Source organism: Cucurbita pepo, chromosome 1, assembly GCF_057944985.1.
Source record: "Cucurbita pepo subsp. pepo isolate OVF chromosome 1, ASM5794498v1, whole genome shotgun sequence".
Taxonomy (NCBI): domain Eukaryota; kingdom Viridiplantae; phylum Streptophyta; class Magnoliopsida; order Cucurbitales; family Cucurbitaceae; genus Cucurbita; species Cucurbita pepo.
This window is the reverse complement of record NC_141798.1, coordinates 13,613,473-13,685,561: the sequence shown is the minus strand read 5'-3', so window position 1 is coordinate 13,685,561 and position 72,089 is coordinate 13,613,473. Positions and strand designations below refer to the sequence as shown.

At 35.6% G+C, this 72,089-nt stretch overlaps 3 protein-coding genes and 1 non-coding gene across 6 annotated transcripts; all 4 read left to right on the top strand.

The window, feature by feature from the left end:
* Positions 1-11,444: 11,444 nt before the first annotated feature.
* LOC111810826 (Cysteinyl-tRNA synthetase, class Ia family protein) lies at positions 11,445-30,814 on the top strand. Its single transcript, XM_023697635.2, has 10 exons — positions 11,445-11,720; positions 11,915-12,106; positions 19,387-19,450; positions 26,324-26,485; positions 27,729-27,899; positions 27,982-28,263; positions 28,352-28,477; positions 28,683-28,916; positions 29,573-29,689; positions 30,129-30,814. The coding sequence occupies exons 2-10, from the start codon at positions 11,940-11,942 to the stop codon at positions 30,510-30,512; spliced, it is 1,707 nt and encodes a 568-aa protein (XP_023553403.2). The 5' UTR covers positions 11,445-11,720; positions 11,915-11,939; the 3' UTR covers positions 30,513-30,814.
* A 2,831-nt stretch (positions 30,815-33,645) lies between these two features.
* On the top strand, positions 33,646-38,373 carry LOC111810836 (V-type proton ATPase subunit F). Of its 2 annotated transcripts, none has more exons than XM_023697641.2 (5): positions 33,646-33,796; positions 34,202-34,277; positions 34,858-34,939; positions 37,489-37,571; positions 37,941-38,373. In XM_023697641.2, exons 2-5 carry the CDS (start codon positions 34,215-34,217, stop codon positions 38,103-38,105), a joined length of 393 nt encoding a protein of 130 aa, XP_023553409.1. In that variant the 5' UTR covers positions 33,646-33,796; positions 34,202-34,214; the 3' UTR covers positions 38,106-38,373. The 2 variants fall into 2 exon arrangements, with proteins under 2 accessions (XP_023553409.1, XP_023553415.1); XM_023697647.2 differs by lacking the exon at positions 33,646-33,796 and adding an exon at positions 33,806-33,945.
* LOC111783064 (small nucleolar RNA snoR2/U65) lies at positions 37,264-37,405 on the top strand. Its single transcript, XR_002813274.1, has one exon. It is a non-coding gene; the product is annotated as a small nucleolar RNA snoR2/U65 (small nucleolar RNA).
* A 1,850-nt stretch (positions 38,374-40,223) lies between the features above and the next one.
* STN7 (Serine/Threonine kinase domain protein) lies at positions 40,224-43,897 on the top strand. Of its 2 annotated transcripts, XM_023697623.2 has the most exons (10): positions 40,225-40,858; positions 40,940-41,026; positions 41,399-41,521; positions 41,798-41,899; positions 42,024-42,192; positions 42,277-42,370; positions 42,544-42,637; positions 42,731-42,787; positions 43,042-43,455; positions 43,592-43,897. In XM_023697623.2, exons 1-10 carry the CDS (start codon positions 40,406-40,408, stop codon positions 43,751-43,753), a joined length of 1,755 nt encoding a protein of 584 aa, XP_023553391.1. In that variant the 5' UTR covers positions 40,225-40,405; the 3' UTR covers positions 43,754-43,897. The 2 variants fall into 2 exon arrangements, with proteins under 2 accessions (XP_086973607.1, XP_023553391.1); XM_087117481.1 differs by lacking the exon at positions 41,399-41,521 and having other exon boundaries at positions 40,224-40,858.
* The last annotated feature ends 28,192 nt before the right edge of the window (positions 43,898-72,089 follow it).

Sequence of the window (72,089 nt, the reverse complement as noted above, 5' to 3'; positions counted from 1 at the left end):
ATAAATCCATGATAGTATTTTATGTTGAAGTTTCAAATAATCATTTTTGCACAAATGAGTAAGTTATGTACACAGTAGCGACTTTAGACTATCAGAAACCTAAGGTCGTTACAGATTGGTCAATTAACCCTAATTATTGTAGGAACTAGAATGAACCAAGGTTACTATAAAAGTATAATGGAAATATGATGTGTTGTTTATAGGCATGTGAGAAAATTTCTTAGGGCAAATGAAGAACAAAGGTAGAGGGTGAGTGATATGAACTATTAAGTGAAGAAGAGACTAGGCCAGAGGGTCATTACCCATGGAACTTTTTAGTGTTGACTTAATAGTATGTTAACAAAGTGCTTGGATCCTTCCTACGATTCTCTAATGATAAGGTAACTTTCATTAATAATTTTTTTTTAATCGTTAACTTGCAATCATGGAATTCTCCATAGCACTAGGAGAGTGATTATTTGTCATGACTCGATTTCACCGGTCGCGACTAATTTAAAAACATAAAAGAAGATAAAAATAAAACTCTATATTTTTTTTTGTGTGTAAAATAAAACATAAATAGATTTATATCTACAAATCGAAACAAAGTTAAATACATTGCCGGGTAAATAGAATAATTTAAAACATTAACACAGTTAGAAACATGGAGTGGCTCTATATGGCACCTACTCCCATATTCACTTCAATCCTTGACTAGCTCCTTCTTGTCACCGAAAAAACGTGTGAGAATAGAAATGGGAGCAAAGACTCAATAAGTAGCCTACTTGAAGACTTTTAATCGTGTCCATGAGTATTGCTAGGATACCACACTCATATCTTGTCATGTTTTTTTTCTTATTCTAAGAACTTAGGTCTTTAGGTTCTATTCTTGAGTCCTGAGTTCTTATCATAGTTCTAGCCCGAGGACCTTGATCCTGGATTCTAAGTTCTTAAATATGGTTATGATCTAAGGATCTTAGGTCTAAGGTTATAGTTTCTTAGTTGTGAGAACTTGGACTTTGACCCTTTATCCTTGTTTTTTTATCTTTGGTTATTAGTTCTCATTCTTGATTCTTGTCATTGTCCTTAGTTCTTCTTTTTTGGTTCTTGTTCTGTACCCTAAGACATTCTCCCTTGGATCTACGGTACAAGATATGAACCTGATAACATGTGTCTAAGGCTTCATATGTTTAAAGCAACATAATCTTAACTTACATCCAAGGCTTCTTATATTCTAAGCAATGCAGTCAGAAAAGAGTTTGAAAAACCTACATCCAAGACTTCTTGTATTTTAAGCGATGTAGTCTAAGAATGAACATGTTGTCATGGGAGGTCTAAGGGTTCTTGGGTTTTCGAATCTTAGGATATTGTTTCTTTGTGTAAGGGCCTAGATCCATCGCTACCAGATATTGTCATCTTTGAGCTTTCCCTTTCGGGCTTCCCCTCAAGGCTTTAAAATGCGTCTGCTAGGAGAAGGTTTCCACACCCTTATAAATGGTGGTTTGTTCTCCTCCCCAACCAATGTGGGACATCACAATCCACCCCCCTTCGGGGCCCAGCGTTCTCGCTGGCACTCTTTTCTTCCTCCCATCGATGTCGGACCGCCCCCCAATCCACCCCCTTTGGGGCCCAGCGTCTTTACTCGCACACCGCCTCGTGTCTACCCCCCCCCCCTTTGGGGAACAGCGAGAAGGCTGGCACATCGTCCGGTGTCTGACTCTGATACCATTTGTAACAGCCCAGATCTATCACTACCAGATATTGTCATCTTTGAGCTTTCCCTCTCGGGCTTACCCTCAAGGCTTTAAAATGCGTATGCTAGGAGAAGGTTTCCACACCCTTATAAATGGTGGTTTGTTCTCCTCCCCAACCAATATGGAACATCACAATCCACCCCCCTTCGGGGCCCAGCGTCCTCACTGGCACTCTTTCCTTCCTCCCATCGATGTCGGACCACCCCCCAATCTACCCCCTTTGGGGCCCAGCGTCCTTACTCGCACATCGCCTCGTGTCTACCCCCCCCCCCCCTTTGGGGAACAGCGAGAAGGCTGGCACATCGTCCGGTGTCTGACTCTGATACCATTTGTAACAGCCCAGATCCACCACTAGCAGATATTGTCCTCTTTGGGCTTTTCCTTTCGGGCTTCCCCTCAAGGCTTTAAAACGCGTCTACGGTTTCCACACCCTTATAAATGGGGTTTTTTCTCCTCCCCAATTAATGTGAGACATCACAATGGAATATGTCAAGCCTACATCTTGGGCTAGTCTACAAGATCGGTAACCTAGAGCTCTAATACCAACTGTAACGACCCAAAATTTTCTACTTAATTCAGGGTCATTATTGTATACATATCTTAATCATTGAATGCGGAAGACTTCATTTAAATTCCATAAAACATAAATCTTAAAATATAACTATGGACTTACATGTTTCGAGAACATCTTTAAAACGACACAACAAAAGACTAAATAAAATAAATAAGCGTTTAAATTAAAACATCCTATTCTAGCCTAAGTCTAAGAAAATAAATATCACTACCCTATGCATGTGTCATGGTCTCAAGTTGCGATGCCATTGTCAGCCGTACAGGGATGTCTTGCCTTAACGTGAAAAATGTAATAGCACATGGCTTGAGTATTTAAAGAAATACTCAGTGAGTGACCCCACTATCGGGGTTAAATGCAAGGACATACGAATGCAATGATGGGACCTATCCTTTCAATTTAATTTCTTACGGAACTGTCTTAGAGAGTAACTTGGATGTGTACCATATACTCTACACACAGCCCATACGTACGAGTATGGACTCACCAGTCAGTTCGCACGCTACTGGCCACTTTCCTTGTCAGACGAACATACTCTGGGAGCTCCTTAGGCCAGACACCCGATAGAACTAGTAACCGTCACGGCAGCATTATGTAAAACAAAAGGATCGTACCCCTGCCAACAACATTATGTAAAACATAATGATCGTACCCCTGCCAACAGCATTATGTAAAATATAATGATCGTACCCCTGCCAGCAGCGTTGTAAAACATAATGATCATATCCCTGTCCATCGTGATGAAATAGGGGTATCCCCCAAATGCATGAGCACACATAATACATGAGGTCCTACTATTTTTCCATTTTTGACATTATTAAATATAACCCTGCTATCGTTTTACATTCCTATCATATCTTTTCTCATTTTTAAGTTCTCATATCATGCGTAATTCTAGGGGTTATATTTCATTCGTTTATCATGATATAATGTCATTCATAACATGCTGCATACATACAATTTAGAAAACATAACATAACGCTCCATGCTTTTAACATGTCATTTCATAACGTGCAATTCATACAACAGTTACCTCAATGGTCGCACAAAACAATCTAAACATAACATATCACATCACAATATATTGTATCATAAACATGGCATATCGTAAACACTTCGTGGTCATACCGTTCCCTAACTTATCAGTGCTTTAACGTTCTTATACCTTTCACAGTCATATCGTTACGTGAATGTACCTTATTCATATCATCATAGGAACGTATCCTAACGCCATCGTTCTATCAATCTATCACAAACTTATCCTTTTCTACCCATAACCTAACCGTATTCTTTCATCAATCTGTCATATCCACAACACTCTGGTATGTAACCTAACCTCAATGTTTCATGAACATATCTTACTCATATCGTTACATTTCGTTTTGTGCATCATTCTCATATCCTATCTCAAACATATCATTGAACACATTGTACCGTAATTATTATCCTACAATTCACATATAATAACATATACATAACACATAAGAAGCATATCGATCCACAAACAATTCACACATATCAATATATATGACACGTGTAGAACCACAGGGCACGTGTCAACATCAAATATAACCATGCCGATAATAAGGTCACTTACTTGATTAGTTTAGGCTGGTGTCACCAATTTATCCTTAAGAAAGTTTGATTTTGTCCTTTGTATCCAAGTCAACCTATATGAAACATGACATCCATCTCAATTTCAATTTTCTAAATTCTACAATGGTCCATGTGGTGGACTTCATGTAAGCATTAAACACTTTTATGAGTAGTCTTGGAATGTTGTATATATATATATATATAGAATGCTATTTTCGCTACTTATCTTATTTTCTATTCTTACCGTTGTAGGGAATATATTGTCACTGGACTAAATATGGAGTTACTTGCCTCTCGTATTTCCAATTTTATTTTTAAATTCGGTTCACCCAATCTTTCCTCAATCTTCCCTCCTTCTCCTATGTAATTATTTTCAGTCTGTGAAGAGATATTATTGGAAATTTTGTTAATTTATTCTTACTTCCAAATCTTCCCTTCCTATTTTCTATTTTTTTTCTAACAATTATATTCGTGGCTTTTACTTTAATCAATTTATTTGGTTATTCTTTTTCTATAATTCATATAAAATTATTCACAACTTAAGTAATTGCAACAATGCAGAAGATCTAAAATTTCATTGGGTGCGATTTCCTAAAACTTAAACAAAACTCTTTTCATTTAATCTCTCATTCAAAACTAAATAATTTTAACCAAATTAATATTATTTAATAAAATAAAATGAAGATTTAACATACTACTATTGACCTCTTCAATGACATATCTCCTCCCATGGAACTAAATCTGCTTCAATGACATATCTCTATCTCATGGAACTAAATCTGCTTAAACCTTTTGTTTTTCTATTTGTTTGTGTAGGAAGGAAGAAATTATGAGATGGGTAAATATGTAGTTGTTTTAAAAGAAAAGAGTTATTGATCTATTGACAAATTTATTTTTAGGGAAGGAGTGGTAAGGGATTGAAGGAAGGAGGAGGGATAGGTTACCAAATGTTTTTATTTATTTATTTATTTATTATTATTATTATCATTACTAGTTTTGTATTTTATTTTCTCGGTTGTTACATTATATACCTCTAAAAAAAACTTTCGTCCTCGAAAGGGCTTTAATCTTGAAATAACTCGAGTTTTTGTTCGAAGAGTTCTTTGTTAAGTCTTGAAGCACAACTAAGGAAGAATTCTTAACAAATATACCCTAATACATATGAGTCATAAACATTTATTTGTAGGCATAAAACTTTCATAAACCTATCACTTGGTATTCATAAAAATGTTGATTTCTTATAAAGTGTCTCGAGGGATAGTTACGTATTTTAAATCTTGATTCATACTCCAAAATTGTCATAATCTCCTTAAAATCCTTCATACTTACCCTTAATATCATGAATGAGTGTTACAATTTTCTATAGTGTTTTGATTCTTCTAGGATCTTGAAAACGGTATAGAATTTGCATAAGTGTCTTTTAGTCATTTACCCACCCCAAATCTTGGTTTAATTTTTCAACATATTCCAATGACCTTGTAACTTTGTGTAATCCCTTTACACCATGACATAAGGCTGCTCATCAAATTTCATGTCACTTAGAGGTCACTTTGGTCATAGACTAGTGGTACATAATTATAGGGGCATTTTACACCTATACTTGGTTTAGCCCGTTATCATATAACTTAATGGTCACCAAATTTCATACATAAAATTATCCTGTCATATTGAGCTTTCTCCTAAAATTTCATGGGCAAAACATAATTCATCTAAGGTTTGTGGCTCAGACGCTTCATTAAAATAAATGTTGTGTACAATAAGGTTGTCAAACTTACTCAATCTTAATCCCAAGAACCTCACCTCAATAATTGACCTTTTTTTCCATATATCCTCAAAATCTCATTTTAAAATACGAGATCTCAACCTACACAAGAAAATTGTTGATAAGACTCCAAAATGACATTTTCTTTTGATACAATTTTTTTTCTCCTTATCATTCAGGAAAGAAAAAAAAATTCAGGGTAGTAAACATTCTCGAGGATTTCTCTTAGATTCGAACCCATAGCTGATGATAGAACTAGAATAGGTAATTTATGTTTCCTACTCACAAGAGCCCATATCCTTGCTTTTCAATCAATCTCTAATTCTAATCTTCCTCCCCAATCAGATATTGTGGTGCCGGTATAGACCAATATTCCGTTATGGTCCAATTCTGATAGGTAATAGATATCGGGACTTTGCAATATTTGACTGATCACAATTCTGTATAGTTCATTTACTAGAGAAGTTCCCACACAGTTCAATAAGGAATATTTTCAATAAAAAAAGGTTTGTTCTCTATATTTTTAATAATAATAAAAGAATTGTTTTCCTTTCCTCATTATTGTTGGTAACTGTACACTTGATTTGGTTCATCATTAATGTCTCATCTTTGTAGATGAATTACATATGCAAATTTGACTATTTTCTCATACCAAATCAAGAAATTTGTAATACTCCACCCTAACCCAATGCAAATCGAATGCACTAGTAAATCACATGGATCTACAAACGACTTACTGTATTTTATTTGTGGCCAAGCTAGAGTTTGAGAATTTGGTAACTTTCCTTGTAAACATTGTCAAATAGGCTTTTCTCTTGGTATACCTTATCTAGTAGAACACAAAACTAAAGTTCCTATAACCATAATAGAAAGGCACCACAACCCTTTTTTTTTTTCAACTGCATTTGTAATATCCTCACATGCCATAAAACTTGGGATACTTAAAAATCAAACTTAAAATGTCAGTCTTGAAACCTTAATTGTGGTAATACCTTTTAACCAGGCTGCCATTGTTAGGAAAAATTCATCGATAATTTTCTACAACAATTTGTTTATGTTGAGCTTCCTGGAGTGCATTCGTGTACCACAAGGAGGATTACCACAAAACTTCTAGTTGAGTTAGAGACAATGTCCCACCTCCGTAATCCTGGTGTATCCCTCACCCAAGTCCATTTTAAATCCTAGTTTCTTAACAACCTCATACTGTAGTCCCTCTCCATTTACCTCTAAAATTTTGACGTAACGTCTCATCCAAGCTGTGGCTCAATATTTTTAAATCACCTCATAACTTTCATACTTGCAATTGTTGTTTTTTTTTTCCCTTAATTTTCAATTCGTATTAAGCCATGAAAAGTTTCTACATCTCACTACTTACAAAGCTCAACTTCCATTAAAGACAATTATGTCATTCACCAATCAATTTAAGTATACAATGTTTTAAACTTTTATGATCTTAACTCAATTTTTTTTTCCAAGTGGTAAGCCAAAATCACTTACTTTTTTTTTTTTTTTTTTTTCATACCGATAATTTAATTTCATATTTACATACTTCAAAGTTATAAAATTTTCTCTCAGACACTGTCACCTTTAATATCTATAACATACTATAAGATATTGTCATTTATCAAGCTTCCTAGGTCATTTTCATTTCATTTGAAATTACTTGCACGTCCGTATACGTTGGTAAAATCCTTTCCATCTCTATGGTCATAACACTAGTAATTTATCTATGTTCGAGACGTCTAACTGAAGCATATGACATTCCCTAGCAAAATCATTTTCACGCATGCACTAACACTTAGTAGCTTACTTAAAACTATAGCTACCCATTCACAATACCAACCTCAGTAAATCTAAACATCATCACTACAATAATTTACATTCACATTCCATACAAGGTAAAACATAACCTATTCTACATTATACTAAATATAGGATTAAGCTAACAATAACAAAGTCAATTATGATACAATTAGTGGTGTAAAAATTCAATTATGAGTTATATTTTATAATGACCAAGCAATAACAACATACGCAATCAACCACATTTTATTTTCTTATCTTATGCAAGACATACCTGAGGGAGACGAGGTATCGACAATGATCCTTCCGCAGGCTAGTCTACAAGATCTGTAACCTAGAGCTCTGATACCAACCGTAACAACCCAAAACTTTCTACTTAATTTAAGGTCGTTACTGTATACATATCTTAAATATTGAATGCGGAAGACTTCATTTAAATTCCATAAAACATAACCTTTATTTTAAAACACAGCTAGGGAAGATTGTGAATATAATTGAAATTATCTGGAAAATGTTAAAGGTATTAACCATGGTAGGAGAAAATAAAATATTTGGAAAATGTTAATGGGTATTAAATGGTTTGTATGAAAATAATACTATAACAAACATATATAAATATTTCAAGACTTAACTCATACAAAGACTCTAACGTTCGCATGAAGTATAACACATGGTTCAATATAAATTAGAGAAATAATTTTGTAGAAGTTCAAACTTGAAACTGTTGTCATGGGCTCACATAGGTTGACTTGGATTTCAATGGACTTTCATTAAGGATAACGTCGGGACATCAGCCTAAGCTAATCATGGTTATATTTGATGTTGACACGTGCCCCGTGGTTTTGCATGTGTCATATATATTTATATGTGTAAATTGTTTGTGGATCGATATGCTTCTTATATGTTATGTATATCTTATAATATGTGAATTGTATGATAATAATTACGCTACGATGTGTTCAATGATATGTTTGAGATAGGATACGAGAAGAATGCACAAAACGAAATGTAACGATAGGAGTAAGATACGTTCATGAAACGTTAAGGTTAGGTTAAATACCGGAGTGTTATGGATAGAAGTGATTGATGAAAAATACGGTTAGGTTATGGGTAGAAAGGGATAGGTTTGTGATAGATTGATAGAACGATAGCGTTAGGATACATTCCTGTGATAATATGACTAAGGTATGTTCACGTAATGATATGACTGTGATAGGTATAAGAACGTTAAGGCTATGATAAGTTAGGGAACAATATGACCACGAAGTGTTTACGATATGACATGTTTATGATACGATATATTGTGATGTGATATGTTATGTTTAGATTGTTTTGTGTGACCATTGAGGTAATTGTTGTATGAATTGCACGTTATAAAATGACATGTTAAAAGCATGGAGCGTTATGTTGTGTTTTCTAAATTGTATGTATACAGCATGTTATGAATGACATGATATTACGATAAATGAAATGAACTATAACCCCGTTAGAGTTATGCATGATATGAGAACTGAACAATGAGAAAAGATATGATATGAATGTAAGACGATAGCGGGGTTATATTTAATAATGTCAAAAATGGAAAAATATTGGGACCTCATGCATTATGTGTACTCATGCATTGGGGGATACCCCTATTTCATCACGATGGGCAGGGGTACGATCATTATGTTTTACAAAATGCTGCCGGTAGGGGTATGATCATTATGTTTTACATAATGCTGCCGGCAGGGGTACGATTATTATGTTTTACATAATGCTGCCTGCAGGGGTACGATCATTTTGTTTTACATAATGCTGTCGTGGCGGTTACTAGTTCTAACGGGTGTCTGGCGTAAGGAGCTCCCAAAGTATGCTCGCCCGACAAGGAAAGTGGCCAAGCGGTGTGCTAACTGACTGGTGAGTCCATACTCATATGTATGGGTTGTGTGTGTAGAGTATATGATACACATCTAAGTTACCCGTTAGGATAGTACCATAGGAAAATAAATTGAAAGGATAGGTCCCGTCATTGCATTCGCATGTTCTTACATTTAACCCAATAGTGGGGTCACTTACTGAGTATTTCTTTAAATACTCAAGCCATGTGCTACTACATTTTTCAGGTTAAGGCAAGGCGTTCCTGTACAGCTGATGGCGGCATCGCAACTCGAGACCATGACACATGCATAGGGGAGTGATATTTATTTTCTTAGACTTAGGCTAGAATAGGATGTTTTTAACTTAAATGCTTATTTATTTGATTTAATCTTTTGTTGTGTCGTTTTAAAGATGTTTTCGAAACACGTAAGTCCATGGCTGTGTTTTAAGATAAAGGTTATGTTTTATGGAATTTAAATGAAGTATTCCGCATTCAATGTTTAGGATATGTATACAGTAGCGACCTTAAATTAAGTAGAAAATTCCAAGTTGTTACACTTTATTCTCAAGTGATACCTAGCATTCTTGTTATCTTAGTATACATAGGGCTTGTGTTGTGCTTTTTCTTGGTTCTTATCTTTAGAGTGTTCTATTAGTTTCTTGGGTTCATAGGTTTTTACTCCAAGGGTTATTCTTGAGACATAAGTCTCAACATGCTTTCTTAAGCCCTATCTCGAATTCCAGAGTCTTTTAAGTTATAAGCATTTCTGGGTTGTTGTAAATGAACATTTTAATAATTTGTTATTTTATATTTGTATAATACTATTCAATATTGTGTAAAATTCAAAATTATTATGGTGAACTCGAACCATATGTATTTGATAGACAAGAGGATCATATTTAAGTAATAACCTAAAAAGTTAATATTGCATAGATAAAGTTAGGCGTTTTATCTTGGTAACATTATCTATACTACTAATTTTTAATTTTTACAAACGATTGGATAACATATTCATATTGAGAGATGTGAATGGAGGTGTCATACACGCAATACTTAAACTCTCGTTATAGAAATCTATTAGTTGAAAAGATTATGACAGGATAATCATATGTGACTCGATCTTAATCCTTAATGAGTTATGAACTCCTACCTATGAGTCATTCTCCTTTCATTCACTTATTGAGCCTATTTCATCCATTAGACTTTTTTTATAAATAAAAAAATGGTGATCTATGAAAAAAAAAAAAAAAAAAAAACTTAAACTAAGCACAAAAAGTGTCGATGTCCCTCGGTGGAAGTTGAAGAGAAGTGTGTTATGTTGTGTGTCTAGGCAGGCCAGAATGATTTTCAAGCCCTGGAGTTCCTCTTCCCGGTGCTCCTTGTTGCATCATTTTCAAACCCAAAAACTCCGTTTAAACAACATAACTTGACATTTTTTGGATTTGATTGAGCACCAAATGGATTACAACCATCATAGTAAGCTCCTTCATCCACCTCAAAAAAGTCTATTAGAAACTTTGTTTTAGGTCCTTTACAGCTCACTAAGCAAGAGGAGAAAGAGAGTAGATAAAAATTCTCCCTTAAAAGCCACTTCTTAAAAAGGGCGAATCTTTTTGTTACCACTTTTAGCTACTACCTTTAGCTCTTGCATGGACATCTAGACCTGCCCATAGTCAAACTTCAATACAATGGATTCTTAGAGAGTTTAAAATATATTAACCATCTTCAATTTGTGCTTATAATTAATTTATTTAATAAATATGATTCTATCTTCCAAGTTCTAAACATAATCACCCATTTTTAGTTTAATGTTTTCCATTTCAAATTTCTTAATACAAATAAATAGTTATAAAAAGAAAAAAAAATTATTTAAAAAGGTCTCGGAAAAAAATGGTAAAAATATATCAATTTTATATTTGGTAACTATTACAATTTTTTTTTTTTAATATATATCTAAAAATAAAATTTCCAATTAATTGAAGGAAAAAGAAAAAGAAAAAGAAAAAGAAAAAGAAAAAGAAAAAGAAAAAGAAGAGAAGTAGGCCAATCTCTCCTGAAAAGCCCAATAACTGAGCTTACCATATTAAATAAAATAAAAAGAAATAAAATAAAAAGTAAATAGAGGAGGGGGGAAAACCTACCTACTCAAGCTCCTTCGTCTCTCACGCGCTCTCCCTTCTCCGCGTTCTCCCCAGCCCTCTCTCGTTCTTCTTCTGCAACGCCGACGCCGGAGTCGGCTCCCCTTTTTCTTTTACCAACTCCCGCCGCTCCCTAATTCCTTTCCTGCACGTGCCGACGCTGTCGTTACTCTCTCGATCGTGCCGCCGCCGCCACCGCCGCCACCGCCGCCTTCCTCATTGGAGTTTGCACTGTTTTTCTATTCTCTTGTTACCGGTATTCTCTCGTTCTCAATCTATGTCTTTCTCTTTTCCAATCGAATTGGCCGATTAGAAAAACTCAAAATTAAGACTTGGGAGTGACATAAATGAGGAGTAGCTTGAAAGAACAGTCTCAGCATCGATGAGTTTTTAGATTAAAATCGTGGTAGACATAAATTTGAATAATTCCCTCTTTGTTATCGTATCCAGGTTCAGTTTCTTGTCTGCCGTCGAAATGGCGAAAGAGGAATTTAGGGTGTACAATTCGATGACGCAGCAAAAGGAAGTATTCACCACGAAGGAGCCTGGTAAGGTTGGCATGTACGTCTGTGGCATCACAGCCTATGATTTCAGCCATATCGGCCATGCCCGTGCCGCTGTCAACTTTGACGTCCTCTACAGGTTTACTACTTTCGTGCATTCGTATCTCTATGTCAAGTGATTGCATTTGCGAGTTTTTTTTGGTCTCTTGGATAATGCGATTGTAGACAAAGCCTGGATTTCCAGGTTCTGGGAGTTCTATGTATATTGTTTGCATACAATACTGCTTGCATTGGTTTTCAGAATATACAAGAAAACCTCGTAGTTTTCCATAATCACAAGAGAAAACAAACTGATTAGCTTTCAGCTTGAACAATGTTACCTAGAGGCAGAGGAAAAAAGAAACAATTGCAGGAAAAGGTAAAGGAATAAGTGAATCCTCTGTAAGAAAGATGTTAAGTTAGATCATGGTGCATATATATGTAGTGTTTGGAGTCATTTCCTGAATAGGGAAGTTCAAACAAACAGACACGGCCCTTGAAACCACCCAAGCACCCAATACGCCACAACTTTCTCCATTCTCCAAATTGAATGATTGATGGACTAACTATATTTTCCAAATCTAATATCAGCGTGATATTTTCTAGATAGTCTCCCATTAGAGGCTTGTTCCAAAAATCATATAGTATTCCACCCCATGAAGCCATTGGATCAAAATTAATCCTATGAAGGAACAATGCGGTACATTTTAGAATGGAAAACAGTGGAGAATTGATGACCATTGGATCTCTCACCCAAAATGGCTGTAGCAATAATTTTTTAGTAGATGCACCTCGAAGTATTTCACATTTGAGTAGATGCACTTCAAAGCATTCCACCTTGTGGCCCTTAACGAAAAACAATTGCTTCATGAAAATTTCAATTGGAAATACGTACATGTATGGGATAGTGGCTAGGAGAAAACAATCCTTTCTTGTGGATTTGATTCTTAAAACAATTCAAAATTGGGCCATTTTGTGAGAAATAACTCTCTGCCGTGTTATCTAGTTCATTTGGAGTTCCAATCACATTGCATGGATGTGTTCAGATGCTGAGGGTTCTTCAAGTGGTATTATTATCTTTCGTATTTTGTGTTTGATTTTTCTTATCGTTGAAGAAGTTGTGGAAGGTACTTTTCCTTGTATATGAAATTCTCTTTGGTCGTCACATCTTCTTCATAGATTGTAGGATTTACGGTCTTCTTGTTAGTTTTTGGCTTGAGTTGGGCGCTCTTACTTGGTCTTTGTTCAGATGCTTGAGTGAAAATAAAGGATCACAATGCAGTTAGGTGGCCATTTCAGAAGCCTTCTAGGTGTTCCTTTTCTTCTTAACAAAAGTATGAAACACTTAATTAGGCTGATTTGTGACTTCTTTTTTGATTGATTTGTCAAGCAGTGGACTAATTTGAACCCGTATGTGGAAATGGAAACACTTCCTTTTGTTGGCTTTTGAGGAGTAGATAGAAAACATTCACAGCCCCAAAATAGAAAAGCCTTGATAGACCCACATTTGATGACTTCCTCGTGAATCCCACTTCTAATGACTCCCTCATGAATCTTTGGAGGTTGATCCTATGGTTATCCTCCCCTCTCACGTATCAAACCAAAAATCCTTTTCCTTTTGGAAGATTATAATAGAAAGAAGGTTGTCAACATGGTCATCACATTATACTTCAAAAGGCGGAAGACTCACCCTAATACAAGCCACATTATCCAACTTCCCTACTTACTACATGTCTCTATTTGAAATGCCACAAAAAGTGGCCGTAGATATAGGAAGATTATTCATAAACTACTTGTGGAAAGATGGCACACTGTTTGGTGGAATATTATAAACCTCCCAACAGAAAGGGAGGCCTCGGTCTTCTCTCGATAAGGAAGAACAAAGCTTTCCTCGCCAAATGGATATGGAGATATCATCGTGAAGAAAAGGCCTTATGGATAAATCTTATAAAGGCTAAATATACTCCTACATCAAACAAAAATCTGCCCCCTCCATCTTTTCTACAAAAGGGCCTTGGAAGTTCATAAAGAAACATCAAAACCTTATCACAATCGAACTCGCCATAAGGTGGGTGATAGGGGAAGCACATTATTTTGGACAGACCTATGGATTGAAAACACCATGCTAGCCTTGAAGTATCCACTTTTGTACAGGCTTTCTCATAGCAAAAAAGCCATGATTAAAGAAACGTGGAATGTTGTCAACAAATTTTGGGACCTGAAGCTTGGTAGGAATTTAAAGGTTAATGAAGCAACAGAGTGGGCCAAATTAAGCCTTGACATTGCCCCTGTGGTATTGTCAAACAAAGCAGACTCACTAACTTGGCTCCCTAGCGCTGACGAAGTCTTCTCTACAAAATCCTTGATGATGGACATGGGGGAAAAAGTAGAAGCAATAAATCCCATGCTAGCAAAGACAGTATGGAAAGGACATCAAACTAAAAAGGTGAAGTTCTTCCTTTGGGAAATAGCACATAAAGCCATTAGCACAAGTGAAAATCTCCAAAAAAGAATGCCTTACATCACTCTTTCTCCAAATTGGTGTCCATTATGCAAGAAAGAAAACGAATCATAAAACCACTTGTTTATGTAGTGCACATACCCTCAGAATTCCTAGACAACGATTCTCAATATATTCGGATGACATCTCACATTTCCTAGGGAGGTAAAGAAAATTTGGATATGGCCTTAACGTCCACCCTTTCAAGAATGCAAAAGCCCCATTATGGAAAATCTTCATCATGACTTTCTTTTGGAATTTGTGGAAAGGAAGAAATCAGAGCATATTTGCAGAAAAAACAGGTACCTACACAAAATTTTTCGACAATTTTGTTTACCAAGCTATATCTTGGTATAAACTATCTAATACTTTTACTTCCTATAGTTATACCTCCCTTATTGCAAATTGGGAAGGTCTTTTGCAAACATCATGAATTATACATCCCTTTTGTAAATTTCAATCATCAATGAAATTGTCTCTTATAAAAAAAAGTATCAAAATACGTGGCTTAGTCATAAGGAATATTTTTCCTTCTATTGTTGGTTATATGATTGAGGGATGTTGATGGTGTCAGATAGTCAAGTTATAACTCATGCTAGTATGTTAAAATTATAGTTTTCAAAGAAAAAATGGCAATAGCTCAAAGGGTATCTTTATTCTTTGAACTTCCTATGTTGAATGGTATGGATTAGGTAATTCATCTTCTCTTGAGTGAAAAGGGCTAAGGAAAGAAATACATGGCTTGCTCATAAGGATTCTCTACTACTGTTCGATGTATGATGGAAGGATGTTGATGGTGATAGGGTGGTTAAGTCATTCCTTGGAGTCTCTTAGATAGAAATAAGGATGAATTATAAAAAAATACCCTTGACTTTGCCATTTGTTTAAAAGATACCCTTTTTTTTTCCAGAAGGTTGCAATATTGCTGTCGACCTTTCATAAATGTCTGGAAACTATCATTGGAGTAGAAAATTGATGTGAACTCAGACATCTCAATTATACAATATGAACTTCAAAGAAGATTTCAAGAATGATGTCCTAAAAGTACGGACATAGACATTACACAGACTAGAAAACAGATACAACATGACATAGACATAGTGACATGCCAATTCATAAAAATGTAGGACATAGACACATCGGGGATACATTACTTTTTCTTGAACTTTTTTATTAAATAATATTAAAAATCAAATTCAAAATATTTTAGTTTTGATAACTATTAAGAATAATCAAAACTAAAAAAAAGTGAACAAAATTTTTATTGGTCGTTGATTTTTGTTTAAAATTTAAATCTACATAAAATCCAACAAGTCATTATGAAGAACAAAGCCCAAACCACGAAGAACCCAATAAAAGCCCACAAAATAAGATTTATAAAAAAGTTTATAAATAAAGAAAAAGAATGCTAACCCCAAAACACTCTTTTCCTCCCCTCCTTACTTTCTACTTTCCCTCCATCTCTCCCCACCTTCGTTCAATCTCTCTCCCTTTACCACTGATGGACTTCACCGTTGACTACTTTTTCTAACACGACTGTTTTGCCATCAACTACTTGAAAGGTTTGGGTTTTTGAATGACATGTTCATGATGTGTTCTTTCACGCGTCCAAATTTTTTAAAAATAATAAAAAGGGGCACACAATTTTTTATGTCGGACACGTGTTCGGATGTATTCGTGTCCAACATAGACACTTTGTCAAATACAAAGTGTTCGTGCTTCCTAGATGTTGTCCAAGTTTACAACAAAATTGAGTTGCATTAAATGCACTCGAACTTCATTCATGACAAAATGAAGTTAAACTCAAGTTACATTAAATGAAGTCAAGTCACATTTAAAGTTGAAATTAGGTTGCATTTAATGAACTCAAGTGCAACTCATGCTTCACTAAAGAAGAATCAAACTTCAAACTTCATTTATGGAACAATGGCTTCAAAATATTTTAAGTTGGACTTCATTTTCTCTGGATGGTCACAAGATTTTGAAGGCTGACCAAGAGACTTCTATCTAGGATTTATGGCTCTTTTTATTGTAACTTCAGCTTTAAACCTTCCATTTATAATTTTAGGTTACTGTAGAGTTAATGGTTGATATGGCATTCATGTACTTGGAATTACAATCCTTAAATTGCCAATAGGTCACAATTTAGGGTTTATTTGGAGGCTATATATAGCTTAGCTAATTCCTTTTGTAAAAGGGGACTTGAGAATGGAAATTTAGTAAAAAGAGCCTTTGTGCTTTTGTTTAGCTTGAAACTATGATTCTTGAAAATTCTATGTGGTTTAGGTTGTATGCATAAATTCATTTATGCTTGACTTGATCAAACTTTCTTATGGAGTGATTGAAATGTCAAATAAGGAATGATCTTATTTACAGCGGTATTCGATTTTTACTTTCCTTTGGTTGATTTTCAAATGCGTTTTTATGGATTTTGAGGTTGAGTTCTATGAGTTCCGTTCTTCCACATGGTTTTTAGATCCCAAAACTGGTTTCATAACATTTTGGCATTGGAGCTACTTTGATTTCAATATCATTTGGTACCTGAGCTACTTTGATTTCATACCATTTTGGTGTCCAAACGCTGCACCAATGACTAGGATGGAAAAATGGACGTGGCTATGGCTAGAACAACCTGGCAATGAGTAGTACACATGCTTGGTTAAGTTTGAAGGAACGAAATTTAGACACTTCAATTTTTTGTTCAACATTCTAATTGGTTTTTTACTCCATTGGTAGTTTTGAAACGTCTATGAAAGGTTGGGGTAATATTGTAACTTTTGAAAGAAGAGGGTATTTTTGAAACAGAGGGAAAAACTCAAGGGTATTTTTTATAATTTAGCCTAAATGGGGATGAAAAATCTACTTGTGTTTGGGTTTCCAGTTGAAAAAAGGAATCCTAGTGATCTGCTCTGAAGGATTACAGACTAATCAATCATTTGGAGGTGGAAAAGGAGTTCATCAACTTCTGTCAAAAGCTTCATTGATGTGAGGGGGCATTCTTTAAAATATTTTGTGGCTGTGTTTAGTTCTATAGGGGGCTTATTCCTCGGTAAATTTTATCTTGTCCACAAAATCTTTTGTTTCAAATGAATAATAATAATAATAATAATAAATAAATAAATAAATAAAGAGAGAAATTATTCCAGCTTGTTTTAACTTCAACAACCGTCAGGACAAGCTACCATATGTTGTATTGCCAAGTAGTCCAAGATTTGAACTTCATAAGCAAACAGTGGTCGAAGTCTTTCAAATACTAAAATAAAGATTGCAACTTGGATTAGATTTCAAATACTAAAACAAAATTGCAACTTTGGTTGCTTTTATATTAAACATAATCAGATTTTTCGCACTGCAGATCTTCAAGTACAAATCCTAGATATTTGAGACTGAACACCAAAATTGACGCCTTATTGGAACTGTTTGGTTATTATTTTTTGTTTTTGTTTAGCTAAACATCGGAGAAGTAGTAGAACAACTGTTCCTGGTAACCTGGTTCTTTGTTGTTCTACAAAATAGTCTGTGGTGCTTGTAGTATTGAAGAAACTGTGTAAGTCCAAGCGGGGAGGGATGAAGAAGCGAAGATACACCTTTGCATCTTTTTAGTGGTGATTTAATTTGTACAAACGAATTATGTAACAAATTAGGTGCCACACTAAAATTTCAATGATGCTTGATTGGAACGTAAAGATATTGAAGTGGGAATATGAAAGTGAGATGCTAATGTGAGGCTACATGATAAGAACAATATGAACTTCAAGGAAGATGAGTTTCATTTATTCTCATATGGTTACAAATTTTGGGGGGACGATAATTTAAAGTTATTGTATTTCATTAATGTATTTTAGGACTTTTTATTATTATCTTTTTAAGGTTACATTTACCTAGTGGCTAATTATGATCATATGATATGAAAGTTACAACTCTTGGAATGCCTTATGGAAAGTTATGGGTCTTCATTTTGAGGCTATATAAAGCCATGTCTGTTGTCTTTGTAAAGTAGACTTAAAAAATGTAGTAAAAAGAGCATTTGTGTGTTCTTTAGCCAAGACCTAAGTTTCTTTGCAATTCTATGTAGTTTAGGTTGCATGTTTAGAATCATTCAAACTTGAATGATCAATCTTTGCTTGTGGAGTGATTCGAATCTGAAACAAGAATTTTTGTCTTGGTAATCTGAATCTTACTTTCCCTGAAGTGATTCCTTATCACTATAAGCCTTTGGCGATGTGAATGAGAACTCTTCTTTCTAAATGCATGTTTTCTTTGGCATTCTGTAAGGCTCAATAATTTCTGATAAACTTCCTGAAAATGTGCAGATCTTTTCTTCCTCATAAACGTTTCTTAAAATGGTGAATGTTTTTCTAACTGAGATAATTGATTATCTTTGGGCCTTGGTGGTTATGTCCTTTTGTAATTGCCCGTTGGGTCTTATATTGCCTACTCAAAGCTCCTTTTTGTAGCTTGACTCTTTCTGTTTGGGCTTTATTTTTGTATGCTTTTGTATTCTTTCATTTTTTTTTTTTTTTTTTTTTTGTAATGACACCTCGATTAATGAAAGAAAAAAGAGACTGGGATATTTGATTTCTCACATATTGATCTATTGACATGAAATATTTTTATATACCTATGCAAAGCGAATCGTTTTGGTTGTTTTTTTTTTGTCTGAATATTTATAATAAAACAGAGATTTCAAATTTTAGTATTTTCTGATTCGTCATGAAAGTGAAGCATGACCTATAATTTAAACTGCTGATTGAATGTTGGACTCTGTTTTCATGTTGGACTTTTTCTGCATTTTGGGTGATTTGTTTTGCAGTTCTGACTATTTATTTTTTATTGAATGGTTCAAAATTGTCTGTAACTTGGTAACAATATCCCTGCAGATATCTGATGCACCTGGGATATGAAGTTACTTATGTGCGGAACTTTACTGATGTCGATGACAAGGTGAGTGTAGAATTACACAAGCACTCGTCTTACATTGAACAAGAATTACACACACATGCTCAATGATTTACTTGTGCAGGGATGATTTCTTAGAGTTCTATCTTTTTGTATTCTTCTATTAGAGAATTTTCCACCTGATACAGTCTTGGGATAAGCCAATTTGAAGTGAGATTTCCCTTACAGCTGATCATCCCGAAACTTAATCTTCTCTTTGCTCTCGAATCTAAACCATGCCATGTATCTCTGCTGGATTTAGTTTGTCTATTCTGATACACCCAGTAAGGCCATATGATTGGAAGCCTTATATTTTAGTTTCTGATTTGTCACTCGTGATGGAAAATGTCAGTTTTTCCGGTTCCTGCATAGGTAGTGAACACATTGCAGACCTAAAAAGCACAAAAAGTTGAATCAAAGGAAAAAAAAAGCTTAAATTTAGCAGCTTGAGAGAAAGAGAGAGAGAGAGTCACGACATCTGAAGCCGGCCTCTTGGTGCCACTGTCGCTGCCTCCTTAAGGAAGGCAAAGAGTCGCGACCTCCTTAAGACAAAGAAGGCGAAGAGTCGCGACCTCCGGAAGACTTAGGGTCGCAACCTCCGGGGTTGTGCCAAGGTGGGGAAGACGAAGGTTTGCGAACAACACTTCGGAAGACAAAGAGTTGCGTCTGAATCGCTGCACAATGACAGAACCCGCTAGCCACTCCTCCGACTGAATAAGACCATGATGACAGCCGCTCCATCTACGAAGACACCTGCACATCCCATGATCCCCCCCCCCCCCCCTCCCCACCCACTAAAATAGAAAAAACTAAAATCATTGACGACACATGAAACTATTCCTTGCTGTCCACTAAAATACCAAACCATCAACTAAACTCAAGACCTCAGAGAAGAAGACAAGACCATAGACATGTTCATCGACCTACACAACCCTTGCCTGATACTAAAAAGTCGCCACAAATGTCAGAAGATAGAAAGGCAGATGTAGAAACATACCTTTCGATTATAAACAAAAAGGCAAAGACAATCAACAAGTTTTCCCTCTCCCCCATTCATACTGTATGGGATATGATGGTGATTGTCACTCGAAAACATTTTCACGATGACTGGTTTATGATAAACCGGAGCATCCAATCCATGCTCAATGACTTTAGCCAACTAAACCCCTACAGAGCAGACAAGACGATTCTTCGGTACACGTCAAAGGAGCAAGCCTCATTAGTTGATAATAAAAAAGGTTGGTAAAAAGTTGGTAACTAGGCATTGAAAATGGTTGGTAAAAAGTTGGTAACTAGGCATTGAAAATAGAACCATGGTCTGATGAAAAGCACCTGAATGACCCCGTGGTTCCCTCTTATGGAGGTTGGAGTAAAATAAAAAATCTTCCTCTAAATCGTTGGGACATCGATACTTTGAAACACATAAGAGATGCCTGTGGAGGTTTTATTGAGATTGCTAAAAAAAACCCTCATCGAGAGTGGACCTCATGGAAGCCACCATTTGTATTGAGAAAAATATACAGGTTTCATACCAGCAGAAATCTCAATACCATCATTATCCAAGATTCCCCTTATGGTCAATATAGACCCTTGCTTTTATGGAGAATCGTTTGTTGACGTTATGACTGGCTACCAACGCACTGAACAAGCACCGAAAAGATTTTGTACCCCAGACGATACCAAATTTATTATAGATACTTCATGCGGCATTCTTGGACCACATCGTTGGTCAAACCACCGAGAAACAACACCTAGAGGGGCCTCTCAAGTACAACAAGACTCAACACCAAATTTACACATAACAGAGTCTATGGTCATACCACAAAGCCCCAAAAAGGTAACGACCATACCCACCTGCCATGGACAGCCCCATACCCTCCAAGCCAACTCCTCTTAAAAAAAAGGCCAACCCCCCAACCAAACCATACTCCGCCACCCTCCCCATCTTCCATGCCCCATAAACCCATAGCCTCCCCACACATAAACCAATGGCCACCAACCCCTCACCCTACCTTACACCATACTCCAAAACTCCATCTACTATACCACTTCTTATCCCCGACCTACAAGTTGTGACAATATCACCAGAAAAACATGCCATCATCATAAATAACCAAAAAACCTTCCTCACCCCAAGAACAAAATTCTCCACGGTTGGCATTGACCAAGAATCAAACGATGAATATGCATCTAGCCGTTTACCCCTCTCCACCGCCCAACCATGCCCCGCTGCAGAAAAGGCCAACATTTCTCACCTATTGCTAGAGATCAACCTTGCGGATACAAAGCTTGGCACTCTTTTTCAGGGAAAGCAGGATGAAACTGAGGTAGAAGAGGCCTCCTCGATATCAGCAACACTCACACCAATAAGAGCCATCCAAATCTTGGCACCATGGCTAAAAGAGCACCACATGTGCATCATGGCTATACCATTTGGGACAAAGAAGCTCACTACGGCCAAGAAATTGAGTAAACTAACTAGGGAGATTGCTAGCCTTCTTTCAAACATCAATTATGAGAAATCGAGCAAATCACAATTGGGAGGTCAATACTTATGATTATTATCTCTTGGAATGTTCAGGGATTGGGAGATTGGCAAAAGAGAGCCTTAATCAAGTCCTTTCTCCTCAAATACAATCCCACTATGGTTATTCTTCAAGAAACAAAATTGAATTATGTTGATCGCTGGATACTTAAATCCCTTTGGAGTGCCACACATATTGGTTGGTCAGCTTTGGATGCTTCCGTTTATCAGGGGGGATCTTAATCATGTGGAACGACCTAGCTTTGACCATTTCAGAAGTCACCAAAGGCTTATAAACCTTAACCACACATATTACACTGGCTGATAATTAGAGTGTTTGGATTATAGGAATCTATGGCCCCTGTAGATATCAAGAAAGACATTTTGGCAGGAATTATAGGATCTATGCTTATGTAAAGAGAATTGACTTTTGGCAAGCGATTTCAATACTTCTCGATGGGCGCATGAAAAATCCAGTGGAAAAGCCACCAAAAGCATGTGACACTTCAACAATTTCATAAGAGAAGCTGAACTCATTGACCTTCCCCTTAGTAATGGACTCTATACATGGTTAAACAATAGATCTCCACCCACCTTCAACAATTTCATAAGAGAAGCTGAACTCATTGACCTTCCCCTTAGTAATGGACTCTATACATGGTTAAACAATAGATCTCCACCCACCTTGACACTCATCGATAGATTTCTTGCCACAGAAGGCCTCCTTGGAAAATTCAGTAATGCTGGATTCAAAGACGGAATAGACCTACATCTAATCATTATCCCATTCTACTTTCCATGGGTTGCTGTAAATGGGGCCCCTCACCCTTCCGATTTGAGAATACGCGGCTGAACCATTCTAAATTTTTGCCAATGGTAGAATACTGGTGGAAGAATACTCCCCTCTGTGGATGGCTAGGGCACGGTTTCATCAACAAACTTAAAAGACTAAAAGAAGTCCTAAAGAAATGGAATGAGGTTTTTGGTTGCATTTCCACAAAAAGGAACCAACTGTTAATCGAAATTGTCCTCCTTGATCAGATGGAGGAAACTGGCTCCATCACACTAGTTCAACACACAGAAAAAGCTCTTGAAAGCAGAACTTATTTCGTTGGCAGTAAATGAAAAGCAATCTTGGAGACAAAAATGTAAAAAACAATGGGTAGAGGAAGGTGACAAACTCCAAGTTTTTCCATCGTATCATGGCTACAAAGAAACGAAAGAGTACCATCATGGAATTCTATCCGCACAAGGCAGTAGTTTAGTAAACGAAGAAGAAATTGAATTAGAATTTGTGTCCTTCTACACGTCCTTATACGCAAGGGACAATGCCCTCTGCGAATTTCCTCACAATCTTGACTGGAGTCCTATTGATCAACAGCAAGCTGCCTCCCTCGAGGTCATTTTCACTGAAGAAGAGGTGGGGAAGGCAGTTTGGCACTTGGGCTCCGACAAAACTCTAGGATCAGATGGTTTTACCTCAGATCATTATGACAGCTGATATCATGAGAGTATTCCAATATTTTTTTCGAAACAGAGTTATTAATGGCAACCTGAATGAAACATACATATGTTTGATCTCAAAGAAACTGGATGCTCGCATTGTTACAGACTTTCGTCCCATAAGCCTCACGACTGGTCTATATAAAATCATAGCAAGGGTATTATCAGAACGTCTTAAAAAGGTTCCCCCCTTCACAATCACTGGGCAACAAATAGGTTTTGTTGAGGGGCGACAAATTCTTGATGCATCCCTCATGCCCAACGAACTCATTGATGAAAGGGAAAGAAAGAAACAAAAATGTGTAGTCATTAAACTTGACATGGAAAAGGCTTCGACAAGGTTGATTGGACTTTCCTCGAAAACATTCTTGTGGCAAAAGGCTTTAGCCCAAAATGGCGAAGGTGGATTAAAGGATGCATCTCACCCACAAATTTCTCCATCATCATCAATGGAAGACTGAGAGGGAAGATTTATGCCACATGAGGTCTGAGACAAGGAGATCCACTATCCCCTTTTCTCTTCATCATGGTAATGGACGGTCTCAGTTGCCTACTGACAAAAGCAGAATACGAAGGGCAGATAAAAGGTTTTCAGATTGGTAATGAAGGCTTGAGCATCAACCACCTTCCGTTCGCAGATGACACAATCCTCTTTTCTGATTTGGTTGAGACAGTAAAAACCTTTGAAGGATTCTCTGGACAAAATATCAATCTCCAAAAAACAGAGATCATGGGCATCAATATTAGCACAGAGATCATGGAAGAATTTGCAGCATATATGGTTGTAAAAAGGGAGAATGACCGAATATGTACCTAGGACTACCTTTAAAAGAAAACCACAAATCCTTTTCCTTTTTGAAGATTAATATTGAGAAAATAGAAAGAAGGTCGTCAACATGGTCATCACGTTATAGTTCAAAAGGCGGAAGACTTACCCTAATACAAACCACATTATCCAACTTCCCTACTTACTACATGTCTCTATTTGAAATGCCACAAAAAGTGGCCGCGGATATAGAAAGACTTTTCAGAAACTACTTGTGGAAAGATGGTGCACACCTTGTTCATTGGAATATTTTAAACCTCCCAACAGAAAAGGGAGGCCTCGGTCTTCTCTCGATAAGGAAGAAGAACAAAGCTCTCCTCGCCAAATGGATATGGAGATATCATCATGAAGAAAAGGCCTTATGGCGAAATCTTATAAAGGCTAAATATACGCCTACATCAAACAAAAATCACCCCCTCCATCTTCTACAAAATAGCACATATAGCCATCAGCACAAGTGAAAATCTTCAAAAAAGAATGTCCTATATCACTCTATCTCCAAATTGGTGTCCATTATGCAAGAAAGAAAACGAATCACAAAATCACTTGTTTATACAATGCACATACGCTCAGAATTTCTGGATAACGATTCTCAATATATTTGAATGTCATCTCACATTTCCTAGGGAGGTAAAGGATTTTTTGGATATGGCCTTAACGTACCACCCTTTCAAGAACGCAAAAGCCCTATTATGAGAAAACCTCATCATGGCTTTCTTTTGGAATCTGTGGAAAGAAAGAAATAAGAGAATATTTGTAGAAAAGACACAGACCTACACAAAACTTTTCGACAATGTTGTTTACCAAGCTATATCTTGGTGTAAACTGTCTAATATTTTTACTTCCTATAGTTATACCTCCCTCCTTGCCAATTTAGAAGGTCTTTTGTAAACATCATGGATTATACATCTCTCTTGTAAATTTCAATCATCAATGAAATGGTATCTTATCAAAAAAAAAAAAAAAAAAGAAAAGAAAAAAACAAAAACAAAAATTTCAGTTTGGCACACACCTAGATATGCGTTAAACCGTACAAAGTACGTATAGATCAAACATTTGTTAGACGCATATTGAACTCTTGTTAAGTATACTAAATAGGGACATCAAATAATGTAGGACTAAAACAATAAATTTGGAAATAAATTTGGAGAGAAAAGTACATCAAATTCATTTTTTAAGAAATAAATGCATAAACTTATATTAGAATATATATTCCTCTTAAAAAATATATATTATTTTTATACAGAGGAGATTCAAAGTCTATAAGTGCATTTATTATTTTAATAAATGTGTCATTGTCGTGTTTGTATCCTAGAATTTTAAAAAATTGACATGTCATCATGTTCTTGTCATGTTGTATCTGTCTCATATCCGTATTCTTCCTCTTAGTTGGAGACCATTAGCATTTTTTTTTTCCTGGCTGTGCTACTAAAACTAGATTTTGTTACTTCCATTTAATGAAGTCAGTGTATTGGTGCTATGCCTCATATTGGGAATTAAATACTCTTTTTTTCTACTGTACATCGTAGAATCATTGTTCTGTCCATTTTTTTGTAATCTCAATTATTTATGCTACGTGTGTCATAATGGGTAAAGTAAGGTGGATCTATTGCTCTTCTTGGTTCAGATCTAATTTATTTTTAATTTTACGCCCTTTTTACTGAGCTCAACATGGGACAGCTTTTTATTTGCTTCTTACTGAAAGAGTAAATGTTTTCGTTTGTATTTTTCATTTAAAGGGCCCTTGTCCAGCAACAATGACCATAATTAATAAATGCACAAGGGGTAACATCCCACGATGTTTTTTCATTGACTAATGAGTGATTAAGTTTCTCCTTTGCTTTAGTAATTCGAAGCCTGTGATGTAACTTACAAACTGTCTAATTATAGTTAGTCTTGGAGACAATTACTATGAAGTTAGATTGCCTAATTTGTTTATTTTTACATTTTCCTAATAGTAAAGTCGTGGCCTTCTCTAGTCGTTATATTTTTCTGTATTTGAGGTTGCTATTCTTACTATTAACAGATAATTCGACGGGCAAATGAGTCAGGGGAGAATCCACTGTCATTAAGTGAACGCTTTTGCCAGGAATATCTTGCTGACATGGATGATCTTCAGTGCCTATCTCCAACACACCAACCTCGTGTGTCAGATCACTTGGAACAAATTAAGGACATGATAACTCAGGTATGGATCTTTATACTCACTCAACAATGAAAGCAAAATGCACCAATCCAGGTCAACAGCAAACTTTATCTATTTTTGTTCCTGTAAATTGCAGAATGCATCCATATCTCGTATGTATATTTATATTTTAGAATACGTGCAACTTTTGTCCATACCTAGCCAATTGTGGTTTAGAAATTCGCTGTAAGAAGGCATAATGATTGGTCAGAGATCCGGTGTTACTGCAGTAGTGTGTTTACCACCTGCTCTTTAAATGTGTTTTCTTCCAAATATAACTATGTTTGCTTTAATGACTATTTTTGTAATTATTGTGGGAAAAAGAAATGTGCATGGATTGTGTGTTGAAATTTTTGCTATGATTGTCTATCCACGTGACACCAATGAGGGTGAATTAAATATTAGAAGACTTAGAGAGAATGAGTTCAAGTCATGGTTGGCAACTATCTATAATATAGTTCCTATGAGTTTTTTTATTTTTGACAATGAAATGTAGGAATTTTATTCCCGTCAGTTTTCTTGACTGTTAAATGTAGGAGAGTTAAGTGGTTGTCCTTAAGCCTTCTCAAGGTGCACGCTTGGATGGATACTCATGGATATAAAATTGAATTGGCTTTTCATGTCAATGATACCAATAAGTTCGAGGGTATTTTCTAAAATGAATTTATTGATTAATCTAGGGAGCATCAAATGTAGGAGAGTTTGGTGGTTGTCCGTAAGTATTCTCAAGGTGCACGCCTGATGGATACAAAAATGGAATTGGTTTTCATGTGAATGATACCAATAAGTTGGAGGATATTTTCTAACATGATTTATTGAACGCTTGGATGGATACTGATGGATATAAAAGTGGAATTTGCTTTTCATGTGAATGATACCAATAAGTTGGAGGATATTTTCTAAAATGAATTCATTTATTAATATAGGGAGCATTAAATGTAGGAGTGTTAGGTGGTTGTTCTCAAGTATTCTCAAGGTGCACGCTTGGATGGATACTAATGGATATAAAAATGGAATTGGCTTTTCATATGAATGATACCAATAAGTTGGAGGCTATTTTCTAAAATGAATTTAGGGAGTGTTCTATTTAGAAGACACAATGGAGTCTTGCATTTTATGAACTTTTAGTTATCTTGCTGTTTCATATGAATATTTCTTTGTTCCAGATGTGAATGAAGGGCTAACGTTTACTCATCTGACTGTGATTTGGATTGTCTTATTTGATTTTTTGTTGATAAATTTGCAGATTATAAATAATGAATATGGCTATGTGGTTGATGGAGACGTGTTCTTTTCTGTGGAAAAATTTCCAAATTATGGCCAATTGTCAGGACAAAAACTTGAAAATCATAGAGCAGGTGAACGGGTTGCTGTAGATCCAAGAAAGCGTAGTCCTTTTGACTTTGCATTGTGGAAGGTTAAAAGCGGATATCAATTTGGCTATAAAGTAGGAATAGGAATTAATTGTGTAGTGTTTTTAATAAATATAATTTTTGTAGGCTGCAAAACCTGGTGAGCCAAGTTGGGAAAGTCCGTGGGGTCATGGAAGACCAGGATGGCATATAGAATGCAGTGCTATGAGTGCTCATTATCTTACTTTTAAGTTTGATATCCATGGAGGTGGCATTGATTTGATCTTTCCACATCATGAAAACGAGGTCGCACAAAGCTGTGCTGCCTGCCAAGAGAGTAAAATCAGTTATTGGATGCACAATGGGCATGTTACAAATAATAATGAAAAGATGTCCAAATCACTGGGTAACTTTTTCACCATTCGCCAGGTAGTATGGGCATAAAGGAGCTATTGAAGTTTCTTTACCTTTTGTTTAGTTTTTGTTATTACCTACTACTTTTTTCTTGTACTTGCAGATTACGGAAAGGTATCATCCATTAGTTTTGAGACACTTTTTAATAAGTGCTCACTATCGGTCTCCTCTCAACTACACTGTCTCCCAGTTGGATAGTGCATCAGATACTATTTATTATATATACCAGGTTTGTGATCCCATCAATGTCTGAGAATACCCTCTACCGCCCCATGGTCTGTCATTTATTATTATCAGTTTTTTTAATGAAACTCATGGTCGCTGTTTATAATCGGTGATGCAAGGTGGCATAATTAACTCATGATAGATAATTCCTAAATGATCAGTTCATTTATTTAGTTGATACTCATGGCCCATTTTTGTTTAATTGTTAGACTTTCCAAGATTGTGAAGATGCTTTATTACAACATCAAGGGGAAATCCTGACTGAGGGTTTGGGAAAAACAGCCAAAAAAGATCCTGTTTCCTCTGCTGCTGAAGAATGCATCAATAATCTACGCTCTGAATTTCAAACTAGAATGGCAGATGACTTGAACACGGCACATATATTGACTGGAGCTTTCCAGGAAGCTCTGAAGTTCATAAATAGTACTTTAACCTCGCTGAAGGTACAGTTTTTTGCACGCAGGCACTTCTCCAATGCTGGGAATTTGTTTATACCACTGTTTAGAAGTTTTGATTTAATCAAATTGAATTTTGAACTTGAATAAGCAGTGGAGTGAATACTTTCATTTAAAGGAATTCAATCCATTGAGTCGATTTTAATTTTTTCTTTTATTTTTATTTTTGTTGAGACTTGCTACTTGCTGTAAGCATTTTTGTGATTGGGCTAGACTAGGGGGCTGGTTTTTATGATTATATTGGAGTTTCTTTTGGTTTTGGTAATTTAGTATCAAGTGTTGAGTTGGTAGTATTTTTGTGGTCAGGTTAGATGCTCTGTTTTTATGGCTTTGATTGTAGTTGGGTTGTTTTCATAGTTGGGAGTTTTTATGTTGTTTTTATTAGTGAGATGTTGGGTGATCTATTGGTTGGTTTTATTTTCTAAATTTGTTCTTTCTTTCATTTCTCTCGATCACAACTTGGTTCTGTATATGTTAATTTTACCATTTATTGAAGTGTATTGTTAAATTGGTGAAAATAATTATAATCTACTAAACTGACGACAGCGGGAAAATATATTCTCGTTTTACATTTTGTTATCCCGCTGCCTCTTCTCGTGTTCTTTTCAATGTAAAATAACCATTCATGTTTTTGATTTTATCAGAAGAAGCAACCAAAGAAACAACAGCTCTCAATGATTCAGGCCCTTATCAGTGTGAAGAAGGAATTGCGAGAAGTTCTAGATGTTCTAGGATTGCTATCCTCTTCTACTTCCTCTGAAGTAAATATAATCTGTCTTGGTGTTTTATTTATTTTGCTCCTTTTATTTATCTTCACACTTTTATTGTCTTGGTCCCTCACATGTCAATAGACTTTTATTTATGTTTTTGGGAAAAGAAAACTGAAATAGGAATAAGAAATAAGAGATTGGACCTTGTTGTTTCTAAAACTTATAAACAGTTACCAAATGCTATCGTTTCTAGAAATTAGAAACAAGAAACAAAGACTGTTATTAAATCAACTCTGAATTTGTCTATGTAAGTTAAAAGATCAAATGAAATATTCAAAGCATTGGGATCATAAGAGAACAAACCTTCTGTCTTCTCTACATAAATAAATAAATGAATGAATATGAGAACGAGATGAAGGTTTGTATATTATAGACTGGAATTCAACTAGTTGAACATGCAATTCTGATGTGAGGTGTTTTCCCTGTGTAGGTTTTGCAGCAGTTGAAAGACAAAGCAGTTAAGAGGGCAGGCATGGTGGAAGATGATATACTGAAATTGATCGACGATAGAACACAAGCAAGGAAAAACAAAGATTTTGCGAGAAGTGACCAAATCCGAGCTGAGCTATCTGCCTTGGGCATAGCTCTCATGGATGTTGGCAAAGAGACCGTCTGGAGACCGTGTGTTCCTGTAGAACTGGCACCACCGCCTCCTCCGTCTGAACAGAACAAGTCTACTCCATTGGCCGAGAAAAAACCAACAGAGCAGCAGGTTGCTCAGCCACCAGCAGTTGAACAGAACAAGGCAGCTCAAGAACAAACAGTACAGGATGCTCAGCCACATGAGGAAAATAAGGCGACCGTGCCCGTCTGATGTTGCATCCGCTTTGTTGAGGAGAGGGATGAAGGATGAGATTTACATTACATTGTTGGCCAGTTGTAAACACTCGTTGGCCCTTAATATAGAAACCTGAAGGATTTTGGAAGAGCATGTGTAGCATACAGGTATGAACTCTACTTCCATTTACTTTAATTTTTGTGAACTGTGATACCGAGAGAAATTTTTATCTTATACGGCTGTTTTGGGGACCAAAAATTAATCCCAGCTGACTGCCTGTTGGGTTTTTCATTTGAAATATTTGATTATGAACCAAGAAGGAGACTGGATTTGCTCAATCACCGTCATTTTCTTTATGGTTAAGTGTTTTATCAAATCTTAAGGACGAGAATGAGAACACACAAATTTGAGCAAAGGAAATACACCTGATTTACACTGATTTAATGAGAATTGCACACTAATGTGATGCTTACATCAGGATGACCTAGGTTTTTGCTTCCCTCTTATCTTCATCTTGTAAAAGGTTGAATCAAGCATTTTTTTTTTTTTTTTTGCTTGGACTGTTGGCGTGCGATGCATTCACATGTGCTTAACCCACCTCTACTTGACAAGGTCGAATTTTGGGCCTTTTGGTGCAGTAACTTCTCTATTTTTGCTCAAATTAGCTGAGGTCCTGTGTGGCCTTAGTTTACATTCACATGTGCTTAAGCCACCTCTACTTGACAAGGTCGAATTTTGGGCCTTTTGGTGCAGTAACTTCTCTATTTTTGCTCAAATTAGCTGAGTTTGATCCAATTGTCTAACTTTATCGCTAACATTAAGTTTATTCTCCAAGTTGAGGTTTGTAGTTTAGTTCTTCGGAAATTTAGAGCCTACCTTGGTATTAAATATTATTTGTGAATCTAATACAAGGTGATCCTTGTACTTTCTTGGGGTTTTTCCTTGGAGTGACACACTTCAAGTATGATGTTTTGACTTTCCTAAACTTGGAATAAAAGTTCGTAGTTTGTGAATTATGGTCTTACAGAATTAAATATTCACCCCGAATGTTTGGGCGGCTAGAATCAGCTAACCAAACACCTATTTGAGATTCAATTAATCTTTCAGACTTGATTCTTCGACGATTAAGCAAAGTTTTTCATTCGTTATGATTGGTTAAGCTTTATTAAGCATGCTTAGTCATGTTCAAATGGGATCCATCGTGAATCAAGCTTTCGAGGTTAATCAATATTTCGGGCTACTTCCTTCGCACTTAATTGCAGTTTTCATGTTAATATTGGATTCATATTTGAGCTCTAATTCACATCGGAGAATAAATGTTTCACTCGCGCAACAATTTAGAAATATAAAGAAAGTTCCTGTAGGTCTCTAAGTTACTTCAGTTCTTTCAACTACTCTATGAATTGAACGTAAGGATGGGAGACAACTTAGACATAATATTTTATTTAAATTATATTTAATGTATCAAATACAATAAATATTCTCTTTTATATCTAATATCATTCATGTATTAAAATTATAAATTATATTCAAGTAGATATATATTTTTTTTTGTATATTTAATATTATAATATATTAAATATTAATTTAAATCTTTCTAATTTTATATATATATATATTTATTTATTTATTTAAGTGAAGAGCCATATTTTTCAAGTGAAACCAGCTCAGGAAGAAATTACTATACCTCCATATATGGTCGAGTTCCTACTCCATAAGGGTAGACATTGAATGACTATAAATATAATTTTCAACCATATTGATTGGAATTAATTGACTATAAATATAATTTTCAACCATATTGATTAGAATCAATAACTTATTTAAGATTAGAATCAAGTCAATTAGATTCAAGTTGCATATTGATCTTAATGAAATATTAGTCTTCCCAATTAACGAATTTATAAAAAGATATATATATATATATATATATATATATATATATATATTTTATTTTTATTTAAGAGCAGAGAGATTAGGGTGGAAGTGGTTTTTTTTAATTGTTACAAAAGAAATTGATTAAAATAAAATGAAAATGAACACAAGCTTAGATATAAAAATAGTTTTTTTATAGCTGCAAATAATACTAAATAATTTTTCTAACTTTTACACATTGTCTGTCCTTATCAATTTCTATATCTATTATAAAAAAATATATATATTTAGATCAATTCCAAAATTTGTATTGATCTGATATTTTTCTATTAAAAATTAAATATATTTTTCATTATTTTTCTTTTTATGTTTTTCTCTCTTCTAAATAATTAAGAATCAAATGAGTCAAAAGCTTTTTTTTTTTTTTTTTTTTTAATTGATTTAAAGAAAATTGATGACATAGATCGAAATGTTACCAAATATCAACTCCAACCATTAAAATGTCTCATTTGATTCACCAAAAATATATTTCTCCCAAAATTTGTGATTTTGTTTAGCAATGACAAATTTATTTGTAATTATATGTAATTTAGACTGCATGCTTAAAATCATTCCAGCTTGACCAAATCGATCTTACTTGTGGAGTGATTCGAATCTCAATCAAATGTTCTTGCCGAGAGATATTTTAATAACAAGGTTTAAGTTTCTTTACCATTCTATGTAGTTAGATTGCATGTTTAGAATCATTCAAGTTTGACATGTTCAATCTTGCTTGTGGAGTGATTCGAATACTAAAGAAGTGTTTTTTCCTTGAGATATTGGTAATCTAAATCTTACTTTCTCTCGGGGTGATTCCTTATCATTTGGTATGAGAGTCATGCCCTCAATTTAGCCATGCTAATAGAATCCTCAAGTGTTTAACAAAAAAATTGTGAACTTCGAAGGTGTAGTCAAAAGTGACTCAAGTGCCTGACAAAATGTGTATTTTGTTCGAGGGTTCCAAAGAATGAGGCTTAAGGGGAGACTATGATATACTTTGTTTGAGGAGAGGATTGTTGAAGATTATTGAGAAGAATAGTCAGACATTGACTAATTAAGAGGAATATCGTGGATAAAAAAACATATCTCCATTGGTACGAGACATTTTGAGAAATAAAAAATAAAGGGAAAAATATCATACCACCGTGGTTTAGAAATTATAACTGAACCGGTTAAAGAAGAAAAAAAGAGAACCGGGTAAAGAAATTATAACTGAACCGAAACGACCTGACCCGAATCAGGTCGGTTTAGTATTCAGTCCAGCCAAAACCGGATCGAATCAGAACGTACACCCGTCGGTGTTGGATGGAAGAGAGTTGTCTTGATTGCCTGCATTCGAATTTCGGATCTTGGAAAGCTCCGTGTCCGACGAACAAAATTCCTCCGATCACAAATTCGGCTTCTAGGTATTTACACTGATCCATTTCACCTCACCCTCCTTTTTGTCGCCGGATCTCGATTCCTAGCTTCAATCCCTTCTCTTCTACTCCTGATTTTCACTAACAAACTTTGAATTTCACTGCTACCCTAAACCCCATTGTTCGATTTCTGAGTTGTAAATTCTCAATCTCATGGCTTTCAGTTTCGTTCCCTTGTTTTTTTTTCTTTTTTTTTTTTCCTTTTTTTCTTTTGCTTCTGCCTATCTCGCTGTGAATTGGAGATTTGACCCCAGTTGGGATAACACTCCCCGCCCCTGATCCCGCTTAACTTTATGCGGATTTTCTGTTCGAACTTTTCATTTCTGGTTCAAATATTTTTCGTGTTTTGTTAATTAAGATTAGCAGTATAATTGTTTATAATTCTTTTCGTAGCTCCATCTCGTAAATGGCTGGAAAAGCTCAAATCCCCACCAAAAACTCAGCGCTTATTTCTATGATTGCTGATGAGGTACGCCCAATACATTTCCATATTGCAACAGCTTTTCTTTCTTGGTACCTTAAACTATTAAATTGACTCGAATTTCACTAGGAGTCAATATTCCGTACTTATTTGATCCTATTGTTATGTGATTTTGGTGTTTGGTTTTCTTTGAACAGATAAACATGTGATCTTATTTTGTGTCGTATGTGGTTCAAGTACCTTGCAAACCCGAATCTTAATAGGGTTCTACTTGTATGTGTGTCAAAGCAAATCTGCTAGTTAATCACGTTTACATAGTAGTTAGTCTTGAACCCAACAGTAAAATCTTTAGTATTAGTTTTTCTATGAAACTGTCAACTTTGATAGATAAACATCCACTATTTAATTTTTTTCTTCTGTAATTTTATGTTTATTCTTCAGTCAATTGCAAATTTGAAGGAAAAATAAAGCATCTGGATGATATTGTATTAAAAAAAAAAAAAAAAAAAAAAAAAAAAAAATGTACATAACGATAATGATTGGGCTCCAGTTTATTCTGTTGTGTTTTGTATCTTGAACTATGCATGGATTTTGGTTATACGTTTAATCTGAAATTTCTTTATAATAGGATACGGTGGTTGGATTTCTTCTTGCTGGAGTTGGTAATGTTGACCTGCGAAGAAAAACTAATTACCTTATAGTGGACTCTAGTAAGTATCCCTCTGATGCAAATATCTTGAACTCTGATTTTCCATTTCGCTTGTAGCTTTGACATCCTATTTTGTTAGGCTCTCACTTCGTGTCTAAATCGTGTGAAGCTTGCTGAAATCCTTGTTATTTAAGATAGTCCATTTTGAACGTTAGCTTTTCACAAAAATTCCCAGTGATATATATGATATTCTAAATTAGCTCCAAAACTTGTAGTATTCCACTTTGAAACTTAGTTTTGACACATTTAAGGATTTGGTCTAAACCAAGATGAAAATTTGTTTTCCCTCCAATTTATGTTTTATCATTGCAGAATTTCCTGAAAAAATCATCAGAGCTAAGATGGAATTTGGTAAACAGCGAATACTTTCCCCTAAGTAGTAATTTTGTTTCCCAATTTGACCTATAAGAATATTAAATGGCTATAACAAATCTGTGTGTAAAATCAAATTAACAAAATATGGTTATATTTTATTATTAAGTCGAGTGTCTCAATTTTTGTTCATGATAGAATTTTGTTATTATGATATAAAAATTGTGGTCAGGTGGGACACTAAACTGTGATTGAAGTAGTTGTGATAAGTCAATCCTAATCCTCAGCCCAACGATCCAAGCTTTTGTTGAAGTTAGACTCTTGAATCAAAGAAATTAATACCTTCTTATACAAAATTCGGATCAACCAAGAAACAAAAATCGAATTAGATTACCTCTTAAGATCAAAGATCTAGATGCAAGATTTGAAACTTTGCCCTAAATTGAGTCGTTCCACCATGGAATTTGATCAAGACTTGATTGAATGACTTGAATGCAATCTACCCTAAGAATGACTTGAAATCTTAGAAATGGCAAGAATGATGCTCAAATTTTTTAGGGTGAAAGTCTCGATTTGAGAGCTCATTTCATTCATTTATAATCTCATAATCTTGTTTTTACATGCCATTTTGTGGGTATCTATAGCCTCTCCACAAAAGAAACCCCCCATCCTTCACATAGCCACTAAAAGAAGTGAGTGGCCATGATTGACAAGTTCTTCTTCTACCCTTCAAATGCCCACTAAAAAGAGTTATGAAATTAAAATAATAAATAAAGTCTACAAGGACATTATTGAGCAAGTGCTATTTAAGATAACCCTATGTTCCACTTCAACCTTGCAAATCTTGCAAATCTTAACTTCCAAAGCTCCAAATGGTCTCGTAGATGAAGAAGGAACACTTATTGAATCTTCTTATGTTCCACTTCAACCTTGCAAATCTTAACTTCCAAAGCTCCAAATGGTCTCGTAGATGAAGAAGGAACACTTATTGAATCTTCTTGGCCTTGGATCGTAGGTCCAGTTGAAGCTTGTTGAATACCATGCTCAGTCCCTTGATATAATAAATAAGATAATTTGATGACATAGCTTCTTTCATTTTTCATGTTTATGACATAGCTTCTACATTTTCATGTCCTGGGCTGCTATAGATATGTACATTAGCATTGGCAATGTTTAATTTTTTTAGTTAAAAATTTATTTGAAAAATAATTATTCACTGAGTAGGCCAAAAGATTAAAGGGACAAACTATCAAGAGGTTTTGGTTTATTATTATTATTGTTTAATTATCATCATCTCCATTCATTTAGATTTAAAAAAAAAAAATTAATTGAAAGGACCTTTTGTGTTTCTTTTTTTTGGGTTTCTGAGATGGTGTCTCCTCTATGCAATAAAGATCTAGAGTCGGAAGTTCATCTCTTCCTTCATTGCTCCTATGCTGAATTTTTTTGGAATTATGTTCTTTCCACGTTCAATTGGTTGTGGTCCACCCTTGGACATCAACATTCTATTACCAACAATTTTGGTAAAGAAGGGCCTTTGGCTTCAATTCACTAATGTTTTCTGGATTTTATGGCTTGAAAGGAATGATAGAATCTTCATCAATAAAGAGAAGTCCTTAGATCATTTCTTAAATTCTCTATCATTTGCGACACTTTCTTTATGTGAACTTATTTCTCCTTTTCCCCATTGGAAATAAATGTTTGCAGTCTTCTTTGGCTAGGGACGTCGCTTTCCTTTTTTATTTTTTATTTTATTTTATTTATTTATTTTGTAATACCATACCTTCTTGTTTCTTATTTAAAAGAAAAAAATGTTCTGCATGAGATATGTGTGTGTGTGATCTAGAATCCAGATTGACCGGCCTAGCACTGGAATTTAGCTCGCATTATACAAAGACCTGCAGTAGTAAATCATCTTTTTGTAGTATGGATAGCTGTTTTTAATATTTGCAAATGAAGTGTATTTAAAATGTTTTCACGTGTTATTGTACTGATGTCTCTAAGACAACTTTTGGTTTGATGCCACGTCGTTGATAGCTAAATAGCAGTGACCGATGGTGCTGTGATTAAACCAAAAACAAAAATTTCACTACTTGATAGGAATCTGTTCATCTTATTCCATGGGTTTACAGAGCCATTTTGTGTGATGATAGTGTTTTCCATTTATCAAATATGCACTTTGACTTGTCTTTCTATCCTCTTCTTATGTCTCTAAAGTTTTAACTCTTAACGTCTTAGAGACAACTGTCAAACAAATTGAAGATGCTTTCAAAGAGTTTACAACAAGGGAGGATATTGCAATAGTGATGATTAGTCAATATGTAAGTTGTTTTCTGAATTCCCTTTCTATCCAATGTAAGTATGACTTGTTTTATTGTGACTAAAAGTTTGAGAGTGATTTTGGAATGGTCAAAACCACTTTTGTCACGCCCAAAATCACATGACAAAAGTGATTTTGGTCTAAAATTACTCCTAACACTCCGTTATTGGTTGACTAGTTGCCTTTTCCTTGAACAAAAAATCCTATGAAACCCCTCCCTCCTGTTTTATGGATTAATGCCTATTTGGTGTTCCTATATGTTTACACCTTTCTATTCCTCTGTGGCCATTAGGAACATCTGCTTTGGTTTAAGTTTTCAATATTTGTTTCATCAAACTGAAACAAATTTTTTTTTTATTTTTTATTTCAGGTTGCAAACATGATCAGGTTTCTGGTAGATAGCTATAACAAGCCAATTCCTGCGATATTGGAGATTCCTTCCAAGGATCACCCATATGACCCGGCACACGATTCAATTCTTTCCCGAGTAAAGAATCTGTTTTCTACTGAATCGGTGGCATCTGGGAGGCGTTAAAAAGATATTCCAAGTCATCTTCCTTTCTTCAAACATGCTGCACTTGGTTGGTGTTCCCCGCTTTCTTCTGCAGTAGAATTACATATTTTGTAATGATTCTATTCATATTTTGATAACTTGAATAAAACTTGAAGAAACATGGAGCTAGAGGAGCTCCTCGTGGGTATCCAAGCAACCCCATTGTTTTTCTTGTACCTTATTCCGTACATTTAAAACTGCAACCTAGAGGCATTACATCTACATATATCTAAAACCATTTGCCTCCGTATTTTTTTTGGCGTTTAAATCCAGTCCATTTCACAGTTTCATATTATATAATATTCCACGACTGTGACAAGGGTATTTTTACTCAATTCACAGGTTCTATTTTTAAGGCGTTCTATTACTTCAAAGCATTTTCTTATTATGTTCATCTATCGATATTTCTGCATTGACTATTTCTGAGCATTCTCATCCCTACTGCCACTCTTTGAGTAGTTTGCTCTTTTGGGAAAGCAGTGGAAAAGGTTCAGAGGGAAACTTGTGATGTCATGGCAAAAGGTATTAAGATATTTGCAAGAAAATTTTCAAAAATTCTTTTCCTGAAAATTCTTTTTGGAAGTTACATTTCCTTGAAACTCAATTGTTTGAGATTATGAAAAAATATTAGAGTTAATGATCAAATTGCGTATCCATCTTCTATTTCTAACAATTTTCTTGACGGGTTAAAAATTTTAAATATAGAAACCAAGAAGATTGTTGATGACTTAAGGGATCTCATTGGTGCTCAATGGCTCACATTTTTGACACAAGTCATGCTTATGTTGAGTCTGTGGATGCCTACAATGATATGAGCTGGTAGATGTTAAGTTCGAGAAGAGGACAATATTTGCAAACTTTGAGGGGAAGCCCAAAAAAGACAATATTTGTTGTGGTGAGCTTGGACGGTTACAAATGATATTAGAGTCGGACTCAGGGCAGTGTGCCAACGAATATGCTGGATTTCGAAGGGGGAGAATTGAAAGATCCTATATTGGTTGAATAAGAGAATGAAACGTTCTTTATAAGAGTTTAGAAACCTCTTTTTGGCAGACACACTTTAAAAATGTTGAGGGGAAGTTCCAAAAAGAAAAAGGGGGAAGTTCCAAAAAGAAAAAGCCTAAAGAAGACAATATTTGCTAACGGCAGACTTGAGCTGTTACAAGATATGTGTTAGTATTCTTAGTCTACTAATCCACGCAAAAAACCCGAACTGAAGTGTTGTATGCTAAGTTAAGGACAATGAGTATTCTTGACCATCAGCTGTGTGCTACTTTAGGCTGTCAAATAGTTAGTAGACTGTTCATAATTAACCAAGAACGAGTCTTACATATGAGTTCAAAATTTATAGTAAGCATAAATAAAGTCAACCGATAAAATTTAAAGTTAGCCAAAATATCTTATTATAGATGGAAAGGTCCTAGTTGATGAGACTAGGACCCTAGGTAATAGTTGGACCGAGGACTCGATTCAAACCAAAAACCTATAAAGAATATGTTGCAAACCAAAAACCTATAAAGAATATGTTGCAAATAAAACTTAAAATATGTTGGAAAGATAATTATACAACTTGATGATAACAAATTGGCTACATATGGAGTAAATTGTTTTACTCATCAAAATTATTTTTTAATTTTCTATTTTAGATAGACGTGATGAGGACTGATCCAAACAATAGTATAATTGACTCCAAAGATATTGTCGGAACCTTTTAATTATAAGGGGTTTTTTTAATTTTTTTTTTTTTTTTTTTATATGTAAATGGTTAAGTCAACATATTTTTCGTCTTAGTAATAACAATACATGTGTTAGTTTTGGAGAAAAAAATCATTAGAATGGAGGTGGCCAACCAAATTGATTCTCCATCATAAACTCAAAATGAAGGATGGGAGAAGAAAATAAAAGACATATCAAAGTTAGAAACAGTGAAAGCCAAGCGTCGACCTCTACAAGACGACACCAACATTTTAAGAAGATCGAGATATCCAAACTTGATGAACCAACGCAACCAATAAGCCCAAATTTCAAATACGCAACTCTGCGTGTCATTTGTGGTGCTTATTACTTCTCCAATCCAACCCACCAATTCGCCTCCACACAATCACAATACTACCTGAAAATTAAACTGTCCTTATTGATCCTCCCAAGAAAAATATCAAAAAAATGAAATTCACACTTGTGGTCGAAATTCAAAGCTTCACTCAATCGTCGCCAGTATCTATTCTCTGGCATTCCCCTTCCCCTTCCCCTTCGTCCAATTACTCCTTTCACTCTTTTCATCCATGGCCGCCGCCGTTGCTGCAGCAGGTGGGGTTAGTATTGGAGTCTCAAAGCTCCAGCCGCGCCATTTGAAACACCCCACTTCCCCATTTCTCGGCAAGAAGATCAGGTTCAAGCACAAATCGGCCTTCGAATCGGCCTACTGTTGGAGGGTATCGATTAAGAATCCGAGAAGGGTTGTGGTTTCGGCTCTGGGCACCGAGCTCATCGATGTGGTTCATAATCTGTTTGTGGGTGTGGGAGTGGGGCTTCCTTGTACGGTGATGGAGTGCGGTGATATCATTTACAGAAGCACTTTGCCGAAGCCTAATGGATTAACTCTCACAATTCCTGGTGCGATTCTGGCTTTGGGCACTCTTTCTTATCTCTGGGCCACTCCTGGAGTGGCTCCTGGCTTCTTTGATATGTTTATTCTTGCATTCGTCGAGAGGATTTTCAGACCCACTTTCAGAAAGGTTTGCCAATGTCTAGTTTATATCACAAGTTTTCTTTGATGTTTGAGAATTTTCGTCGTTGAATTTCTTTTCTATTGGCAGGATGATTTTGTTTTGGGAAAGAAGTTGGGAGAAGGAGCGTTTGGTGTGGTCTATAGAGTGGCACTGGCTAAAAATCCTTCAGAGAAGGTACACTCGGAGCTTGCTTTGTTTTTTAGTTTTACCTCTCAGCTTATTTAAGTTGATCATTATTGTCCCTTAAGAGTGAGTTTGAATTGAAATTTAGATTAGATTTCTTAGTGTAGTGATCTTGATAAACAATTGTTCGATAAAAGTGCTAATCAAGCACTCCTTCTAAAGTGTTTTTAGATTTTTAAAAGCACTGTGGGATGAGAAATTATTAGTTGTTTTAACGGCCGTGATCATAAAAATTGTTGGTCTTAGAATTTAGTATTATTTGAGGAAGATAGAACTACAAAATGAATGCTATAGCTTTAGCTACTTAATGTGCAACGAATGCATGTATACACTTGTTAAAATATAGTTTTTCATTTTTACCAGAAGGAAGGCGACCTTGTCTTGAAAAAGGCTACTGAGTATGGTGCAGTTGAAATTTGGATGAACGAACGAGTGCGACGAGCTTGTGCTAATAGCTGTGCAGACTTCGTGTATGGTTTCCTTGAGGTGTTGCTCCATTTGGCTATTAATACCCTCTTAATTTAGGACATCATTTTATTAATTGCCTGTTTCAGAATCATGTTTGGTTTTTGGTTTTGAAAAAATAAGTTAGTATAGCGACCATTTCCCTTTTATGTTCCCTAATTCCTAGGTTTTAAAATACATTGCTACATTTGGAAAACTAAGAAATTAGTCATTAGAAATCCATTTACGTTAAAAAAAATCATTATATATATGTTGGAGTTATTCTGTTATTTTGACTAATGTTGAATTTATTCCCAGAATTCTTCAAAGAAAGGAGGTGGGGAATATTGGCTCATATGGAAGTTTGAAGGGGAAGCTACATTGGCAGATTTAATGCAATCCAAAGATTTTCCCTATAATGTTGGTACTCTCTCTTATAAAACACTTATGAATCGAATAAGGCGTTAGTGTGATGTAACTTCGCTGCTGCAACTTTTACGCTTCCGAAATATATAGATAGCTAAGTGATGGCTTTGAAAGTCAGGTAGAGAGGATGATTCTCGGGGAGGGCCAGCAGCTGCCAAAAGGGTTGGAAAGGGAGAATAGAATCATTCAGACCATAATGCGACAGCTCTTATTTGCATTGGATAGTCTTCACTCCACAGGGATTGTGCATAGGGATATCAAGCCACAGAATATCATTTTCTCTGAAGGTAACTAGCTAAGGCAAATAAATATGGCTTTGATTCGAATTTATGTTATTAACAATTTTCTTCTCTCATTTTATACCCGAGCAGGATCTCGCACTTTCAAAATCATTGATCTTGGAGCTGCAGCTGATCTTCGAGTTGGCATTAACTATATTCCAAAGGAGTTTCTACTGGATCCTAGGTATGTTCTCTCTAATTATGTAACCGAACGTATCAGGGGAGTGAGGAAACTTTATGGTAATTGATCCAAAATTTTCGGTCTCGGTAGTTTTGGTAGCTTTAGTCTGAAACTGCTGCTGGACATGCCTTTTCATATCAATTTTGTGTAATGATTTATGATTGTTCCCATTGAAGATATGCTGCCCCAGAGCAATATATCATGAGCACTCAAACTCCATCCGCTCCCTCGGCTCCAGTGGCAACCGCACTTTCCCCAGTCCTATGGCAGGTACGCAGCATTGTAAAACGTCCATGTGGCAATGCTAAAACTTCTAAGCTTTATTAATGGTTTGAGTTTGATGATATGCCATGGGCTTAACAGATGAACCTCCCTGATAGATTTGATATCTACAGCACCGGTCTCATCTTCCTACAGATGGTAAGTCTAATTCGAACTAGTCTCCTTCGTTAAGACTATATTTCAATGTTGACATGACATGCTGATTGAAGTGATGAGTGATGATTAAGTATGTCTTTTTTAACACACTGAAGCATTGCTCTAATCCAATCAGTATGCTATATCAACATTTAAGTAATGATGTTAATACTATGAACTACAGAGTGTGATTTTTCAAATTATTGTTGATGCATATTGGTTATTAGTGACACTTGCAATTTGGTTTGTTCTTGAAGGCATTTCCAGCAATGCGGACAGATAGCGGCCTCATACAGTTTAACCGTCAATTGAAGAGGTGTGACTATGACTTAGTCGCGTGGAGGAAAAGCGTGGAGCCTCGTGCCAGTGCTGACCTAAGAAAGGGCTTTGAATTGTTGGGTTTAGATGAAGGAATAGGATGGGAACTGTTGACGTCAATGGTTCGATACAAAGCACGACAAAGAACGAGCGCTAAGGCAGCTTTAGCTCACCCATACTTCGACAGGGAAGGTTTATTGGCTCTGTCCTTGGTGCAGAAACTGAGGCTGCAATTCTTTAGAGCTACACAGCAAGACTACACTGAAGCTGCTAATTGGATCATTCAGCTAATGGCAAAATCAGGAACTGAGCAGGATGGCGGCTTCACTGAAGCTCAGCTTCTGGAGCTCAAAGTCTGTTTATGAAAACTGCCCTCTTCTTTTCTTTTTAATGAAAAACAAAGCTGTCATAGATAAAAATAAGAGAATGGGTTGAAAAGTTAGGCTGTAGACGAAATTTGAATGTTGTCTTGTTGTTTTGAACTTGCAGGAAATCGTGCCGAAGAAGAAAGCGAGTGCTGAAAGAAACGCTCTGGCTTCGATTCTGAAGGTGCAACGGAAGATCCTAAAAACGTTAAACGAAAGCATGGACGAGTTCAGCCGACGAAGCAAGAGCCTGTGGTGGAGTAGGTGGATTCCCAGAGAGGAATGAAGATAGTTTGTATGTATGTATAGTTCCAAGTTTTCTTATTTTTTGTTATTGTGGTCGTAAATTTTGTGTAGCCGTTCTAACTAAAGACAATTGAAGATATAGAAGCTGAAATCTAAAAGATGCATACTAAAAGCCTTTCAAACAGGTCAGGTATCTTATCGAATCCTCTATTGACACTGAAAGGAGTCTATGTATGGCAACTGTATTGCACGTAATTATCAGTTATGAATGTGAAAAATACAGATCAAAATGGGTATTATGTTCAGTTTAACATTATTTAAACAAAAATTGCTAAAATAATGATGAACTATAGAGGTAGAGGTCGTTCTTATTGTACCATTGAACCTAACTTTTCAGTTTAAACCATTACTTTTCAAAATTTCATTACACCCATCTTAACTTTGTTGTTATTGAAGACTCTTTAAGGTATGTATTTCTTTTTATCCTTGCCTTTAATGTCTTAAGAGATTTGATTTTGCTCCATTCATTTAATTACTATTAGGCATTTCAATTGAAATTTTAAAATGTTTAGAAAAAAAATTGAATTCAGCTACTTAGATGAAGGGTGTTTTATATAATGTATGTTAACTATTTTGAATATCAAAATGAATGCATATAGCTTTACCCGATATAGAAGTGAATATCTATCTCATACTCTAATAGTTTTGGATGATCTTTTAAACACTTAGGTGTCGCTTGCTCCATCTCTTGTTCCTTAGCAACAAGCTCAAAAATTTCTTGAGTATCGGGTATAACATCAGAATGTGAAATTTTCTGCAACTTAATCTCAACTCCTACTTGCTCCGTTGTCTCTCGAAACCTTTCTTTTATTTGTTCTTGCAAATAACATTTTCATCAAAAGTCACGTAACAATGTCTTATGATTTTTCTGTTCTTGTCATCTCAAAACCTGTACTCGAACATGTCAGAACCATAGCTTATGAAGTAGCATTTCATAGTCTCAGTGTCAAGCTTGTCTCACTTCTCTACAACATGAACATACATGTCAGAACCATAACTTATGAAGTAGCATTTCACAGTCTCAGTGTCAAATTTGTCTCTCTTCTCTAGATCAACATGAACATACGGAGGACAAAAGTTCTCCTCTTTTGTTAACTTAGACTCCAAAGGTACTGATGACTCTCTATTAATCAAAATGAATACTCATAGTTCTTGCCAGCTCATTTAATGTTATGTTCATCCTTTTAGCAACACCATTTTGCCTTGTCTTATCGGGAATTATCCCCGTTAATTCCCTTAGCTGCACAAAATGCTTTGAATTTTAACTTGTCGTACTCTCTTCCATTGTGAGACCTCAGACATTTTCAACTTCAGCTTCCACTTCTTGAAGGTAGCAAACACATCTAACTTGTGTTTCAGGAAATAAATCCATACCTTCTTGCTGAAATAATCGATGAAGGTGACGTAGAACTTTGATCCACCAAGTGATGGAACTGGAGATGGTTCCTAAACATTTGTATGGACCATTTCCAATGCACTTTCTTCAATTCTCTAACCATCTTTGTGAAGCTAACTTGTTTTTGTTTGTCCATAACACAGCTCTCACAAGGATCCACATCAACAGATTTCATGCCTTCTGAAACTTCTTTCGTAGTTAACACCTTCATTCATTTGACGCTCATATGTCCAAGTCTATTGTGCCATAAACTTGAATTGGAAGCACTCTCTGCAATAGTAGTCATGTTTATACAACATGCATTGGTGTATAAGGTACCATATTTTGTGCCACGTGCTACCACCATAGCACCATTCACAATCTTTCATGAACTCTTCCCAAACTCTGATGCATAACTCGTGTTATCCAGTTGATCAATAGAGATCATGTTTTTCTTGAGACCAGGAATATATGTGACATCCTTTAATGTCCATTAATTTCCTACGGGAGTTTTTATGCAGACATCCACATTTCCTTTAATCTTCAAGGCTTTATTCTCGGCAAGATACGTCTTGTCAAAATTTCATGTCAAAATTTCAAGATTTGAAATTTTGAAATAATTTCTTATTTGGAGACGAATGAAAAGATGCACCTGAATTCAAAATTCAGAATTCAATTGGGCTATCCACACTAAAGATTAGAGAATCCCCACTGTATTCTACTGAATTTATAGAATTATTATCATCCACTGATGTGTGATTTTGCTTTCTCTTTGGTCTTGTACATGTTGGGTTTTATGTCCTAAAACTCATAGTTTGTAAACAAAGATATATTCTATTTTCAATAAAGTTATTATTGATGTTTATTCAGTAAAAATTGTTATTGAATAAAGTGAACTTTACGATCATTAATCTAAATCCAATAAACTAAGAACACTCTGGCTATAGTATGATTACTTGAACTATATGTAGAGACATAAGAGTGGATCAAGTTCAAGTATATAGTCAAAATGATCTATAGTATAAGGATAAGGCTGAGTACCTTATTCTGGGGACACTATGGATGCGGCCCACTTTTGTATATGATATAAACAATGTGATCACTAAATTGTGCATGTGGAGACATGTGAGTGGGGGCGTCCTATGCAATGAGTATTGCATAAGATCGGACCATGAAGAAAACCACTCTCACTTTATAAAGTCGTTTACTATTGAGACTGATTTTCTTTTCATTCGATAACCTAGGTAACTCGGTTTTAATCCTGAGCTAACCATGAACTCCTGTTTATTCGGAATTATCCTTAGATTTGCATGAGTGAGAGTGGCTCTAGTTCGCCGACTCAACAGGCCTCCCATTTCAGGGGTAAGACTGGGTGAATGGCTGGGGACGTGGGGTGCAAGACGGAATTCACTCCTACCCACTTTTAGGGATAGAAGAAAGGTAGTTCCCTTAAGCATTGACTCCAGGTCTTGAACAAGGGGCCCCACCCTCTCATTGGCCTGAGAGGGATTCGGTTTACTGGTTGGACCACAAACCAATTGTTCATTAGAGGATTAGTGAGACATACGGAACAAAAAGTAACTTCAGGGGTAAAACGGTAAATTGACCCAGCTCTAGTTACGAACAACCTGTGAAGGATCGACTTACTAATCATGGTTATATCAGATGGACAGAAATATATCTATAGTGAGGGGAGTGCAACTACTAGGCTATAGTGGAGTGTCCTAATAGTTAACGAATGTTGGTTAACCAGGTTAATGAGTTTAATCGGTTAATCTTGGATCGTTGGAGCCCATGATCCATAGGTCCATTAGGTCCCTCTGCTAGCTCATATCGGACTAAACCATAGAACAGTGTGACGAGTGAGTTCGAAGTGTTCGAATTCAAATGAGGGAATATGCGTTACATATATACGATATATTTAACTGCAATTTTGTTTTATTTACGAATTAAACGAAAAGAGAGAATCTGAGATATTTAAATAAGATTTAAATATCTTAATCAATTATGTGTCGGAATTGATTGGGATTGGCATTTGAATTAATATTAAATATTAATTAAATAGTTTAATTAATCATTTAATGTTACTTTAATTTGAAATTCATTATTCAAATTAATTGTTGAATTAAAATGAAGAAAGTCAAAATGTTGACTTTCATCTAATGGAAAAATCCATGTTAGTGGAATTTTGAGGTGTCAAAATTTGATTTAACCAAACTTGCATGTTTGCCAAATAAACCCCACAAGTTTGAGTGGAATTTTGAGTGTCAAAATTTGGTTAACTCAAACATGCATGCTTGCCACATAATCCCAAACATTTGAGTGAAATTTTAAGTGTCAAAATTTGGTGATCTCAAGTTTGCATGAACATGCAAACTTGACTCTTTAAATAGAGTGATCATGATACTTGGAAGGGATTCTTCATCTTGATGAAAAACCTTGAGATAAACCTCTCACAAACACTCTCTTTCACATATACAAAATCCCTCCCAAGTTTAGTCACTCACCGGATTCCACAATCCCGTTCTAAGGCCGGAGGATAGTGGAGAAGACACTAGTGGTGGTTCAAAACCGGTTCGTGAGGCAAAAGGAGTTTGAACTACAAAAGGTTAGTATTTAAACTCATTAAGTTTTAATACTTATGAACATGCTAGTTATTTATAATAATTGATGTTCTAAAAGTGCCTAAGATCCAAATTGCTTCCGCATGTGTTATATTAACACCATCAGTACAATTTACTCGGAAGTGATTTTTTTCTCCATAATTCCAACACGTTATGTTTGGTTTGTTTGAAAAAAAATTTCGGTTCTTTGATTTTGATCAGCCTTTGTTTGGTCCCTTCGATTTACTTCTTCCCATTTGGTCAACAATGAGAGCACTACCAGATGAATCTCCAATTTCTCATTTGCGAATATGTTCGCTGAGAACTACATCTCATATTTCATCAAACTTTAGTTTTCAGATCCTTGGGAACTGTTAATCACAACAACAATAGTATCCCAAGACTTGGGTAAAAATGTCATCACAATCAGTGATTTAGCTTCATCTTCAAAATTAATTTCCACCAAAGTCAGTTGACTTACCATCATACTGAATTCATTTGTATGACCTTCAGACATTTGTAGATTGAATAATCTACACATCAAATACAACTTATTTATAGTTGACGGTTTTAGTACATATTCGACAATGCCTTGAACAGATCCGACATTATCTTCTCCTTCATGATGTTGAAAGCCATGTTTTTGGACAACATAACCCAAATCAACCCTAGGGCCTATTGATCCTTGAGTGATAAGAATCACGGCGTTCCAAATGTTCCAACTGGACCTATTACATGATCCAAAGCGAAGAAGATTCAACAAACATTCCAACTTTCTATGGGAGATCTGATCCAGAGGAGTATTTGCAATATGAGAGCAAAATCATGTTTTCGATTGCAACAATTTCAGTGAAGAAAGAAAGTTGAAGTTTGCTGTGGCTGAATGAGATTTGATCCAGAGGAGTATTTTCGATTGAGCATGTTTTCTTTGAAATCAGAGTGGAGGAGAAATTATGAAGAACCAATTGAAACGTGGGACAAATTGAAGACATTAATGAGAAAAAGGTACATTCCTAAGCATTATTCTCGAGTACTCAGGATCCAAAAGTGTTGACGAATATTACAAAGAAATGGAGGCCCTTATGAATAGAGCATGTATTGATGAAGATGAGAAGATACAATGGCTAGATTCCTTGGTGGGTTAAACCGACAAATTGCTCATCAAGTGGATAGGCAAGCGTACTTTGATATGCAAGAATTGTTACACCTTGCTGTCAAAATCGAAGGACAACTAGGTTGGGAGAAGGAGAACTCCAAGAGGTATGGTATTTCAAAGTCTATTACTTTCAACACTTGGAAAAAGAATGCAAATATTGAAAAGATAGATTTCAAAGTTGGAGGCAAGTATGATCTTGACAAAAAGAACAAAGCTGAGACCTCCGAGGGTAAAGAGAAAGCGGAGGAATATAAGGAGATTCGAGAAAGAAATAGAGATATCAAATGTTGGACATGTCAAGGAATTGGTCATCTTCGTCATGATTGTCGTAACAAGAGAGTCATGATCGTCAAGAATGGACAAGTTGTCATAGACAGTGAGGAAAGTGACCAGGATGAGCTAGTTGAAGAAGAAATCCAGGAGAATGAGGAGGAACTGGAAGATGGGAGTCATTTGGTACTTGTTACCAGAAGACTTCTTAAAACTCAAGTTACAGAGAATGATGTTGATGATCAAAGAGACAACCTATTTTTACACAAGGTGTTTAGTCAGGGGGACTCCTTGTAGTCTTGTAATTGATAATGGAAGCTGCACCAATGTTGTAAGTACCATGCTGATCAAAAGGTTGCTAATTCCAACTCAACACATCCTAAACCTTACAAGCTTCAATGGCTCAATGACATTGGAACAATGAAGGTAACTTCTCAAGCTTTAATATCTTTTACTTTGGGAAAATATAAAAGATGAAGTTCTTTGTGATGTTTTACCTGTTGGGTTATATGTCCTAAAACTCATAGTTTGTAAACAAAAACATATTCTATTTTCAATGAAGTTATTATTGTTGTTTATTCAGTAAAAATTGTTATTGAATAAAGTGAACTTTACGATCATTAATCTAAATCTAATAAACTAAGAACACTCTGGCTATAGTATGATTACTTGAACTATATGTAGAGACATAAGAGTGGATCAAGTTCAAGTATATATAGTCAAAATGCTCTATAGTATAAGGATAAGGCTGAGTACCTTATTCTGGGGACACTATGGATGCGACCCACTTTTGTATATGATATAAACAATGTGATCACTAAATTGTACATGTGGAGACATGTGAGTGGGGGCGTCCTATGCAATGAGTATTGCATAAGATCGGACCATGAAGAAAATCACTCTCACTTTATAATGTCGTTTACTGTTGAGACTGATTTTATTTTCATTCGATAACCTAGGTAACTCGGTTTTAATCCTGAGCTAACCATGAACTCCTGTTTATTCGGAATTATCCATACATTTGCATGGGTGAGAGTGGCTCTAGTTCGTCGACTCAATAGGCCTCCCATTTCAGGGGTAAGACTGGGTGAATGGCTGGGGACGTGGGGTGTAAGATGGAATTCACTCATACCCACTTTTAGGGATAGAAGAGAGGTAGTTCCCTTAAGAACTGACTCCAGGTCTTGAACAAGGGGCCCCACCCTCTCATTAGCCTGAGAGGGATTCGGTTTACTGGTTGGACCACAAACCAATTGTTCATTAGAGGATCAGTGAGACATAAGGAACAAGAAGTAACTTTAGGGGTAAAACGGTAAATTGACCCAACTCTAGTTACGAACAACCTGTGAAGGATCGACTTACTAATCATGGTTATATCAAATGGACAGAAATATATCTATAGTGAGGGGAGTGCAACTACTAGGCTATAGTAGAGTGTCCTAGTAGTTAATGGATGTTGGTTAACAAGGTTAATGAGTTTAACCGGTTAATCTTAGATCGTTGGAGCCCATGATCTATAGGTCCATTAGGTCCCTCTGCTAGCTCATATCGGACTAAACCATAGAACAGTGTGACGAGTGAGTTCAAAGTGTTCGAATTCAAATTAAGAAATATGCACTACATATATACGATATATTTAACCGCATTTTTGTTTTATTTACGAATTAAACGAAAAAAGAGAATCTGATATTTAAATAAGATTTAAATATCTTAATCAATTATGTGTCGGAATTGATTGGGATTGGCATTTGAATTAATATTAAATATTAATTAAATAGTTTAATTAATCATTTAATGTTACTTTAATTTGAAATTCATTATTCAAATTAATTGTTGGATTAAAATGAAAAAAGTCAAAATGTTGACTTCATTTAATGTAAAAATCCAGAATTATGAGGTGTCAAAATTTGGTTTAACCAAACTTGCATGCTTGCCAAATAAACCTTAGAAGTTTGAGTGGAATTTTGAGTGTCAAAATTTGGTGATCTCAAATTTGCATGAACATGCAAACATGACTCTTTAAATAGAGTGATCGTGGTACATGGAAGGTCTTCTTCTTCTTGGTGAAAAATCTTGAAAAAAACCTCTCACAAACACTCTCTTCACATATACAAAATCCCTCCCAAGTTTAGTCACTCACCGGATTCCACAATCCCGTTCTAAGGCCGGAGGATAGTGGAGAAGACACTAGTGGTGGTTCGAAACCGATTCGTAAGGAAAAAGGAGTTTGAACTACAAAAGGTTAGTATCTAAACTCATTAAGTTTTAATACTTATGAACATGCTAGTTATTTACTATAATTGATGTTCTAAAAGTGCCTAAGATTCAAATTGCTTCCGCATGTGTTATATTAACACCATCAATTGGTATCAGAGCAAGTTTTAGGCACTTTATTTACATTAATTTGATCATGGTGGGTACCATTTCATGAATGAAATTTGTGGTTGCTAAAGTGGATGGTTTTGGTTTTGGCATTTTTTTATGCTTCCATTTGATACCATTATTGTAATAAGCCTAATGTGTATGGGCTTTTAATGAATGAAGAAAGGTCTGTAATTTTTATGGAGTCATTAGAGTCCATTTTAGGTTGTAATTGATCGAAAATGGAAGAGATAGCAAGCTGAATCGAAGAAGATGGAAGAGGCGGTTCGGGTATTTTTTCTACCGTTGGGGTCCGATTCAACGTTTTTAAGGGTTGGTTTGCCCAGTTCGTGATCCTCGGGAGCGGCTCAAGTTACTTTTAATTATTAATGTAATAATTTAGTTAATTGCTTGCTTTAAAATGCCAAAACCGACCCACTTTAGTGTGTTTAATTAATTATGCATTATGAATGTATGTTTTAATTAAATAGAAAATTTATATGCATAAAGTACGTCATATAGATTTAAAATCCCACCATAGGCTAAGCATGTTTCATGCATTCCAAGTATGTTATAAGTGTTATAATGTATAATATGCATGTTTAGGGTTCCATGAGTGATAGATATAAAGTGTTATATTATTGCATGGAATTGATGATTATATAATTGTTATATAAAGCATGTTAGATGCATGTTATAGGTTATTTTCAACGTCATAAAACGAGATAGACGTTAAAATCTATAATAAAGATAAGTGCATGCTCACTTAGGGTTGAGAACCGAGCACGATCAATTTTAATAGTTAAAATAGGTCGATGTCTTACAAAATTGCAGTTACGAGAAAGCTCACCTTGCACGATCTTATCTAAGGCTGGAGGTACTTAAGTTGACGGTTTACGGAACACCTACTACCTGGAGATCAGACCAGTACTTGAGCTTAGTTAGCCCAGTTTTATGAGCATGCTTAAGTGATGAAAAATTTAGAAAAATCACCTAGACTTGAGTTATATTTAATTAGCCGGAATATACTTAAGTAATGAGTATACCCAACCATCTAAAATACTTAGTGGGAGAAAAAAGGTGTATAAGATACATCGTTTTCTTTTTACGCTCTCTGTAAAATTCACACAGTAAGATTCATGCTCGGCCTCGTGTCGCCCTGGGAGCGTCCTCCATTCGGAAGGTATTTGCATGAGTCAATAACAAGGTGAATAGAGAAAGTATTTATAGTAAGTGGGAGAAGAAAGTATATCAAATACGTCCTATGGTCTCCACCACTAGGTTGCACCGTGAGATTCCCATGTTCCACCTGCATGTTGCCCTAGAGCAACTACCCATTCGGAGGGTCGTAACATGGGAGTCGAAACAACGCAAACTCTAGAAATGGATAGGATTTCTTAGGTTCGTTCCCAACTTTGGCTTTTTCATTCGATAGCATTGTTGGGACCGATCTATGAAGTCTGAAAATGGCGGGTCACACTTACGAAGAAATACTAAGAGTTAGTATATTCTTGACCAAAATAACGATAACTAAGAACACTATAGGAACAAGAGTTATTCTGGGATTAGTGTTTAAGTCAAGAATGTCTTGGTTTAGTGAATGAGTGATTGACTGCCCCTCGGTAGCAGTTGCTCTAACTCACTAAAGTATCGTTGCAAATTAATAATGATTTGGGTACATTATTACATTTGCTAAAACTGATTGGATTAAACAGGATTAAGTCAAATCACTAATAGAATTTTCTTTATATCACAGCATGACAAACTCAATAGTACAATTACTCGCTTCTGAGAAATTAAACGGCGACAATTACACAACTTGGAAATCAAACCTAAACACAATACTGGTCATTGATGATTTAAAGTTTGTTTTAACTGAGGAGTGTCCTCCAAACCCCAGCTCAAATGCAAACCGAACAGTTCGGGATGCATATGACAGATGGATAAAGGCAAATGACAAAGTCCGAGTGTACATTCTAGCCAGCATATCTGATGTTTTGGCTAAGAAACACGATGTTATGGGTACTGCTAAAGAGATTATGGAATCTCTAAAAGGAATGTTTGGACAACCGTCCTTCTCCCTTAGACATGAAGCCATAAAATACATTTACAACTGCCGTATGAAAGAAGGGACCTCAGTTAGAGAACATGTCCTGGACATGATGGTCCATTTCAATGTGGCAGAAGAAAATGAAGCTGTCATTGATGAGAAGAGTCAAGTCAGTTTTATCATGATGTCTCTTCCGAAGAGCTTCTTCCAGTTCCGCACCAATGTGGTAATGAACAAAATAGAATATAACTTGACTACTCTTCTCAATGAGCTACAGACTTATCAGTCCCTCCTAACGAACAAGGGACAAACAGGAGAAGCAAATGTTGCTATCTCCAAGAAATTACTACGAGGATCGTCCTCCAAAAATAAGTCTGGACCTTCAACTTCTAAAAGTGTTTTGATGAAGAAGAAGGGTAAAGGGAAAAATAAGATTCCTACTGACCGCAAACACAAGGATCAAAAAGCAGATAAAGGAAAATGTTTCCATTGCAACGAAAACGGGAAAAGAAACTGCCCAAAATACCTTGCAGAGAAGAAAGCCGAAAAGACACAACAAGGTAAATATGATTTACTCGTTGTAGAAATATGTTTAGTAGAGTATGACAACTCAACCTGGATACTAGATTCAGGGGCGACTAATCATATTTGTTCTTTTTACCAGGAAACTAGCTCCTGGAGAATGCTTGCGGACGGCGAGATAACACTCAGGGTTGGAACAGGAGAGGTTGTCTCAGCAAGATCATTAGGAAATTTAAAGTTGTTTTTTGGAGATAGATTCATTATATTAGATAATGTACTTTTTGTTCCTGGAATGAAAAGAAATCTAATATCCATCTCTTGTTTATTAGAACAGTTGTATAAAGTATCTTTTGAAATCAATGAAGTGTTCATTTGCAAAAGAGGTATTCATATTTGTTCTGCAAAACTAGAAAACGACTTATATATGTTAAAACCGAGCAAAACAAAAGCTATTTTAAACAAAAGCTATTTTAAAACAGCTGAAACTCAAAATAAACGACAAAAGATTTCTCCTAATACCTATCTTTGGCACTTAAGACTAGGTCACATTAATCTCAATAGGATTGAGAGATTGGTTAAAAGAGGACTTCTAAATGAGTTAGAAGACAATTCTTTACCTCCATGTGAGTCTTGTCTTGAGGGTAAAATGACTAAACGATCATTTTGCGAAAAAGGTTATAGAGCCAAAGAAACCTTAGAACTCGTGCATACAGATCTCTGTGGTCCAATGAATGTCAAAGCACGAGGAGGGTATGAATATTTCATAAGTTTTATTGATGATTATTCAAGGTATGACTATCTTTACCTAATGCATCACAAGTTCGAAGCTCTTGAAAAATTCAGAGAGTATAAGACTGAGGTTGAGAATCTATTAGGTAAAAATATTAAAACACTTCGATCAGATCGAGGAGGAGAGTACATGGACTTAAGATTTCAGGACTATATGATAGAACATGGAATAAGGTCTCAACTCTTAGCCCCTGGTATGCCTCAACAAAATGGTGTATCAGAAAGGAGAAATAGAACTCTATTAGACATGGTTCGGTCTATGATGAGTTTCGCTCAATTACCCGATCCGTTTTTGGGATATGCAGTGGAGACTGCTACATACATTTTGAACATGGTTCCTACTAAGAGTGTTTCAGAAACACCTTATGAGTTATGGAAAGGGCGTAAATGTAGTTTACATCACTTTAGAATTTGGGGATGTCCAGCACATGTGTTGTTGCAAAACCCCAAGAAATTAGAACGTCGTTCAAAATTATGTCTATTCGTAGGATACCCCAAAGAGACGAAAGGTGGTTTGTTTTATGACCCTCAAGAAAATAGAGTGTTTGTATCAACAAACGCTACATTCTTAGAGGAAGACCACATAAGAAATCATCAACCTCGTAGCAAACTAGTATTAAGTGAGATTTCTAAAGAAGCTATTGATAAAACAACAAGAGTTGTTGATCAAGCTGGTCCTTCAACAAGAGTTGTTGATGGAGCTGACACTTCTGGTCAATCACATCTTTCTCAAGAGTTGAGAATGCCTCGACGTAGTGGGAGGGTTATAACTCAACCCGATCGTTACTTGGGTTTGGCAGAAACTCAAGTCATCATACCTGATGATGGCGTTGAGGATCCATTGACCTATAAACAGGCAAATGAATGATGAAGATAGAGATCAGTGGATTAAAGCCATGAATCTTGAAATGGAGTCAATGTACTTCAATTCAGTCTGGGAACTTGTAGATCAACCAGATGGGGTAAAACCTATTGGTTGCAAATGGATCTATAAGAGGAAACGAGACCAAACCGGTAAGGTACAGACCTTTGAAGCTCGACTAGTAGCAAAGGGTTATACCCAAAGAGAGGGGGTGGACTATGAAGAAACCTTCTCTCCTGTTGCTATGCTTAAATCGATTGGAATACTCTTGTCTATTGCCACATTTTATGATTATGAAATTTGGCAATCTTGAAGAGAGTATCTATATGGCTCAACCAGAGGGGTTCATTGAACAGGATCACGAGCAAAGGGTTTGCAAGCTTAAAAGATCCATTTATGGGTTGAAGCAAGCATCTCGATCCTGGAATATAAAGTTTGATACTGCGATCAAATCTTATGGCTTTAAACAGAATGTTGACGAACCTTGTGTTTATAAAAGGATAGTCAACTCTACAGTAGCTTTCCTGGTGTTGTACGTTGACGATATCCTACTCATTGGAAATGATGTGGGATTTCTGACTGACATTAAGTATTGGCTAGCGATACAATTCCAAATGAAAGATTTGGGAGAGACTCAGTTTGTTCTTGGAATCCAAATTGTTCGGAATCGCAAGAACAAAACACTAGCATTGTCTCAGGCATCGTACATCGACAAAATGTTGATTCGATATAAGATGCAGGACTCCAAGAAAGGATTATTACCTTTCAGGTATGGAGTTCATTTGTCGAAGGAACAAAGTCCTAAGACACCTCAAGAAGTTGAGGATATGAGACACATTCCCTATGCATCAGCGGTCGGTAGTCTGATGTATGCCATGCTATGTACACGACCCGACATATACTATGCTGTGGGAATTGTCAGCAGATATCAGTCCAATCCAGGACGTGCTCATTGGACTGCCGTTAAGAATATCCTCAAGTATCTTAGGAGAACGAGGGACTATATGCTAATGTATGGTGCTAAGGATCTGATCCTTACAAGGTACACTAACTCAGATTTTCAGACCGATGTAGATTCGAGGAAATCGACATCAGGATCTATCTTCACTCTGAACGGAGGAGCAATAATATGGAGAAGCATAAAGCAAGGTTGCATTGCTGATTCCACCATGGAGGCTGAGTATGTTGCTGCTTGTGAAGCAGCGAAAGAATCTGTATGGCTTAGGAAGTTCTTAACTGATTTGGAAGTCGTTCCAAATATGCATCTTCCCGTCACTCTTTATTGTGATAACAGTGGAGCAGTTGCAAATTCAAAAGAACCAAGAAGCCATAAGCGAGGAAAACATATTGAGCGCAAATATCATCTCATAAGGGAGATTGTGCAACGAGGAGATGTGATCGTCACACAGATAGCTTTAGAGCACAACATTGCTGATCCATTTACAAAGCCCCTCACGGCTAAAGTGTTTGAAGGGCACCTAGTGAGTCTAGGACTACGAGTTATGTAATCTAGGACAAGTGGGAGAAATGGCATGAGTATGTGATGCCCTAGTTTATTGTATTTCTCTTTACTCAACATTATAAAACCTCACTAGAGTTTTAGTCCAAGTGGGAGTTTGTTGGGTTTTATGTTCTAAAACTCATAGTTTGTAAACAAAAACATATTCTATTTTCAATAAAGTTATTATTGTTGATTATTCAGTAAAGATTGTTATTGAATAAAGTGAACTTTTCGATCATTAATCTAAATCCAAAAAACTAAGAACACTCTGGCTATAGTATGATTACTTGAACTATATGTAGAGACATAAGAGTGGATTAAGTTCAAGTATATAGTCAAAATGATCTATAGTATAAGGATAAGGCTGAGTACCTTATTCTGGGGACACTATGGATGCGGCCCACTTTTGTATATGATATAAACAATGTGATCACTAAATTGTACATGTGGAGACATGTGAGTGGGGGCGTCCTATGCAATGAGTATTGCATAAGATCGGACCATGAAGAAAACCACTCTCACTTTATAAAGTCGTTTACTGTTGAGACTTATTTTCTTTTCATTCGATAACCTAGGTAACTCGGTTTTAATCCGGAGCTAACCATGAACTCCTGTTTATTCGGAATTATCCTTAGATTTGCATGGGTGAGTGTGGCTCTAGTTCGCCGACTCAACAGGCCTCCCATTTCAGGAGTAAGACTGGGTGAATGGCTGGGGACGTGGGGTGCAAGACGGAATTCGCTCCTACCCACTTTTAGGGATAGAAGAAAGGTAGTTTCCTTAAGCACTGACTCCAGGTCTTGAACAAGGGGCCCCACCCTCTCATTGGCATGAGAGGGATTCGGTTTACTGGTTGGACCACAAACCAATTGTTCATTAGAGGATCAGTGAGACATAAGGAACAAGAAGTAACTTCAGGGGTAAAACGGTAACTTGACCCAACTCTAGTTACGAACAACCTGTGAAGGATCGACTTACTAATCATGGTTATATCAGATGGACGGAAATATATCTATAGTGAGGGGAGTTCAACTACTAGGCTATAGTGGAGTGTCCTAGTAGTTAACGAATGTTGGTTAACAAGTTAATGAGTTTAATCGGTTAATCTTGGATCGTTGGAGCCCATGATCTATAGGTCCATTAGGTCCCTCTGCTAGCTCATATCGGACTAAACCATAGAATAGTGTGACGAGTGAGTTCGAAGTGTTCGAATTCAAATTAGGGAATATGCGTTACATATATACGATATATTTAACCGCAATTTTGTTTTATTTACGAATTAAACGAAAAGAGAGAATCTGAGATATTTAAATAAGATTTAAATATCTTAATCAATTATGTATCAGAATGGATTGAGATTGACATTTGAATTAATATTAAATGATTAATTAAATAGTTTAATTAATCATTTAATGTTACTTTAATTTGAAATTCATTATTCAAATTAATTGTTGAATTAAAATGAAGAAAGTCAAAATGTTGACTTCATTTAATGGAAAAATCCATGTTAGTGGAATTTTGAGGTGTCAAAATTTGGTTTAACCAAACTTGCATGTTTGCGAAATAAACCCCACAAGTTTGAGTGGAATTTTGAGTGTCAAAATTTGGTTAACTCAAACATGCATGCTTGCCACGTAATCCCAAAATTTGAGTGGAATTTTAAGTGTCAAAATTTGGTGATCTCAAATTTGCATGAACATGCAAACACGACTCTTTAAATAGAGTGATCATGGTACATGGAAGGTCTTCTTCTTCTTGGTGAAAAACCTTGAGAAAAACCTCTCACAAACACTCTCTTCACATATACAAAATCCCTCCCAAGTTTAGTCACTCACCAGATTTCACAATCCCGTTCTAAGGCTGGAGGATAGTGAAGATGACACTAGTGGTGGTTCAAAACCGTTTTGTGAGGAAAAAGGAGTTTGAACTACAAAAGGTTAGTATCTAAACTCATTAAGTTTTAATACTTATGAACATGCTAGTTATTTACAATAATTGATGTTCTAAAAGTGCCTAAGATTCAAATTGCTTCCGCATGTATTATATTAACACCATCAGCAAAGTGGGTGGAATTTATTGAAATATTTCCGTGTGTCATCAAATATAAGTAAGGCAAGGATAATGTGGTAGCTGATGCATTATCTAGAAGGTACAATCTTTTTACTTCTCTTAGTGCAAAAATTCTTGGATTTGAGCATATTAAAGAATTATATCGAGATGACCAAGATTTTGGAATTATTTATGCATCTTTTCTTACAAAAATAGCTTTGGATGATTATTATGTGTTTCATGAATTCTTATTTAAAAAAAGTAAGCTTTGTATTCCTAAATGCTCTATCAGATATTTGCTTGTAAAAGAAGGGTGACTTAATGGGACATTTTGGCTGAAAATGAAGCATGATGTTCATAAGTTTTGTAGTCAATGCTTTAAATGCAAAGAAGCTAAATCTAGATCACAACCAAATGGATTGTACACTCCTTTGAGTAACTAACGAACCTTGGACTAATATATCTATGAATTTTGTTCTTGGTTTACCGCACACTAAAAAGGGCAAAGATAATATTTTTGTTGTGGCAGACATATTTAGCAAGATGGTTCATTTTATTGCATGCAACAAGACGGACGATGCAAAACATATTGTTGAATTATTTTGTAGGGAAGTAGTAAGATTACATGGAATCCCTAGAATAATTGTTAGTGATAGGGATGCTAAATTTCTAAGTCACTTTTGGAAAATATTGTGGGATAAATTGGGTACCAAATTGTTGTTTTCAACTACATTCTCAGACGGATGGACAAACTGAGGTGGTTAATAGAACATTAGGAGTATTGTTTAGGGCTATTATTTCAAAGAATATTAAGTCTTGGGCGAAATGTTTGCCATTTATAGAGTTTGCATATAATAGAGCAATTCATAGTATCACTCATTGTTCTTCTTTTGAAGTTGTTTATGGATTTAATCCAGTTATGCCTCTTGATTTGCTTCTTATTTCTTATAATATTTTTGTGAATGACGCAGCCACAAGTAAGGCAGACTTGATCAAAACATTGCACAAGGAGGTGAAGGAGAGAATTGAGAACCAAAATTTCAAATTTGCTTCCAGGATTAACAAAGGACGGAAGGAAATCATTTTTAAACCTGGTGACTGGGTTTGGATACATTTTCACAAGGAGCGATTCCCATCTCAACCGAAGACAAAGTTACATCCAAGAGGGGATGATCCTTATCAAGTCCTTGAAAGAATTAATAACAATGCATATAAAATTGATCTTCCCGGAGACTTTTCAGTACATTCTACTTTCAATATTGCTGACTTGAGTCCTTTTGATGTAGGTGATGAGTTTTCTGATTTGAGGACGAATCCTTTTGAAGAGGGGGAAGATGATAAGAATCACGGTGTTCCAAATGTTTTAACTGGACCTATTACACGATCCAAGGCGAAGAAGATTCAACAAACATTCATTCTTCATCTACAAAATTGGATTGGCTCGGTTCAACCATCCTTTCTAGAATTAGATATCAACGTTTATTGGAAAACTTTATTGTTTTTTTCGTTTTCATTTTGTAATGGTCAAATGGTCAAAATTGACTTCGTCTTTTGTGGAGATTAAAGGGGATCGAGATTGAATCCAGGACACAAACGTTTTTTGTCGGGAGACTATAAATACCCACAATATGTTATGTAAAAATCAGATTTGTGGATGAATGTAATTGAGATCTCGAATTGAGACGTTTTCCTTAGAAATTCGAGCATCAATTTTGCCATTTCTAAGTTTCAAGTCATTCTTGTGGTAGAATTGCATCTGAGCCATTCAATCAAGCCTTGATCAAGTTCAATTGTGGGGTGACTCAATTTAGAATAAGGTTTCCAAATCTTGCTTGTAGATCTTCAATCGTAAGAGATAATCTAATTCTAGCCTTATCTCTTGGTTGATCCAAATTTTGTATAAGGAGGTGTTAATTACTTTGATTCAAGGGTTTTTGCTTCAACAAAAGCTTGGATCGTTGGGCTGAGGATTAGGGTTGCCTTATCATTGAGCTTCCACTACTCCGTGGTCATGGTATTCGGCTTCACCCTGGACAGGGGTTCGTGAAGATCTTTTTGGTACAGATAATCTTCAACATATATCTTCCAGAAATTGAAATCGGATCCATCAAACTTCTTAATTCTAATATTTGAACATTAAATCTCCACATATCATGATACATCTCACCTAGCTCTGATACCAATTTCGACAAAGGCAGGGTCTAACAGGGAGTACTAAATAAGACCCCAACCAACCAAAACCAAATTCGCGCAAGACGGCCCCCTCGTCTTCAACGAATTGTTTCATCATAAGATCGAGACCCCAACCAACCAAAACCAAATTCGTGCTAGACGGCCCCCTCGTCTTCAACGAATTGTTTCATCATAAGATCGAGACCCCAATCAACCAAAACCAAATTCGTGCAAGACAGCCCCCTCGTCTTCAATGAATTGTTTCATCATAAGACTGATCCTAATTAAATTATGGTTGTTCAAAAGGTCAGCCATTCATTCTTTTGCTTTGTGAGTTTCAAAAATAGGTGTGAGGAAACTACGTTCCCTTCGTTGCAATCAGACTTTTTGGATTTTTCTTCTTTTGAACCCCATAGAATTTTGTTCTTTGTTCTTTATATTTATGAATCGTTCATTTTGATTAGTGAAATGGCCATTCTAACTCGATTATTTTGTTCTAGGATTCTTCATCTAAATTTGTATTTGACTTTCTTTCTTTTTTGGATTCTCACGGGAGCGGAAGGAAATCAAAGAATTTCTCAAGAATTTTACCTCTTTCCGACAAGACCTAATTTTATTGACTAGAGGATTATATTGATGATTTCAAGTATGTAGAATAAAAGAGAATATAGACAAGGTAGAAAGTACATCTTCAGCATATATGATTCAGTCATCTAATATCTACCATATATAACTTTACTTTATATCCCTCTACTATCTACCATATATAACTTTATTATATCCCTCTACTATCTACCATCTATAACTTTATTAAATATTACATTTTTCTATACAAATTTGTTTATTATATATGAACATTTACTTATTTGCTACATATAATCATTACTATAACCTAAAATAAAAACAAATAAGCAATACTCCATAAATTAATACTTTTGATTCTGCCCAAATGGAAAATTCAAAGTAAAAGCAGTTTTGCAAGACAAGAGGGAGGGTAATGATTGATGGAAATCACTTCCACTTTTGAGGCAGATATTCAATATCGCCGGTCACGTTCTTGATCTCTGTTAGATCTTTCGAGAAGATTGATAACCTCTGTGGTGTCAGAATCTACAATTATAGGAGGGGGAGTTGTTTTCAGAAACAAAGGAACGCATCTCATAGATTTGATAGATTTGACTTGCCATTTTCTTGTAGTTGTGACATCTAATTGAATACACCCCGTTGGAAAGAAGAAAGTGTAAAGAGGGGAACAAAACTAGGGATCCTTTTTGCTGTTAGTCTATCATTTAGTTTCTGTTTGTGTTACATCTTTAGTTGTTGTTTTGTATTTCAATTCTAGTGTTGTGTTGTTAGTTCTTATTCAACTTCATGTGCATTTGAAGCTCTTTAGTATATTGAGTAAAACACATTCTTAGAATTCAAACATGTACCTTATATAGGAAAAAACTTAATGCACAAGTAATTTGCTAAACACTTGGCACAATCTTCTTTTATGGACTTTAAGTTTCATTCTAAACTTAAATTGATAACATAGATTAACATATTTTGTATGGAATCCAATACGGTAAAGGTTGGATATATGAAGCCCAATTTTCATAACAGAAATTTAGGAGAAGTCCTTAGAAATATTTTTTTTTGGTTCCTAGATATAGGACAAAACTTATATAGGAACCTTTATCTTGTTAGCTTTTATTATTTTTTATCTAAGTTTAATTAGTCATGTCTACTATGTGTTTAATTACCAAAACTCCTAAAAATATAAAATTGGTAAAATAGGTGTTGAACAGTTAGAGATATTGAAAAGGGTAAGTTGCAAGAGCGATCAAGTTGCATTTTACTTCTACTTGAACCATGTGAGTGCATACACGAGATAATCCCTTATAAACCTTGCTTAGTTAAATAAATTATGGGCACATATACCACGTATATGAATGGCAGACCTTCCAAGATTTGTGACTGGGTCCTGTAGCTTAAGCACGCTTCTCCTGGGCAACCAAGTATGTGACTTTATTGTTGGAGTTATATAATTGAATGATGTATGATGGTGCATGCTTGTAGCCCTTGCATGCACTATATCATTGTATGCTAAGTTTATGTGTCCTTTGTATTGTCATATGATGCTATCTAATGTATGCATGTGATATCCATTACACTATGTTATGAATAAAATGAAATGCTATGTATGCTATGCACGCCTTATCATGTAAAGTTATGTGATGGATAATGTGATGATTGCCACCATGTATACACAATGCATATATGTAATATGTCACGGATGAGAGTGGAAAGGAAATGATGATAATGCTCTATTATGAATGTAAATGATGGGGACCTCATGCTTGTATGTATGTCATGTGCATTGGGATACTTCCCCGTTATGTTATGTTAGCATGGACGAGTACCTTCGATATTTATGTTTGCCATGATATTATGCAAGTCTTTCCTTTTATGTGGTGTCTGGCAATGTGCAATGCGTTGTGCCTGACCAAGCCAAGCCTATGGGGTACATAAACAAGTCTGCCTGGTGGGTCTATGTGCCCGTACGGGGGCCGTGTGTGGAGAAGTATCACATATCCAACCCTGCCTGAAACTGAAAAGAATCCAAGGCCATGTTACAGTTTTAAAAGATATAGGTTCCAATCATGTTATGTGTGTGATTGGATTACTAAACTCAACAGTGGGATGACTTACTGAATATTTTTTAAAATACTCAAGTCATGTATTACCCTTACATTTTTCAAGTAAAAATAAAGCTTTCATGCAACGGGTGAATGTTGGAAAGACCATGAAAGTCAATATAGGTCATGATAGGGCAATAGAACGCATTGAATTTCATTTAATAGTTGATAGGTGTTTTATGAAAATTTTTTTATGTTCAAGACTCTGTTAACTCTATTTTCTTGTATTGAATTAAATATGTAAGTGTATGACATTATTTTAAGAGTATCTCTTATAAGTTTACCCATATGTATTTAAAGCATGCATGTAGTGACGTCACTAATTTAAAGTAAGAAAATTAGGTGTATTACAACCCACACAGGGTAGCCTAGTAAGGCCATATAACCCTAACTAGCCTTATGCATAGCTCAATGGTACCATAGTGGAGCAAAAAGGGTAGTGAAGGCTCCATGGACTTTGCACCGTTTGCTACCAGTACACATGATATCTTTATTTCCTCCAAGGTTCCTACGGTGGTTGTCTAGGATGGTTAGGCTGTCTTGACGAAGCTAGGAGTTGGGGTCTCACCCTCTGATCGTCTCTCACGATTCCATAGCACTCGTCCTCTAGAGATATTTCGTCCTAGGTCGTAGACTAGCCAAAATATTCTACATGCTCTAGTCGAATGTCATTCCTATTGCTAATCCTCTCTAGGGAGAATCATGCATTCATACTCCTAGAACTTATGTACATTCAACCATTCAAGCAAACAAACAAATGCTCAACGAGGTAATAAAATCCATCAAGCACTCAGAGCGCAAATTTCACAAAATCTCATACTCCAACCCAACATGATATTGTACAAGCAGTATAAAACGATGCAATACAACATACAAGATCCAACTCATCAATATTCACATACAGAAGCATATAATTGCGCATTTATTCTGCATTTCTAGGTATTAGGTCATGCACAACTATCTCTAGGGTCGGTTTTTCTAGCATGCATGCAAAACCAAGCAATCCCTACCGTCTAGGAGCCCTTGTGGTTACATACAAGTCTAACATGTACCTGATTGAGCTTTGGTTTCTAGCCTAAGTGGAGTCCAAAAATTTCAAATTTCCTTTGGAGAGGCCTCATTCACATTAAAATAAAGTTGGTATCAAAACCAAGATGAAAAACGGACAAATGAGCATCGAATGTGCATGGAATAGGAATTCCATGCCCCCACACACAACCATGCACATCTGATACATGCAGAACTTAGCTCAGGTAGCGTGTGGTCAAGCCCGCCTTCAAGCCCTAGTAGACGTAGCCTTTACCTTAGAATTTTGGTGTTATGACACATGTTGCACATGAATAGATGGGTAGTGGGTCGATGCGCAAGTCTTCGGGTTGGACCGCAGGTCGTCAAGTCAAATCTCAGGTTGAGTAGATTGATGGATCTGAGCCCCAGATCGAACCAGGTCGGATCGATAGCGATGCATCTTCACTGATGGCTCAACGCATTGCTCCAGCTGTTTGTCGACACGTGTCCTTGGCCATCTCGAAGGTGTTCTCTACCCGTCGTGCGATGCGTGTCCCGCCGATCACTTGCATGCGCAATATTCCCAAATTTTGGTGAATGTTTAATCTAAACTATTTTCTTTTGATTTTATTAACTCAATATCCCTAATCTAAATCGAAACACTTCTTTCATGAGAGTTGTAGTCCACATGTCCAACATGTTAGGAGTTACTGGTCTAGTCAACTTCTGTTTCAAATATAGTTCTAGTTTTTAGGGAGTCCTTTTCTTCTAGGACTCCTAGGATTTTTATGCTGATATTTTTCTAGATATTTTTATGTTCAACGACTTTACGTTATTTGTGAAATATGTTCAACGACTTTACGTTATTTGTGATTTCTATCTTTTTGTAAAGGCTATATATTGTCATGCTTAGAATTAATAAAAGAGCACTTGAAATTCAATTGTTTATGTTCTCTGCTCTAACAATCTTCTGCTGAACTTATCAATTGGTATCAGAGCCGGTTGAAAAGAAGTTGCAATCTTCAAGTGATCAAACACTAGGAGTATCAAACACTGAGAGAATGAGTGACGAAAAAATATTAATGAAAATTCCTCACTTCGATGGTCACTATGACCATTAGAGTGAATTGATGGAGAACTTGCTTAAAGCAAAAGGCTTATGGAGTTTGGTGGAGAATGGTTTTTTGGAACCAGTAGAAGGGACAAAATTAACTGTTGTACAACAAGAACATCTTGACGATGTTAGAGTCAAGGATCATTAGGTAAAGCAGTACCTGTACCAGGCGATTGATCAAACTGTCTTTGAACCAATCTTGGACCGCCGCACATCCAAGATTGTTTAGAGCTCAATGAAGAGAAAGTTCGCTACCAAAGAGTGAAGAAATCAATTCTTAATGCATTAAGAAGAGAGTTTGAAGTTCTGGAGATGAGAAAGAATGAAACCATCACTGAGTATTTTGCAAGAGTGATGCAAGTTACTAATAAGATGAGAAGCAATAGAGAACAAATGACAGACAATAAAATTGTAGAAAAAATCCTACTCAACCTAACTGACAAATTTATATACGTTGTCGTATCCACCAAAGAATCAAAGGATACTGATACTATGTCCATTGATGAGTTACAAAGTTCGTTAGTGGTGCATGAACAAAAATTTCGACGCCCCAGCAACAATGATGAAGAACAGGTGCTGAATGTTGTTGGTTAATCATGTATAAACAACAGAGGGAGAGGAATGTACAGAGGAAGAGGGCGTGGAAGAGTGAGAATAAATTTCAACAAAGCAACGGTTGAATGTTATAAGTATCACAACTTAGGACATTTTCAGTATGAATGTCTAAAGTGCAAGAATGAAGCAAATTATGCTGAGCTTGACGAAGAAGATGAGATGCTACTGATGGCCTATGTAAAACCCGATGGATCATAGAGAAGTGATGCCTCATTCTTGTTGTAAATAAACTTAAATGAGAGAGAGAGAAAAGAAGAAGAAAGAAGCCAACTTAATGAGAGAGAGAAAGCAGTTATTATTCTTCACTTCTCAACCTAATATCTAGAGCAAGAGTCACCGAGCAAAAGGAATAAGAGTCACAGAGCAAAAGGAAGCAGAGCAGAAAAAGAGTAAGAATTAAAGTATAGTATGTAACAGAAAGAGGCTTTTGAGAATTCTTTGTCTCCTTGTCTCTCCCCAGTCACAGAGCAAAAGGAACAAGAGTCACAGAGCAAAAGGAAGTAGAGCACAAAAAGAGTAAGAATTAAAGTATAGTATGTAACAGAAAAAGGCTTTTGAGAATTCTTTGTCTCCTTGTAAAGTATAGTATGTAACAGAAAAAGGCTTTTGAGAATTCTTTGTCTCCTTGTCTCTCCCCTCTCGACACCCTCTTCAAAATTACGTGAGAGTTATTTAAACAAGTGAGTTTCAGAGCGAGCGTTCATTTTCTACAAGTTGGTATCAGAGCGACATTTAATTTCAAAAAATTGATATCATAGCAAATTTAGTTTCTACAAATTGGTATTAGAGCAATTTTATTTCAACAAATTAGTATTAGAGCCGATGGCGAACATGATGGGACAAATGCCGCTACCATGATTGACGAAGACGAACTATGAGAATTGGAGCATCCAAATGAAAGCTCTTCTCGGTTCGCAAGACGCATGGGAGGTGGTCGAAGAAGGTTTCGAAGAACCGAAGGATACCACGGGTTATACGACCGCACAAAACAAGGTGCTAAAGGAAGCACGTTCAAAGAATAAGGCAGCATTATACATGTTGTTCCAGGCTGTTGACGAGTCGGGCTTTGAGAAGATTGTAAAGGCAACTACTTCAAAAGAAGCGTGGACACTCTAGAAAAGGTGTTCAAAGGAACCGACCGAGTCAAGCAGGTGCCAGACTCTGCGTGGCGAGTTGGAGAGCATGAAGATGAAGGAGTCAGAAAATGTATCTGACTATATTACACATGTACAAACCGTAGTGAATCAGCTAAGTCTAAACAGAGAAATGTTACCCGAGACGCGAGTTGTGGAGAAAATCTTGAGGTCGTTAACAGACAACTTTGAGAATGTCGTATGTGCAATAGAAGAGTCGAAGATAGCAGCCTATAGTCACTTTATCAACCATAGAGGCAGAATTTGTTGCTGCTGCATGTGTATGTCAAGCTGTTTAATGAGAAGAATATTAAGGAGATCAGTTCTTTACATACAGAAGAAACCAAACTTATGTGTGATAATGTTTCACCTATGAAGCTGTCAAAAAACCCAGTTCTACATGGTCGTTCTAAGCACATAAGCGTGAGATTTCATTTTCTTTCTTAGAGATCTTACAAAAGAAGACACTATCAACTTAGTGTTATGTGATACTCGAGATTAACTTGGTGATTTGTTGACAAACCCTCTAAAGTTGGAAGCATTTCAGAATTTGCTTAAATAACTTGGTGGATGTGATATACTAGAATAAGTTTAAAGGAGGAAATGTAAGGAGTCTTTAGGAGTCCTATTCTTGTGGGGACTCTTAGAATTTTTTGCTGATATTTTTCTAGATATTTGTTTGTTATTTGTGGTTTCTATCTTTACAAAAAGGCTATATACAATTAATAAAAGAGCATTTGAAATCCAATTGTTAATGTTCTCGGTTCTAACCACGTCCGCAATCCAAAATTAAAATCAATTTTAATATAATTTAAAATCAATTTTAATATAATTTAAAATTAATTTAAATATAATTTTTAGTCTCACACAAACCCTAATAATCGCCACCAAACTTTCGGAAAAGTGTTCTTATTGAAAAGAGATTCTTGAAAAACTCTGATTCTGGTGCAACTATTTGACATGTTTCAACGCCAAACTTGTGATTCCTCTTCTAAAACATCATATTCGAAAATGAGACCCTAAATAGCAACCAAGACTCTTGGGTCATGGAAAAGGAAATCGAGACTAGAGATCATGGACTAACCTCATGTTATTGCTAGATTCTTGGCAAAAATTGAACCAACTGACGCTCGATCTTTCTCAGTTAGGTTATGTACTTTTTTTTTGTGGACCCTTGCAAAACGACTTTCATAGTTAACTTATTCCGGTAGGCTCGGTCTTCTCTCTTCTTCCTCCTCTTCCATTTCTTAAACGTTAGGGGTCCTCCTCTAACTCATATGTCTTCACATAAACAATTTTGATTAAATCATTAGAAACTATTATAAATAAAATCATATCAACTTTAAAAAATACAATTAAAAAAAAAAAAAAAATTTACATAAATGATGTCATGTATGATTTTCAACTTTTATACGATGACTACATTAGTTATCGTATCAAAAATCATTTGATTTTAACAAAAAAAAAAAAAAAAAAAAAAAAAAAAAAAAAAAAACTTCATCAAAACTCGTTGTTCCAAAGTTCAAAATCCAAAGATAAAAAATGAATTTTTCTGAGAAATAAAAACGAGATCGAACCCTACCAAAAGTTTAAGAAGGTTGAGTAAGATTTAGTCTAAAAATACTGAATAACACTTTAGAATCTAAAAAAGAAAAGAGTGCAAAATTCACATCATTAAGTTGGCTTGCATCTAGAACATTGAAGAACTTAAAACATATAAAGGATAATATTGACATTTCACAAAAAATCAACTATAAAATATAAAAATGAACATAGAATAGAATTTTGAATTTGGAACGTAGAACTTTAAATTTAGTCCAACTTTGATATTAAATTCAACTACTCTTGTTAGAAGTATAAATGTATAATAGAGCATTGGAACATGTTGAGTCGGAAGGATGTTGAGAGTGTGGAGACATCATGTCGGACAATTATATTTTGTAACGCTCATAATTTACTGAAGTGCTTATAAATGTTTTATTATTATTGTTATTAAAATGGAATGGTTAGGTATCTTCTATTGAGATAAGTTCAATTTTTCACCTACACATTTTTTTTTTAACTTAAAAAAAGGCATTTACAAATACTTATCCTATAAATGGCAATGATACTTCAATATTTATTTCATTGTTTTTTTATTATAATTAAAATAATGTTATGTTCTAGAATAAAAGTTAATCATATCAAATTATATGTCTTTTTAAATTGACCTAAATTTCAAAAATAGTTTTAATAGGAAACTTTAACATGCAACCTTTCTTAAGTTTACTATATAGATCATCTCATATTTTATATCATCATAAGCATACAATTTAGTAACATAACATATCAGTAAGTATACAATTAAGTCAATCGCTGTATTACACTCAACAATATAAACGAGATTATAAACTTTCAGGTTAAGTTACATTTAATCACAGTGAGTGATCATTAACATAGGCAATCAATAGCACTTCCTTTTTCTCATCTTATGCACAACATACTTGACGGTGACGGGGTATCGACGGTGGGACCATGGAACATGTCAAGCCTACATCGTAGACTAGTCTACATAATCTATAACCTAGATCTCTATTACAAACTATAACGACCGTAAATTTCTACTTACCTAGAGTCGTTACCGTCATCATCATCTATACTCATATGTGGAACTAAACGTTTAAAACTTCATCATAAAATATAAACTTCATCTTAAAATACTGTCATGGACTTACGTGTTCAAAAATATCTTTAAACGACATAACAAAAAAAAAAAAAAAAAAAAAAACTGAATAAAATAAATCTTAAGTGTTCGCACCCTCTAGACCCATCATAGTCGAGCTAGCTGTCTATAGTGACATCTAGAGGTCAGCAGACCTCGATTGTCATGCGAGGCATGATGACGATCATCATCATAGTGTATGCGTCCGTACTCATCGTAATAAATGGGGAAGTATCTCGATGTATAAAAACACACAAAATGCATGACGTCCCTATAGTTTTCATCTTTAAATCATCCTTATGACATAAATCTATACATCATTCACACATTACTCTAAGTAACATGCACGCATTGGCCTTCTACATTCATCATCATTAACATCAACTAGGGTTGTGTCTTTAAAAACTCATCGTCATAGTGTATCGTGACATTTAATACATGCAGGTCATCATATTAAGTCATTTCATCATCATACGTCTCACATCATCTTGTTATCATGCATCATCACTGTTAGGTTATGTAGTCTATTGCTTATTTATATCTTAGTAAACGATTATACATATTAAAACTATATATGATAAATGAATAATGAACTAAATTGTCATAAATAATAAATAGCTAATTATAATAAAAAGCTAAGTAAAGCTATATGTGGTAGATAGTTATATATATATGGTAGATGACTTATATCTGGTAAAGTTATTTATAGTAAACTAAACCATATATAGACCCCTTACACACTACTATTGAAAATATATTTTTTGTGTTCTCTATATTATCTTACTATACATACCTAAGTCATCAATATAAATATTTAGCCAATATTTCTCCTTACCTTTTGTATTTCTTGTCCTTTATGTTTATCTAGTTCGAGTGTGCACCTTGTTGTGCGATCCTAACAACTGGAATCAGAGCTAGGTAAAATTTACCACGATCTTTAAATATAGAAAGTTCAAAGATTGGAATTGAGAAGTTTGATGGATCCGATTTCGATTTTAAGAAGATGTAGATTGAAGATTATATATATTAGAAAAATCTTCACGAACCCCTGTTGGGGGTGAAGCTAGATACCATGACCACGGAATAGTGGAAGCTCAAGGATCGACAAGCCATAGGGTTGATCCGCTGACGCTATCCAGAAACGTGGTGTTGAACATCATTAAGGAGAAGAAAACGTCACATTTGTTGAAGACGCTGTCAAATATGTACGAAAAATTGTCAGATATGAACAAAATGTATTTGATATGAAGATTGTTTAAAATACAATGTCTGAAGGTGGATCTTTTGTTAATCATAGAAATGAATTCAATATGATTTTAGTCCAATTGAGTTCGGTAGAAATTAATTTTGCAGA

What these genes read in the sequence shown, in the direction of transcription:
- LOC111810826 (XM_023697635.2), top strand. Translation starts at nt 11,940, where the DNA reads ATGGCGAAAGAGGAATTTAGGGTGTACAATTCGATGACGCAGCAAAAG. An exon ending in CTATTTATTATATATACCAG is followed by an intron (nt 28,478 to 28,682) that starts GTTTGTGATCCC and finishes TTTAATTGTTAG; the next exon opens with ACTTTCCAAGATTGTGAAGA. An exon ending in GTACTTTAACCTCGCTGAAG is followed by an intron (nt 28,917 to 29,572) that starts GTACAGTTTTTT and finishes TGATTTTATCAG; the next exon opens with AAGAAGCAACCAAAGAAACA.
- STN7 (XM_023697623.2), top strand. Translation starts at nt 40,406, where the DNA reads ATGGCCGCCGCCGTTGCTGCAGCAGGTGGGGTTAGTATTGGAGTCTCA. An exon ending in CTAAAAATCCTTCAGAGAAG is followed by an intron (nt 41,027 to 41,398) that starts GTACACTCGGAG and finishes CATTTTTACCAG; the next exon opens with AAGGAAGGCGACCTTGTCTT. An exon ending in CTCAGCTTCTGGAGCTCAAA is followed by an intron (nt 43,456 to 43,591) that starts GTCTGTTTATGA and finishes TTGAACTTGCAG; the next exon opens with GAAATCGTGCCGAAGAAGAA.
- LOC111810836 (XM_023697641.2), top strand. Translation starts at nt 34,215, where the DNA reads ATGGCTGGAAAAGCTCAAATCCCCACCAAAAACTCAGCGCTTATTTCT. An exon ending in TTTCTATGATTGCTGATGAG is followed by an intron (nt 34,278 to 34,857) that starts GTACGCCCAATA and finishes TCTTTATAATAG; the next exon opens with GATACGGTGGTTGGATTTCT. An exon ending in TTACCTTATAGTGGACTCTA is followed by an intron (nt 34,940 to 37,488) that starts GTAAGTATCCCT and finishes TTAACGTCTTAG; the next exon opens with AGACAACTGTCAAACAAATT.